Source organism: Camellia sinensis, unplaced genomic scaffold (genome assembly GCF_055761805.1).
Source record: "Camellia sinensis isolate YWXY unplaced genomic scaffold, ASM5576180v1 Unanchor4, whole genome shotgun sequence".
Taxonomy (NCBI): domain Eukaryota; kingdom Viridiplantae; phylum Streptophyta; class Magnoliopsida; order Ericales; family Theaceae; genus Camellia; species Camellia sinensis.
In genome coordinates, this window is record NW_028129277.1 from 10,722,406 (window position 1) to 10,794,494 (window position 72,089).

General features: G+C 37.1%; 1 protein-coding gene across 7 annotated transcripts; it reads right to left on the bottom strand.

Annotated features, from left to right (window-relative positions):
* Positions 1-13,402: 13,402 nt before the first annotated feature.
* On the bottom strand, positions 13,403-38,848 carry LOC114259403 (uncharacterized). Of its 7 annotated transcripts, XR_014358752.1 has the most exons (11): positions 38,531-38,848; positions 37,998-38,399; positions 37,772-37,832; positions 35,202-35,452; positions 32,380-32,581; positions 16,353-16,502; positions 16,146-16,246; positions 15,888-16,006; positions 14,412-14,482; positions 14,066-14,185; positions 13,403-13,719 (listed from the first exon to the last, which is right to left on the bottom strand). XR_014358752.1 is itself a non-coding variant. In XM_028199428.2 (9 exons), exons 2-9 carry the CDS (start codon positions 38,382-38,384, stop codon positions 13,653-13,655), a joined length of 1,320 nt encoding a protein of 439 aa, XP_028055229.2. In that variant the 5' UTR covers positions 38,385-38,399; positions 38,531-38,848; the 3' UTR covers positions 13,403-13,652. The 7 variants fall into 7 exon arrangements, 5 of the variants coding, with proteins under 5 accessions (XP_028055229.2, XP_082768696.1, XP_028055223.2 ...); XR_014358753.1 differs by lacking the exon at positions 14,412-14,482; XM_028199428.2 differs by lacking the exons at positions 14,066-14,185; positions 14,412-14,482 and having other exon boundaries at positions 16,368-16,499.
* Positions 38,849-72,089: the final 33,241 nt, after the last annotated feature.

Below are 72,089 nucleotides of genomic sequence, written 5' to 3' on the forward strand. Positions count from 1 at the left end.
CCGCAACAGTAACATGGTCTTGCCTAAGAGGTATTTCGAGTTGGCATTGAAACCAAAAAGGGGGAAGTCGGTTGGCATGAGATCCTTATCCTTAAAGTTGAGTTTAAGAAATGTTTTATAGTACATTATCTCATAGGTACTCCCTTGGTCAACCAAGATTCGCTCAACGGCAAACTTATTTACTCGCAACTCAATCACAAGGGCGTCGTTATGAGACATAGCAACCCTTCAAGATTGGTGTCGGAGAAACTAATTTCATTCCACAATTGTTGCCGTTTGGATGACAAACTAGGCTTAGAGATGGGTTGGGAAAATCGTTGTGAGCAGATCATATTCACCCTGTTTGGCAAGGCTAAGTTATATATCATGTGGATTACCCCGAGTAGAGCTGAGTCAGGGCGTACAACGAGCACACCGGGTGAGTCGACCTTTTTCGGGAGGTATTCAGCTAGTCGGCCTTTTTCGGATCAGGTCTTCTACATGATCCTTCAGTGCATAACATTTGTCGGTCGTATATCTATGGTCTTTGTGATAACTGCACTTCAGGTTTCGCCATCTTGGTTGGCCATTTGAAGGAAGCCAGATGTTATATTTTTTGGAGGATCTTACTGATCGGCTTAGATAGCTCTGTGTATTTCTTGTCTAACTGCCTAAAATGCCTGTTTTCCACCTAGTAATGCTCGTTTTTTAGATGAGAATCTTGGCGATTCTCCCTTCCTGGTCAGCCTCTTGGCCCTGGGCTCCTCCTTGGTGGGATTATGTTTGGTGGTGCAATAGTCAATGGTTGTACCAAAATAGGTGTTGTTGTTTCTGCAACTTGCAGTCTGACTTTAACTTGTATTGCATTGTCTTCCACTTTGTAGTAATCTTCTACTTTCTTCATCAGAGCCCAGACTGTCTTGGGAGGTTTTTGAGTCAGCGAACTTCTGAGCGAGCTGTCGGGATACAACCCCATCTTGAAGGCTGTAATTTGCCATAGAGTCATTGTAATCGTCGTCCACCAAATTAAAACACTCCTAATAGTGTGCTGAATACTCGCACAAGGTTTCGTTAGTCTTGATGTTCGTTGCCCAGAGTGATTCTGCTTATTTCGGCTAGGTCTCATTACTGATGAACCTAGCCCTAAAGGATTTTTGGAGTTGATTGAAACTCTCAATCGAAGCCGACTCAAGCTTGTAATACCACCAAACGATGAGCAGTCCTAGATTGCTAGGGAATATTTCGCACATCCGCATGTAGTGTCCTGGCTTGCTTATAATGACAAATGTGATCCGTGGGGTTCGATTTCCCATCGTAGAGAGTGAATGATGACTTGCACAAGGTTTCATTAGTCTTGATTTTCATTGCCTAGAGTGAGTCTTCTTGTTTTAGCTGGGTCTCATTGGTGATGAACCTAGCCTTGAAGGATTTTTGGAGTTAATGGAAACTCTCAATCGAAGTCAACTCAAGCTTGCAATACTACTTAATGGCGAGCGGTCCCAGATTGTTAGGGAATATGCGGTACATGAGTGCCTCGTCGTCCGCATGCAACGCCATGGCTTGCTTATAATGACGAATGTGATCTGTAGGGTGCGATTTTTCATCGTAGAGAGTGAACGACGATGCTTTAAACCTCTTAAATAGGACAACCTTGGTGATACGTCATACGAAAGGATCGTGCTTATCCTCTGAGTCTGAATCAGTGTCTTTTGTATTTCGTCTATGATGCTCTTATAGGGGACTTCCCCAATCTGATGAGCTAAATGCGTCTACTTGGCCTTACTTTTTGGGATTTTCCCAAGAGGAATCTGACATACTGTTGCCGTGCCTCTGAGGCTGATGTTGTCACCTCTTCTGCACTCTTGGCAATCAACCACGCTTGCGAAGAGATGGTAGTTGTTGGGACTTCGTCAACTCTTGACGTAGGCGCTCATTTTCCACTGCCATGTCTTCGAGACGTTGCTCACTACATTGCATTTGACTCATCAACGTTTGCGTGGCATCCTCTACGGATGTCGAAGGCTGAAATGGGATTGGCAGGTCAAAATTCTGGGAGCTCTTTGTGGGGTTTCTTCTGGGCCAGAAATTGCTCCTGCTGCAACGTTTTCGACTACTGGAGGATCTTGGTTTAGGCTTGCCACAGATGAGTTTGAGTATTCCCACAAATCGCGCCAATTGTGGGGAAGGGATATGGATTACTCCTTCAATCCAAATGAGTCCTTTGGAAATCACTCAAGTTGCAACCTGAAACAAGAAAAAAACTTCGGACAGTGGTGTCGGAATTAGCACTCCGACGATATAGTTGGTTGTAGTAGAAATGTTGGACTTTTATCATTTCTTGTAGGTTGAAGTTCTTAGCGCATACCTTTTTCTCTAGCATGTCTTCTCCTTTTATACAGTCATCCTCTTTGACCGTCACTCCATGCAGCTTAGCCTCTCATCATCATCTTGTCAGGGCCCATCCCCGTACTATACTTCCTTGAAAGGGACACTCTAATCCCACTTGGTGAGTCCATGCCGACTCGACGTACTCTATATGTTGCTGTGTATACTCGGCGCAAGCCTAACATCTTATGGGCATGGGTTTTATTCGGCCCATCTGAGATGGATAGGATACTCTGTTTGTTGTTCTTAGTAATCATTTTCTTGGCCCCCACAGGAGGGTATAAGACATTAGGTCCAAGGGATATTTTTTGTTGATGAGATGTCCACATTTTGTGAAATAATTTGATGACAAGTCCTATAGAACATTTTTTCAAATTTTACCCATTGAATTTTTTTATCTGTTTGACTTTTCGTTGACTATTTGTTGAAATTATATTCTATCTGTTGAAATTATTTTATCTGTTAAAATTTCTATCTGTTAAAATTTTCAATCTATTCGTTTTTTATCTATCCAAATTTTATTATCTGTTCAATTTTTTCTCAGAATTTTATCTATCAAAATTCTATCTATTCATTTTTTTTAAAATTAGTTTTATCTGTTGAAATACAAAGTCAAACCAAATCCTATCGGTTGAACTAGAGAGCCAAACCAACCTTATCTGTTGCAATACTAAGCTAAACAAAACCTTATCTATTTAAATTTTTTAATCTGTTGTTGCAAATGTTTGTTTCATCATCATTAACAACAACGACAACAACTCTGAGCCAAAAAAAAAAAAGAAAAAAAAAAAGAAGAGGAACAAGATTTGGTTTCAGGACTTTTCAAAACTTTTAGATCCTGTTTGAATCTTGTGTGAAACCCTCAAATCAAAGCAACAAATTTGTCAACTAAAATCCAAAACATGTGCAAAATAAAAATGAAAATATGACTAAAAAATAAAAGCACTGAGACATCAATACAAAACTGCATGTGGAGAGGGGGTTCTCTCTCTCTTTCAAAACCAAATAACAGTATAAACTTTGTAGAACCTCATGTGGGCAATGCAATGACTGTGCTAGTACAAACATTACTTCAATCTTGGAGCTTTTATTTACACAATCAAAGTGGTGCTGGTAAATTTCTTGGTCAGATTAGTTGCCGTTGGGGGAGTCTTGCCCTTCTAACGCCGTCGATCTGCTTAGATCTAAAGTTGGAGGATGAGAAGCCAAGATTTGTGAAAGGCTAAAAGTGATAGTAAAAGAGGAAGAAGAGGACGATGACAGAGAGGTCATGTGACAATTGAGTTTTGAGGACTGATCGAGTGGTCATTTGGTCGCTCAAGCAAAGATTCTTAGCTCTTTGTAATTTGCCATTTTGCAGGCGAGTCCGCTAGAGCAATAAAGTGGTCGCTCGAACGTAGAATTCATGCTTTCTGTATTTTCACTATAGCTCTGCAAAACTTCTAGAATCTCTTGTTTTTCGCTTAAGCAGTAAAAAAGTTGCTCAAGCGATCCCCTCGATATTGTGTTGTTCGCTTGAGTGGTCTGTTCAGGACATCTCACTTAAAAGTCGATCTAACTTATTCTTTCCTCACTTTTTCCAATTGCTCTCCCTCTCTATTATCCATTCCAAAACCCTAGCCCCTAAACAACTTGATTTCTTAACATTTTTCTCTAGTTTCACCCAAGATCCTTCAAGGTAATTGAAGAGCAAGTCAAGTTCAAGCTATTCACCGATTGTTTCACGATTTGGTTAAGGTTTTGCTTGGATTCTCCATTTTAGCTCCTATTTTCTAGGTAGGGGTGTCCTTAACTTGTTATACCTTTAATTTGAAACTCATATGTGGTAATTTCATTAGCTATTCATTTGGTATATATATAGGTGTATAAGTATATGTAAGGATTATGTTTGCTACCAAATGATCTGGAAAGTTATGAGTAATGGTTCATGATTATGGACGGAATTATGTTTATCTTTGATGATTATTGTTGTTGGTGAAGAAATTTAGTCTCTAATTCATGAAAGAGAGAAAATCCCTAAATTTTCTATAAACCCTAGTTTTGAAACTTATTTTAAAAAGAGGGATTTTGTTCAATTGATTATTAAAACATGAAATTGAGGGTAATTTCGTAACTTTGAAGTTGAAATATATGATTTGAAATGCTTTTCTACATACACCTTGTGTTGGTGATGAGTGTTGAATGAACCATGGTTATTATTAAAAGATGACATAGTGAAATGTGTATATTGGAAATCATTTTAGGAGAAAATGAGTATTTACAAATTCATGCATCATATGCATACTAAAATTCTTTCTGATTCAATGGATGGTGCAAACAGTGGGTAACTAAAAAGGGGGTAAATAGTCTATGAGTCCGGGTAGTGAATCGGGTGATTTTGAGTTGTGTATTGTATTTGGTTTTTCCACGGGGAGTCAAGGTGCCCAATTGCCCTATCTGCGCATACCACCGGATGAATGTGAGAAAATGTTTTTGAGTGTCCATGATCCCGCCAATTCTGGAGTCAGTAAATATGAAAAAACATGATTTTGGGTGTTCGCGTTCTCACTGTTTCTGGAGTCAGCAAATGCGGAAGTGAAAATTGTTTTTGGGTGTCTATTGCCTCACCATTTTTGGAGTTTGGAAATGTGGGACTATTATAAGTATACAAAAATCTATATCATGTATGTATTTTGAATTTTCGACTCTTACTTGGAAGGTCATAGTATAGTTACCACCCTGTTTGAACTCAAGAAATGTTAACTTAACCTATAGATTGCTCATCTCATACTTATGCATAAAGACATTCATACACATACATAATAAAATTTATCAAATGTTGCATTGCATGATCATGTGTTTTTCAATTAATGTTATAACATGTTAAGTGCATTGCCTACTAAGCTTTCGCTCACCGTAAACTAACCAAATTTCAGGAAATGAAGATGAAGTGCCTCATAAATGAACGTTTTGAGTTGAAAAAAACTTTTAAGATGTGAAAGCTCGTGATGAATCATATTCTGTGTGCCAGGGACAATTTTTTGGTGACTATGTGTAGTCAGATATTGTGATGTAACAAGGATAAAATTTTTGTTGAATCATTCCTTACTTGTTGAACTATTTTATTTTTGGTTGTAAATGTAATGAAACAATGTTGTAAAGTTTGGAAACAGTTCAAAAGGGAAGGAATGTGGTTAATGTTATATTATTCCTATTTTGTTTGATTTGTATTGTTAATCTTGTATTGGTGGTGCTTGGGTGAGAAGGAGAACACGGAGGTTCATTTATCGGGAAATTACAAATTGGTATCAAAGCTAATTGGGTTGAATGCCTAGAGCTCATGGCAAGCAGCTTTACCACTGTAGACACTCCATTTTGACTGCCTTAAGACTTGGGCGCCTTATTCTGAACATTCAATGATGAAATGTTATGTTATGCAATCGTTCAATTCTTTAGCAAAATGATTCGGTTTCAAGCTTTAAAACCTAAACCTTACACTCCCTTTGGACCAAAAACTTATTTTTTCTAGCCCGACCACTCAGATAATAGCTGGCCAGCAAATGGCTAGCAGGTCATTTTCATTTGGCCGGCCGTACTTCCTCATGGCCGGCCGGCCATGTTTAGCATGGCAGATATTTTAATAGTTGCCATCTACTCCCATGTACATGTTTTGGGCCAACTGTCTTTGATACAAATATTTCCGACGTGAGAACCTGTTTTTCTATAAATTCAACACTTCCCCTCATGGTTTGGGGTCTGAAAAATTCCCCAAGAGCCCAAAGCCTTGACCAACCATCTTCTCTACCCTCTTGCAAGATACATACACAATACATACACCTTACAAGCTTAAACTTAAAGCTTTCGCTGAGGTTCTTGAAGGTAATTTCAAATCCTAGAGAGTGTTGAGAGTGTGGTTTGTGAACTAAGAAGAACATCCTCTCTTTCAAGGGGTAATCTTTGAACTCTTCAACCATCTTTTCCCTCTCTTTTTATTATATTTACTTTCTTTTTCAGAGTATTTTGAGGCCTGAAATATGTGATTTAAAGTCACAAAAAAATGGAGGGGTTAGCCACCCTTCCTTAGACTTGTTGGTTAGATGAAACCCCTTGGTTTTATTCCACTTTTGCTCACTTTTTCCATCTCCTAAACTTGATTTTTAGCTCTATTTTTGTGCTGTTTAAGTGCTTTTTAGGCCTCGTTTGGAAAGAGGCTATTTTAGCCAATTAGCCAAAAAGTTACTAAATTAGCCAAAAAGCCAACAACCCATACCAAAAAGTCAAAGATTCTCTTTTCTCTCTACTTTTTGCACATCTTTTCGTAATTAGCCAAAAAGTCATCCCAAATATACAAGTTTTTTTTACCTACCTTTTTAGCCAAATAGCCAAAAAGTTACTAAATTAGCCTGTTCCCAAACGAGGCCTTAATGTGTTAAATTATGCTTTGAATACTATACTTGTGTTGTTGTAAGTCCTCATGAGTTTGGTGTATAGGCCATAACCACCAATTCATTTGAGTTGATAGTTTTCCTTTCCATATCTTTCGTGTATATATTCATGTCATTGTAATAATCCACTTTTCATTCACACTCTGCAATCTCCCTCATTTCTTTGTTTCTTTGGATTGAGGTTTGTATCAACCAAAAGATTTTTGCTCATGGCATAAAAAAGAGGTTGCACGAGCTAAATAGTTTAACCTCTTCGGAGGTTTATTATCAAGGCATCACGTCTTTCTTATGCTAAGCGCAATCTCTTGTTCAATACCTCCATTTATCGCCAGTGCATTACTTCTAAGGGACTAATGTTCTATTTAGACCATTGGAAATCATAAAGGAAAGATTCATTATAGCTTATTATCGAGTTTGGATTTGGAGTCATTATCGCTCATTCGGGTTTGACTCGGAATTCATTATTGCTCGTAAATGGGTTTGATTCTTCCTTTGTAGTTTCCCCCTGTAGAAAATGGCTCGAAGAGCTCATTTCTTGGGTCAAGTAATGCTTACTAATCTTTATTGCTTTGGATTTAGTGGCCATAATCATCACCTTTGGAGAAAAAGAAAGAAAATATAAGGAAATGGAAAGGTAAAGTAAAAAGGCTAATAAAATTGGAGTAAAAAGAGGTAGATTCAATCGGACGTTATACTGAATCTGTTGCTTCTAGAATCATCACATACTATTTTAGTGGTGTTTGATGATTCATGAGGCAAGTCTGCCCCCTCATTTGAGGTAATTTCATGATAGGGAGGAGGTATTATTTGACTTTTGTTGCATTTATTAAACTCTTGTCCTATCGCTTCTAAGATCATCACGCAACAAATTTGCGATGATTGATGATTTGAGAATTGAATCTGTTCCTCTCTTGAAAATCTTTATGATAGGAAAGGACAGAGAGGATAAACACCTCTTGGAAACATTTTGTTTTGCTCTGTTCCAACAGGGTATTCCTCAGGAATAGTGGCCAGTTGGCTATTACTCTGTACGGCCGACCATCTGATTAAGCTGGCCGGCCATCCATTTTATACGGCGGTGGTGATTTTGCAGCAGAACAAAATAGATCCTGAGGCCAAAACAAAACAATTTTCTGACTGTAAACAGAGCAGGTTCTGGCAGCAAATAGAGAAGTTTTCAGAGGGTGTTCTTGGTTGCGTACATGTGGTTCCTCATCTTCCATTCAAGTCTCCTTTAGTTTAGTAGCTTTGATTCATTTGTAATTAATTAGTTACTTACTTTCATTCGGACTTGTAATAATTAGTTAATTAATTAGTTTGTTCATTTGTGTTTGTAATAAATAGTTAATTGAGACATTCATTCAGACCCTCCTGTGCTAGGACAAATTTGTAATAATTGTATGTCTTCCAACCCCTATTTCTATCTCTGTTTTATTTATATGCTTACCGTGGTTGCATATAGTGTCATGTTTTCGTTTCATATCATTGACATGCTTTGTATCCATTTTTGCATACATAAGGTTCAGTTCATCATTCTTGATTACCGTCATTTCCTATTTTCTTGAATATGTGCGTTATCATGTGCGTTATCGCATACTTTGAGTTAATCCATATGACATGTTAAATAGCCAAACCTAGTAGTTGCATTCTTGTATGAGTTGCATTAGTCATATGCATTGCTAGGATCGTGCATTTTTGTAATTATATCTTTTTCTTTGGCTTACCTCGGAGTACTAGGTGAGCATTTTTGGCTTTAGCGTATTCATGTGTGTGATTGTTGCTCTGCTTTGCATCTTACCATGAGGCTACGTGCTTACTCGAAATGAACTGTCTGAATGCCTGTGGATGAAGGTTATTTTACTTGCATGGGGGATTATTTTGATTATATGTATGAGCTCATTTCTTTCCCTTTTAGTTATGTATACTCAAAACCTTTTTCAAAATCACAAAATCATTTCCAAAGCAAGCGAAACAGTCTATAACTTGTGTGCCTCACATAGTAAGTTAGCACATTAATAATCAGAACAAGAGCTTATAATGTTGATAAAAATCACATCATGATTAGTAGAGGCTGATCTTGGATCGAGTGAGTGGGGTGCTCAATTCATGACCTTCCCCTCTCATACCTAAGTTCCCGAGCTAAGACACTTTGGTTATGATAAATAAGTGGCCTTTGGCACAAGTCATGGGTTTTCTAAATTTCTCAAAAATATTTATGTGACGACTCTGAAATCTGGCAATGCAGTCTATTTTTGGCATCTCTTATAATTAATGGATTTTCTAAGATTTGTCAGATTTGTACTCTCATTTGTTTTCTGTTTCACATTACAGTTGTGAAACCAGATTCAGAACCACGGGAGTCCGAACTATAGGGCTATCGTACCCGAGGAGACTAATCTTTAACGTAAATCTATTTTACAACACTTTAATTATGTTATTAATGAACTTACAGGCTATGATAATCCTCATTTGAAGAAATTTCAGTTCATGATGTTTCATCCAAAATAAACAAGGGAAAAAGCAAGACAAAAGTGTCGCTTAACCTTAACTTGTTTGGTACAAACGAATTAGAAAACTTTGACTTTATTCATATGAATGAAGTTAAAGATGAGAATCTTGAGGATTGTCTTAAATGGTTGGTGGGTATACTTTCCACATAATTGTTTAGGATTCAACTCTTGAGGTCAAGTTATAAGAAAGAAATTTCTTTTGAATTTCCTGGTCCCGACGTTAATGGCCTGTCTCTAATCAAATCAAGAAAGAAATTAGTCGAGATACGCGTAAACTGACCCGAACATCTTTTACCGCCCAAAAAAAATAAAAAAGGTTAAAGATGAGACTGGTGGTAGCACCTCAAATCCAACACTAGAACCAATTATATTTATAAAAAAAGAAAAAGAAAAAAAGATAACAATCACAAGTACCCATAGCTCAATGATTACTTGTTTAGATATGACAAATGTCCCTTTTAAGGACAAACCACCTACTATCATAACCAATTATATTGCAACAACCTTACGAGGAGATGTTCTGTAATGATTAAGACAGTAGAAAAAATAAAAAAACTAGAAAGAGCCGGAAAACTACTTTGTTATACAAATATTAGCTAAATTTACAAAGATCATACAAGAAAATGTATGTGATTTTGCAAGAGATGCTAATTTGTAAGAAAATGTAAATTATATTTTAGCTAAATTTAAACTATGTAACATTTGTCTTTTTGAAGATTACGTTCATACATTTAAAAAAAATATTATTATTTGATTGATCCATCAGCTAATCTACACTGGTTAGATCAATTTTTCCATGTACTCCCTAATCTATGAGATAAATTATGTATTAAAGGTTATGCTGATTTCAAAAAAATATGGGAAGGAGGACAATGATAATCTATGCACCCCTAAATGTGGAGTTCTCATTTGGGATAAATGGCAATGAATTTACATGTTTCAAAATTCTACAATGCAAGGAATTGTTCCAATAGTTTTAAACTTAATATTTTCCTCATGTTGTCAGTTTAATGGTTAGCAACTTCATCTTTCAAAAGTTCTCTCCCATTTAATTGGGTGCCCTCCCTCTCCTACTCTTATTTCTGTTTGGTTTTTGTAACATTAGTATCCTTTCAGCAGGACCATATGTGGTATCCATAACTTCAAAAAACAAAAAAGAAAAAAAAAATTAACAAAAAGGTAAACAACACTTGACCATCAAGTCAATTTAATAATTAACCTATTGACTATAGAAATCACCCCAAGTGTGTACACCATTTTTAAGAGACTCAATGTAATTATCTGAGTTCAGTAGTTCTCATCTAAATTTGACAACACAAGGGTCAAATGATTTGTAATAACGTTATCACTCATCCAAAACTATATTTTCATCTATTTTCCTGGCTTATCATTAACTTATTTTCTTGTGCCCCTGCTTTCCTAACCAATGGAGTTGGTAGTTATAATAGTCTTATTCTTATTTCTCTATAAAAAATAAAATAAAAATAAATAAATAAATAGTCTTATTCTTATTCAAGATCAAGTTCTGGGTGATATCTCATGAAATTCCCACATGGCTCTTAATTCACATTTAAAGAGTGTTCCTTGGACATTAAATGGTGTATAGAATTTTCGAACGATTGAAATACATCTTTTTTCTTGGGCAAATAAACGGTCATTTTTTTTCTTATTGTGACGATCCCAACGTGCATATTATTTTTATATATTATTTTATCAAGAAAATTTGCATAATTATGTGTTAATTTTGTGCTTATCTATTTGTTCATGGAATATCTGTTTAATTGCTTACTTTGAATCGAAATTTTGAAGACTTAACGGAATCAGAAACCGAAATTGACTAGTTCAATAGGTTAATTAGAATATTTAGAATCATGTGGCTTAAAATTTAATTCAGATTAAAATAATTAAAATAAATCAATTAAAAATTAGACTTAAGCTAGATTAATTAACCCTAAGCTTAATTAATTAGTCTTCCTAATCCTAGGTATAAATGTGTTATGAACATGTTTTGAGCTCGTTCATCACCCTTGGCTCAGAGAGAGAGAGAGAGAGAGAGAGAGAGAGAGAGAGAGAGAGAGAGAGAGAGAGAGAGAGAGAGAGAGAGAGAGAGAGAGAGAGAGAGAGAGAGAGAGAGTCAACCTTAGGGAGGAGAAATCAAGAATTGGGAAGGAAAAGAAGGGAATTGAAAGATTCATCAAATTCAAGGTCTAGGTATGAATTACAACCATAATTCTCGTAGATAGTCCATGTAGATGTTGAATTCAAGAAGTATATAGGATCAAAATGTTTACTCATGGAGTAATGAGTGTAAAATCATGAAGAATTCTAAAAAACAAACTTAAAACTTCATACTTTAGTCATGCATGTAAAAATTTCCATCAAAATGTTTACTCATGGAGTAATGAGTGTAAAATCATGAAGAATTCTTAAAAACAACAAGTGTGAACCCCATGCATGTAAGAATTATGAAAACCAAACTAAAAAATGATGAATTGGTGCATGCATGTCTCAATTTCACTCATTTCTACCATATTCAAGTTGATTATAACATTTTCTTTCCAATATGCAAGCTTTTGAACTTTGAATGTGTTTTGGAACTCAAACTCAATTTTGGAAACCCAAAATTTGACATCACTCGAGCGCACTTAGCGAGCTCCTAGTATTTTTGCAAAGCTTTGCAGCTGGCTCAAGTGACGAAGTGTGCACTCGAGCGAACCCAACTTTGCATTACACTTGGCTCGAGTGACCAAGTGATTGCTCGAGCCCACTTTGACACCATCCAATACTTTTGCAGACCAAGTGGTCTGCTCGAGCGACCAATAGTGCACTTGAGCAAACTACCCTATTTTCAGCATTTTTGAAACACACTCTCATCTGCATGTTTTCATTCTCATGCACCTATGGACATTCTTGAGCATTGTTTAGACATCATTAATAAGGAAATGAATTACAAACAAATTCGAAGAGGATTGAAATAAGACAGAACATTTGATTAAGATGTGTTTCAATGTGTGCCTTTATTATATGTTATGTGTAGGTGGTCACCCGAGGCTTAACATAGGTACAAACCCACTGTGAGTAATGTCTTTATAAAGCTATGTTTGAAAAGTATTTTTGAATCATTCAAGAATGTTATTTTCTTTAAGTCTAATTTTTTTTATTCATGAATGAAGCTCCGTTTTGAACTTGTAATCATGTCATCCTTTAGTGAGGCCCTTGCGTGGGGAAAACAATACCATGGCTCATTGAATTTATTGAAACACATAAATCTCTGATGTTAGACCCTACTGGTCCACATTGAATTACCTATTATGGTTTATTGATTGACCCGTTGCGATCCCATTAGATTGACCTTAGTGGTCCTATTAGCTTCGGCACATTAATACGTTGTTACTCTATTAGATGTACCATGTATAATGACTCGATTAGTTATTGTTAATGCAAAAGATTGATATGATTGGTTTTACACATTGTTTTGGATATTGAAAAAGATATGTTTTGAATTATGTTGAATTTCATTCATTTAAATTCTTTATATTGATATTACTCATTGGGCTCTAACTCCCCCTCTCCCTCATATATGTAAGCGAGCACATGGATCATCAAAATTAGAGATGCCTCAAGAGTTTACCCTCGTAAAGCCATTTTGGAGTTCCTCCGTGATGAGACGTGCTTGGACTCAAATGAAACCAAACTTTGTTAAACCCTTTTTTTGTTTAGTTTCGCTTTTGTTATTTTGGAGTTTGTTTGGAATGAATGTTTGTAAGAGATGTTTAAATTTGTTGTGATATATTTATTTAAGATGGAAGTTTATTTTCTATGAAGAGGTCTTTCATATGCTCAATGGACTATATCTTATATATTTGTTATTACTTCCGCTAAACCCCGTTTATTATATTATGATTAATTTTATCTTTGATGACAAATGTACTATGAGATTACTGGCTAGTCATGACCTAAACCTATAGGGAGCGGGTTCGGGTCATGACACTTGTGGTAGCAAATGGACTTTTTTTTTTTTTGCATGGTAGCAAATTGCAGTGTACTATAAATCCCAAAATACACTGTCGATCTGGTAACTTCAGCCACATTGTTCATTAAGAATAAATCAAAAGATAATGCAATTAGCTAGAAGAAGAAAGTGAATAGAAAGCAATTTGCGCATTTAAACAGGCATTTTGCTATTCAGCAACATATTTAATACCTAGGAATTAGCAAACAATAGATACAGCATTTCATTATGCCCATATACAAAAATACAGTATAAACCTACAGTAATTTCTGAGAGCAGCTATTCCATCCACTGCCACATAGGCGCGCAACACTTTCACTGTCAAGGTGTAAAATTAGTGGCTCACGATCTTCTGTCCATCTTCCTTTCGCTAGATCTCTTCTCCTCTGCTTCCCTTCGTCTTTGTTGCCTGCAATTTTAAGCGAGTTTAAAAAAAATGCCAGCATGAAGCTGCAAAATGCCTATCAAACTGAAACAATAAAATAGTACAGAAGACCAGTCTATTACAATAGTTAAAAACCAAACCACATGAGCAGACCAGTTTGTCACTTGTGTTTATAAAATATATTGCAAATCCATCCCATCTGTTAAAACACTTGAATTATCACACAACACATGCCTTGTCCAGAAAACTATATGATTTCCTCGCTTCTCATTCAACTACTTAAAAATAACCTAATCCACAATTCAAAACTGTGTGTGTCCAACAAATCTCTTACATTGTCCAAACCTCAACTTGGAAGTATTTATCGTACCTGTTTACAGGTAGTACAAGAGTCTTCACTCCTCTTTACTTGAGTCCATAATTCTGTTGCATCATTATGTCAACTCCTGATTCCTAAGCTTTTGAAAAGTTACACCACCTCTAATCACAACTGCCATTAATTGAAAACAAAGTTTTTGCCAATCCAACCTCTATCCCCTGCCGCAAAAATTATGCAGGAAACTACTATTCACTTTTACATTAACATTATTGTTTTTCTATTCTGTATAAGTTTTGAAGAAGCTTACCTCAGAAAATGCAGGAAACTAATTGGAATAAAGATGTCCAAAAAAAATTATTGTAACATCACAATTATTGCTGTTGAATTTGTTTCTTACTTAAATTTCAGGGGCACCATCAGGTTTCTTCTGGGTTCGTGTCCTGTTCACGCAGCAGCTCCCCTCCCTCACTTTCACCAAAACAAAACAAAAATCCACTTACTCATGCATTGGACCTAAAAGTTCTTTAGTTATCTAATCTTAATTAAATTAGGATCTATGGAACGCATTTACCTAATCATTGTGTTGCACTTTCTTCTCTTCAAGAGTTGATTCAATTGGTTCATTCCACAAATGAAAATTGATTTAATTTTTATTTAAGTCATGCTTCATTACAATTTTGAGTGATTACAATCAAACAATTTCACATGATAATGACTTACTGGAATTTACCACCAGCTCTTAGCCTGAGTGGATGAGTATCATCATTTAGGTGTTTGGGAATCTAGGTTTTTGGCTAAAATGGCCAAAAAGCCAAAACACCTAGTCACATCACTCTACTTTTTTGCACGTCTTTTTGTAAAAAGCCAAAAAACCGACTAAAATCGTCAATTCCCAAACGAGCTCATTCAACTCCTGATTGGACATATGCTGTGTAACCAAACCAAACCAAACCAAGTGTGCCTAGAATATAGTTAAAAAAATAAAAAAAATTAATACTCTTCTGGCATTCTAGCAAGTATTTAGCAAATCTTCTTTTTGGTTTGAAACCATGCAATGCAGGAAAACAAAGTGGCAAAGATTATCCGTTCACTTTTGCTTCAAAATAACAAACTTTACCTAGGTAGAACCTCCAAGGTAGGAAGCTCAGCAAGTATGCCTCGCTGTACCTTGAATTCATATTTATTTTATAGCCTGATTGGCTCCTATTCCCATCTAACACTTTATCCATAACAGGATGGCAGATACAAAACTAGTTATTGCAAGGTTATGGGGACGAGTAGAAAGCCTAACAATACTTGCTCCTATACTAAGAAGCATGGACACTTCTAAAAAAGTAGCATATCCGTGTCATGTCCATGTCAGACACCGACACTTGTTGGACACTTCCCAACACGTGTCCGACACTCTTCAAAACATACTCTTATTTTTTAAAAAGTTTTTTAGATCCGTACTCTTCAGATACTTGGAAGACACACGTGTCTATCGCTTAAACAAACATGCAACTAATTATAAATTTGAACAAAATAAGTTAGAATACAATACGATAATAAAATAAAATCAATGTATATTTATAAAAATAAGTGTTATATTGAATTTTTTTTAATTATCTTTGAATAATACATTCATATATGTGACATATATAAAATTATATATTTCACAAGTGTCCATGTATCGTGTCTTTCATTTTTTTTTAAATTAGTGTCCGGTGACCGTGTTAGCTCCTATATTATTTACAAATGTTATTATTTCCATAACCCATACTTATGAGGTTTCTGGCGCAGCATTGACAACATTTCTCTAAAAATACCATACTTTAAACCACAAAATAGGGGTAAGCAAAGATAAACATTTAGGTATTAACATAGAACTTACGCGAAAGCAGTGTATCCAGTACCAGCATTAGCAGCACTTAAGAATGCTGCATGTGCGCCAGTTGCAGATACAGAATCCTGCCCTCCAGGAGGCAGCAGATTTCTTCGATCACCATCCACCTGAAAATAAGATGATTTACAACATTACTGATCATTACTTGTATCTTTACAAAATATATATATATATATATACATATAGATATAGCACTCATAGAAGACAGCTGATTGAGCCCGGTTTATTATATGTGAAGATGACAACCTTATCCCACTTTGACTTCTTATTTTGCCTGCCATCCCGAGCCACGGAATCAACTGCAGTTGGAACTGGATGCAACCCACCAGAAGCCACAGTTGATGCACCTACAAATAATAACAATCCACCCAAAAAAAAAAAAAAAAAAAACAGGTAATGACATGCTATGCAGACCACCAACCATAAATGAGAGAATGGAAAAAATCACATTACAGGTGATTTCTAGACCTGGAATTGGAATATTAATTTTTGGTGCCTGTGCAACCACTCCAGGTTGTGTTCCTCCTGTAACAAATTCAACCTTTTGATTCTTCTTCTTTTCTTGTTCCTTCCTCTCCATTTCACGCTTCATATCAACCTCTTCTTAAAAACATAGAAACCATGAGTGACTGGATTTTACGTTTGACAGAAATACAATAGCATTCACATTAAATTAGACATTGTCAAATAAGGAAGTTCAGAAGTGTACAAATTAATAAACGAAAGCTGCACATGAACTATACTATTCATAAAATAGTTCAGGCTTCGCTCAGCAGAAGCAGATTCAAGCTCATCAATTAGTGTTGATAAAAACAAAGCTGACATATGAATTTAAAACTGAATTATTAGATGATGCAGGCCATAAAAACTTTATATAAGAAAAAAAAAAAACAAACAAACAAACTCAACAAAACGTAAATTTAAAGACGTGGCAAAAATTGCAAATCAGTTTGCCTCAAGTTGAAACCATCTTGGACTTTCGCATAGTCCAGTTTGTAGTTAGTTTAGGATCTTATTATATGACTATTGAGTTTTAGATTAATCTAATAACTTATTAAGTCCTTTGGCCCCGTTTGTTTTCAGAGATACAATGGAAGGTATTCATAGTGAGGAGATTAAGTAAAATTGTGTTTGTTTTGATGATAATTGTTAGTATAGGAATTGTTAAATTATTTTTATATAAAATAACAAAACAAATAAAAAAATATAAAAAATTAAACATTAATATTTTAAAAAAAATTCCCAATATATAAAAAATTAAAAAAATTTCTAATCTCCTCACTATTTTTCTAATACCATCTCCACCTTCTCCATCTCAATCCCCCTTCCAACCTCCATCTATATCACCTCCTCCATCCTAATCCCCTCCCCAACTCTACAAACAAATACAACACTCAATAACCCCACCTCCATCCTAATCCCCTCCCATCTATTTAACCCCAAAACAAACCCTTTAAGTGTAATGCCCTCAAATTGTAGACAACAGACACTCATAACTCTCAACAGATATGCAGAAGCTAATTAACATAAATCTTTAAATCATGCAACTTTGCAAGCATTTCTCAGGACTACCTTCCATTTCATTGATTTCTACGAAGTATTACAAGACTGATATCACATGCATTAATACATTTATTAACTCCAAGCTATGAATCTATAGCATATGACAGATATATATATATATAAGAAATGAAAAGAAGAAAAGAGAAGTTCATGCAATGGCTACATATTTTCAAGACGATAATTGGTTACAACAAAAGTGGATCAATCCCAATAAATATAAAAGCCCTAGACTTGCACAAAAGATATTTACAAAAAAAAAAAAATTGAGCCTTCAACTCCGAAATCCTCACAAGCCAAGTCATTGGCAGATGCATACCATCAGCACCTGAGAGTTGGAATCCACATAGGGTGAACTAAAGCCTAATAGAGATTAATTTAATATACTGTATGATGCTTAACAAGGTCATAGAGTGAATGCACATGAATGCCTTTTACCAAAAGGATGTATTTTCTCTTTCAAATAATACAATGCCACGTTTATAAATCAATTCATAAACCGATACTTTTTAAAACAAAAAACAGGGTAGTGGATATACAACACTGAGAATCTCTAGGTACATGCAGTAGGCTAGACAATCACTACCAAAGCTATTTTACCGATACTAACCGGAAGGATCGGCACCTAACCGCGTGGGTTTCTGGACTTTTACCAAGGACACATAGGCCAACATAAATATAACCACGACACCCCCTAACCAGATTCACCAAAGTATTCACCATTTTTTTTCAAAAACAATGGGTTCGTTTGGTTTGTATTTCTGAAAAATTTTTGGGAAATTTTCTCTACAAATAAGTTTTTAAAAGTAATCAAACCAAACAAATTTTCCCAAAAAAATTTCTCAAAACTTGTAAACCAAACAAGTTTTCCAAACAAATCTCTCTCTCACACACATCAAATCAATCACTTTTTCCAAAACTCTCTCTCAAAATAATTTTCCAAAACATCTTTTGAAAAAAACCAAACCAAACAACTTTTCGTACTTTTTATCTCTAAAACACATCTCTCAAACACAAATCAAACATACCCAATACATTTTCCATGTATAAATATGAAACAATGTTCAAATGTAAGATGTATGAGCGAAATAGTTTTAATCAACCTAGTACTCATGTAATTTCTACAACAATTAAAACTATTATCCACCGATAGCCCAAAATAAATATCTCTATTCAAAAGATAAATTTCAAGAAAACAAATATGACCTTCTACTTTAAGGCTACATGGTTGGCATTGGGGCAAAGACAAGGCAAGGCTAAAAATCAAGATGTAAGGCTGGAAGTTAGGAGCAGTTACTGGTAGTTATCTCTAGATTGTTTTTAAGTCCCTAGGCAGTTGGGGGTGTCAACTACCATGCCACTTAGCATGCTTTCCTTGTATTAGTGGTTGTATTTTGTAACTGATTGTAAGCCATGGCCATGGAACTCGAAAATTTAGTCAAGTATTTTAAGAGTCTCCATTGGCATTCCTTTGTATTGTTGGCGCAATAATAAATGTTCAAAATTTCCTGTAAGTTGCCTTCTCCCTTACTTGTTCAAACTCATAGTGTGGGTGTATGTTGGAAATTGACTGAGACTAAATGTTAGAACTTAGTACCATCACAAGACTAAAAATTTATACTCTGAAAATTAGCCATGTGACAATTGGTATCAGAGCACGGTTGCTCATAAATGATGTCTTGTATGGATGATTTGAAAGAACGAGTGATGCGGTTGGAGAATCTGGTAAGTGCGCCCGCAGATGAAAGTCGCTCACTGACTGACCGGTTGGATACTGTGGCTGATGGCTTCCTTAGCCTTCAAACCGAGACAGCAGATCGGTTCAAGGAAGTGATGGCTGAACCTGAAATGCTTACTATGTTGGATGCTTGGAAAGACACATTGCAGGAATACTGACGAACTCTCCCTTATGAAGAAGGCTATCTGTGGGCATACGAATCATGGTGAGACCCCTATGAAAATTAAAGTTCCTGATCCTAAGGCTTTCAGTGGTACTCGAAGTGCCAAGGAACTTGAGAATTTTCTGTGGGACATGAAGTAGTACATCAAGGCTGCTCATGTGCAAGAAAGGGAGAAAGTTACCATCACAAGCATGTACCTTTTAGGGGATGCTAAACTCTGGTGGCATACTCGTATGGAGGACGATGCACGCCCTCAGATCGAAACATGGGAATCGTTAAAGAAGGAATTAAAGGAGCATTTCCTTCCTTGCAATTCATCTTGGGTTGCAAGGGAAGCCTTATAGAGACTGAAGATCTATGCAAGAATATGTAAAGCAGTTTAGTTCCTTGATGCTCAACATCAAGAACATGTCCGACGACAAGTTGTTTAATTTCATGTATGGACTTCAAAATTGGGCTCAGTTGGAACTTCGAAGGTTGGGGCTGAAGGATTTGCCTTCGGTCATGGCTGCTATGGATGGCCTGCTTAACTACAAACTCAGTCAAGCATCCACTTCAGAATCCAAGTCTTCCAAACATAAAAGGAAGGACAAGAGGAATGATAAGTAGACATCTGGGTTTAAGAAGGTGAAGGCAAGCTACAAGTCTAAGCAAAAAGGTAAGGAATCACAGAACAAAAGGGAAAAATCAAATTTTGGTTGCTTCATTTGTGATGGTCCTCACCATGCCAAAGATTGTCCAAAGCGGGAGAAATTGAATGCCATCGTCACTGAAAATGACAAGGATGGTTCAGACTTTGATGGCCCTACAAGAGTCAATCCGTTGCAATTGTTGAATACAATTCACTCAGATAAGGCCCCATTGACAGGGTTGATGTACATGGAGTTGTTGATAGGTGACTCTATTGTCTTTGCTATGGTGGACACAGGCACAACACATAACTTTTTGTCAGAAAAGATGGTGCAGTCCATTGGGTTGAAAGTTACCAAGTCCAAGCCAAATCAAGGCGGTGAACTCAGTTGCACAGCATGTGCACGGGATGGCTTCCGATGTATAAATTAGAGTTGGTGAATGGGCTGGACAAATTGATTTGAAGGTGGTTCCTTTGGATGATTTTGATGTCATTCTTGGGAACGACGTCTTTGTGACTGCAAAAGTGGCATTGATGCCATATTTGGTAGGATTACTGATTTCAGATGAACACAAACCTTGAGTTGTTAGTGGCTGTAACCGGCCAGACAAAGGCAAGGGCATGAAGAGAAAGACAGAAACATTGTAGGCCATGCAAGTCCACAATGGTTTGAAGATCAGGAACTCCAAAATGTTTGACCGCATGTTTGAAGAATATCTCTGAAGCCACATCAACAAGGCATACACATGGTGTAGATATAAAAATAGAATACTTAGAAAAACGATCAACAAGAACAAAAATTGAACGCATACCATCCACCTTTGGCAAACTAGAAATGAAGCCCATAGAAATGGAGACTCAAGGCTCCAGAATGAGAAGAGGCTGTAGTAAATCGGCTTCCTTTTTGTGCTCAATTTCGTCTTGTTGGCAGACCAAGCATGTCGTGACATACATCTCAATGTCATCTTTCATCTTGGGCCAGTAATAGGAACAAGATAGAAGAGCCAACATCCGCTTTACCCCCGAGTGACCAGCCCACTGCGGATCATGTGTTTCCCTCAGTAATTCCTGTCTCAATCCCCCATTGTTAGGAACAAATAATCTATCTCCTTTGGCATGGAGTAGATCATCTTCCAACCAATATCTGCGGACAACTCCCTCTTTCACTAGCTATACGAACTTCTAATAAGCGACATCCCCAACAGCATTCTCACGAACTCAGTCCAACAGATCTGACTCAATGGTAGAAATGACAGCCACATATTCCTCAACTACCTTCCTACTCAATGCATTCGCAACCTGGTTGTGCCAAACAGGTTTATGCTTCTACTCAAAGTCATACTCCTCCAAAAACTCTTGCCATCGAGCATGTCTAGGAGACAACTTTTTTCTGCATTTTGAAGAAAGTATTCACCACATTATCTGTTAAGATTTGAAACTTAGTCCCCAACAAATAAACCCTCCAAATGAGAAGACAATGTACCATTGCTGTCATTTCTTTCTCGTGGGCTAAATAGTTTTTCTCCGCAACATTTAACTTGCGATTTTCAAAGGCAACTGGGTGCCCCTCCTATACCAAAACGTCGTCAATGGCTTTGTCCAATGCATCAATATGCACTTCAAAAGGAAGTTCAAAATCCGGTAACCGCAACACCAGTTCAGTTGACACCGCAACTTTTAATTTGTCAAAGGCCACTTGACACTTCTCACTCCAATTCCATTTCTGATCCTTCTTAAGCAAATCAGTGAGTGGTGCGGTCTTTTTGGAGTAGCCCTCAATGAACTTTCTATAATAGTTGGCAAGACACAAAAAAGAACGCAACTCCGAAACGTTGCTAGGAGCAGGCCAATCTCGAATGGCTTGGACTTTCTTGCTATCCATCTTCACATGGCCTTTGCAAATAATTTGCCCCAAGAATTTGATCTCCCACTGGGTAAATTCACATTTCTCTTTCTTTACATATAATTGGTGTTCCTTCAACCGAGAAAACACAATACGAAAGTGGGACAAGTGATCATTCACTATAAATTACAATATCATGAAGCTAAACAACGAAACGATCAACATAATAAAAAAAAACATCATTCATTAAGTTTTCAAAATGTAGCAGGCGCATTTGTGAGTCCGAATGGCATAACAAAAAATTCATAAGACCCATATCTAGTAACACATGTAGTCTTGGACCCAAACAGATGATGATGTTCGTCCAACGATCGAATCGTGAGAATTATTAAAGGAGGACTTGAAAGAACAATTCCTTCCTTGCAACTCGTCTTAGGTTGCAGGAGAAGCGCTGAAGCAACTAAAACACACCGGTTCTGTGCACGATTATGTGAAGGAGTTTAGTTCGTTGATGCCTGACATCAACAACATGTCAAAGGAAGACAAACTCTTTAACTTCATGTCGGGCTTGCAAAATTAGGCACAGTTGGAATTGCGTCAATTGGGGGTTAGAGGAATGGTTTCAAGAAATGAAGGACAAGTCCAAATACAAACAGAAGGGAGAGTCCTCTTCACATTCAAAAAATGGTGGAAAATCGAACAAATGATGTTTTATATGTGATGGACACCATAGGGCGAAAGATTGTCCTAAGTGGGAGAAGTTGAATGCTATTGTGGCAGAAGACAATAGAAGGGATACAGATGGTGATAGCCCAACTCAGGTAAATCCCTTGCAATTGTTAAATGCAATTCATGCGGATAAGGCCCTTTCAACCAATCTGATGTACATTCAAGTGACATTAGGTGGTGGGGATGTTGTAGCTACCGAAGCCACCCACAACTTTGTTTCAGAAAAGGTGGTGCAATCTCTTAGTTTACAAGTTTCTGAAAGTCGAAGCCAAATCAAGTCCATAAACTCTGTTGCACAACCGGTACATGGAATGGCTTCCAAAGTGCCGATTAACTTGATGGTGGTGTCATTGGATGTTTTTGATGTCATCCTAGGAAATGATTTCTTTGTGACTGCCAAAGTGGCACTGATGCCTTATCTTGGTGCGTTACTTATCTCGGATAAACGACAAACCTTTGTTCTTAGCTGTGGTAAGCCAGACAGAGGCAAGGGCATGAAGAGGAAAACAAAGACACTGTCAGCAATTCAACTACATAATGGCGTTGGTGGCAGTTACAACTGTTGATTTGCTCTAGAATTGTCTTGGCCCATTGGCAGTTGGGGTGTTAACTGCTATGCCATGTGGCATGTTTTCCTTTATTTTTGTTGCATGTTTGAATCATCTGATTATAAACCTATAAATAGGCATGGCCATGCAAACTCAAAAATCATCAAGTGTTGGAGAGTGAGCATTTGGCTTTCCTTTGTAATTGTTGGTGCAACAATAAAGGTTGGGTTTTCCTGTAATTGTTGTATTGCTTTATCTTATATGCCTAACAAACTTAATTGTGTGTGTGAGTTGCATACATTGGTTGAGACTAAGTGTTAAGACTTAGTGCCATCATAGGAAAATTTTGCATCTCAAAATTAGCCCTTACTTAAAGGCAGCATGGTTGGCATTGGCGGCACCTTACGCCTATGCCCAACCAAGGCCAAGGCATGGTGGTGGCATGCCAAGACAGAAAGGTAGGAACATGATAAGTGTTGTGTGGCAGCAGCACTCAACCCTTGGCAAAGTGTGGGTAACATGGCACAAATGCAAGGCATTAATATGACTTGAATGTGGGCTGCAACATACTTGGAGGTTGAACACAATCAATGCGCAAGACTTAGTCTGCTGGCCAAGGCAACCAATTTCGTGGTTGGCTTGATGGGACAGACTGCAAGGCAGTTATTGGCAATTATGCATGTATGTTATACTTTTGCTGTGGCAAAGACAAGGCAAGGCTAAAAATCAAGAGGCAAGGCTGGAAGTTAGGAGTAGTTACTGGTAGTTATCTCCAAATTGTTTCTAAGCCCCTAGGCAGTTGGGGGTGTCAACTACCACGTCACTTATCATGCTTTCCTTGTATTGCTGGTTGTATTTTGTAACTGATTGTAAGCCTATATTAGGCATGGCCATGCAACTCGAAAATTCAGAGAGTCTCCATTGGCATTCCTTTGTATTATTGGTTCAATAATAAACCAATAGTCACAGGGCTAATTTTCAGAGTATAAATTTTTTGTCTTGTGATGGCACTAAGTTCCAACACTTAGTCTCAACCAATTTCCAACACACACCCACACTATGAGTTTGAACAAGTAAAGAGAGAAGGCAACACAATTTATAGGAAATTCTCAACCTTTATTATTGCACCAACACTACAAAAGAAAACCAAATGCTAACTCTCCAACACTTGATGATTTTCGAGTTTGCATGGCCATGCCTATTTATAGGCTTATAATCAAAAAATTCAAAATTCAAATAGGCAACAAAGATAAAGGAAAACATGCCACATAGCATGGTAGTTGACACCCCTAACTACCAAGGGCTAAGACAATTTTGGAGTAGACCAGCAGTTGTAACTACCACCAATTGCCCCTACAATTCTGCCTTGCATGTCCCCAGCCAGCATGATTCGATCTTGCATAACTGCCGCTGTCAGCATTGTCTTGGCCTAGCATAATTGCTCAGAACCACCCAATAATTCTGCTACCTTGTCTATGCCTTAAACAAATTCAAAATGCCCAAGTTGCCAACCAAACAGAGCCTTAAGTGCCATCTGTTAGTCTTAGTCAAGCCCTCTGATTGTATCCAACCCCCAAGTGTGTTGCAATCAACATTCAGGTCATGTTAATGCCTTGCATTTGCCATGCTGATCACACTTTGGCCAAGGGTTGAGGGCCGCCGCCGAACGACACAGCCCAATGCCCACCTTGTCACTTTGGCATTCCTCCCTCATGTTGCGGTCCAGGTCTAACATACGTCCAAGGCGCCACCAAATGTCAGGCTGCCAGCTCCCAAACCCCACCAGAAGAAGCCAACGTCCTCGTTGGTAGGGTCTTCAAATACTCTTGAACTTGTTTCTCAAATTGCCACAATGTAACATCCTTTTCCCAACCAACATCTGAATCAGGTAGACCTTTCCATTTCACCAAGTAATGGGTCCTCCTATTCTTCTTGCTCATGTCCTCCGTCTAATGTTCCAAAATTCTTTCCACCTCATTGTCGAGCTGTTCCCAAATCACAGGCAAGGTTCTCCTCGCTGGCTTTCTTCCAGCATTGACCATATCTTCATGATGTGCCTTAAGGAATCTTATATGAAAAGTTGGATGGATCTTCAACCTGTCCGACAATATCAGTCTACAAGCCACATTTCCCACCCGCTTCATGAGGCCATCATATTTAGGAATTAGGCCTCAGTGTGCTGTCTTCTTGTTGATTTTCTTCCAAATCTGAGGAGTCAATTTCAACATCACCTTATTGAAGTCTAGCAGTCTCCTTCTTTTGTCAACATATTTCTTCATGCAATGTGAGGCTTTAGACAAGCTATCATTTGCCTCTTCCAACAACTCTTGCTTGGCATTGGCAAACCGATAAGCAGTGGAACATCTCCCTCACATTTTCTATTTGGCCACCTCATGAGGAGTCAGGGCCTGCTGTCCAATTGCTAACTCAAATGACTCATGCCTGTTGCAAAGGATCTTTGCAAGTTATGGCAGAATTGTGCACTGTCAAGTAAGTCCACCCAATTTTTCTGACTTGCTGTGACGTGGTGCCTCAAATATTCCTCTAGCAAACCATTCATCTGCTCTGTCTGACCATCAGTTTGAGGATGAATTGCTATAAAGAATTTTAACTCTCATCCCATCAAATTGAACAATACTGTCTAGAACCATCCAATAAAAAGTGTCCCTGTCATTCACAACATCCTCAGGAACTCCAAAATGTTTGACCAAATGTTTGAAGAATAACTCTGCAGCCACATTAGCAGGGCATGCATGTGGTGCGAGTATAAAGATAGAATACTTAGAATTGATCAACAACAACAAAAATTGAACGCATACCATCCACCTTTGGCAAACCAGAAATGAAGTCTATGGAAATGAAGACCCAAGGCTTCTCCGGAATGGGAAGAGGCTGTAGCAAACCGGCTTCCTTCTTGTGCTCAATTTTGTCTTGTTAGCAGACCAAGCACGTCTTGACATACATCTCAATGTCATCTTCCATCTTGGGCCAATAATAGGAACGAGATAGAAGAGCTAACATACGCTTTACTCCTGGGTGACCTACCCACTGTGGATTATGTGTTTCCCTCAGTAATTCCTGTCTCAATCCCCTATTGCTAGGAACAAACAATCTATCTCCTTTCGGCATAGAGTAGATCATCTTCCAACTAGTATCCGTGAACAACTCCCTCTTTCACTTCTTGTGCCAATTTCTGATAAGCAGCATCCCCAACAGTATTCTTGCGAACTCAGTCCAACAGATCTGTCTCAATAGTTGAAATGGCAGCCACATTCTTCGACTGTCTTCCTACTCAGTGCATCAGCAACCGTGTGCCTACCAGGCTTGTGTTTCCACTCAAAATCATACTCTTCTAGCAATTCTTGCTACCAGGCTTGCCTTGGAGACAACTTTTTCTGCGATTTAAAGAATGTATTAGCCACATTATCTGGCAAGACCAAAAATTCAGTCCCCAACAGGTACACCCACCAAGTAAGAAGGCAATGCACCACAGCAGTCATTCCTTCTTGTGCAGTGAATAATTCTTCTCCGCAACATTTAACTTTCTACTTTCAAAAGCCACAGGGTGTCCCTCCTGCACCAAGACTTCACCAAGTGCTTTGTCTGAGGCATCAATGTGTACTTCAAAAGGCAACTCAAAGTTGAGCAAACGCAACACTGGTTCGCTCGCCACCGCCATCATCAATTTGTCAAAGGCCGCTTGACAACTAACGGACCAATGCCAAGTGTGATTCTTCCACAACAAATCAATAAAGGGAGCAGCCCTCTTAAAATATTCCTCGATAAACTTCGATAATAATTTGCCAACCCAAGGAAGGATCGCAACTCTGCTACATTGGTGGGTGGAGACCATTCCACTATAGCCTACACCTTCTTACCATCCATCTTGACATGACCTTTGCAAATGATATGCCCAAGAAACTTAGGTTGCGTTTGGTAGAGTTTTGTAAATATGATTTGAAAGTATGAGTTGTATTTTGAGTTTGTGAGTTGTGAAATTATGATTTGAGTGTAGAAAATTTGTTTGGTTATGATTTTTGAATAGCGTGTTGAATTGAGTATGGAATTGAGTTTTGAAAGTTTGATTTGACATGTGAAGTAAGAAAATTTGTTTGGTTATGAGTTTTGGAAAGAGTTTTCAAAACTTAATTCAAATTATTATAACTCATAACAAAACATACTACTTTCACACTATTGAAAATTCTGATCAACACTAATAACCAAACTCTTTTTAAAATTCAATTAAAAAAAAGTATTATTAACAGAAAATAACATTAATCAATTTTTTAATTGAAAATACTACAAAGGAAATAAATTTTTTTTCAAAATAAATATTCAAAAAATTTAAATCATAAATATTTAAATAATTTAAATAATCTAAAAAATTTAATAAGTAAAAAATTAAAATAAATATTCAAAAATTTAAATAATTTAAATATTCAAAAAATTTGAATAATTTAAAATGTAAAAATTTTAAATTTAAAAACAACTCTACATTCAAATCGTAACCAAACACATAAAACAAAAGTCAATTAGGAAATTATTTTTAAAACTCATAACCAAACACATAACTCGAAACTCCATACTAGTTTCACAACTCTACACTCAAATCGTAACCAAATATATAACAAAAAAATTAAAATATTTAAAAATATTTTTATAAAATAGAGTTTGAATTTATTTTTATAAAATATTTTAAAATTTAAAAAATTAGAATCGTAATATTTTGAAATTAAAATATTTAAAAATATTCAAAAAAATTAAAAAATTAAAAAAAGCATAACATATTTAAATATTAAAATATTTAAAATCTTAACAAAATTAAAATATTTTTAAAATATTTAAATATTTAAAATATTTAAAAAATTAAAATATTGATTTGAATTGAGTTTTGAAAACAATTTTGAATTATGTGTTTGGTTATGAGTTTTGAAAAGTAATAATTATGTTTTAAATTGAGTTTTAAGAAATGGGTGTAGAATTATGATTTGAAAGCTCCAAACAAACAATACACTCAAATCAATGGGTGGAACCATATTTTGAGAGGCTTTCCAAACGGAGCCTTAATCTCTTTCTGAGCATACTCGCATTTTTCCTTTTTTGCATATAACTTGTTTTGCCTTAATCATGCAAAAACCATTCGAATATGGGTCAAATGATCCTCCAAGGATTCACTATAAATTACAATAGCATCCAAACAAACTACTACGAACTGATCAACATAGTCATGGAACACATCGTTCGTTAGATTACAGAATGTTGTTGGAGCATTGGTTAAACCAAATGGCATAACCAAAAACTCAAAAGACCTATACCTTATTACACAAGCGGTCTTAGACTCATCCCCTTCAGCCACTCTGACTTGCCAATACCTAGATTTTAGATCTAACTTGATGAAGTAGGTAGCCTTGCACAAACAGTCGAACAGGTGTACCACCAAAGGAACTGGATATTTATTTTTGATTGTCACTTCGTTCAAGGCACGATAGTCCACACACATTCGCAAGGTCCCATCCTACTTTTGGAAGAGCACCGGGGCACTGTAAGGGGCTTTGGATGGTTGCACCAACCCCATATCTAACAAGTCCATTAATTGCTTTCGCAATTCAGCTAGTTCCATATGAGACATTCTGTAAGGTGCTTTTGCAGGAGGCTTGGCACCCAGAACCAACTCTATCTTGTGATCAGTGGTACGTTGAGGCAGCAAAATTTTTTAGAGAAGTATGACTTCGAGTGAAAGCATAAGCCTGGTCAACACAACCAAGTTGCGGATGCATTGAGTAGGAAGGTGGTTGAGGAATATGTGGCTGCCATTTCTACCGTTGAGTCAAATCTGTTGGACCGAGTTTGCGAGAATACTATTGGGGATGCCGCTTATCAGAAGTTGGTACAACAAGTGAAAGAGGGAGATGTTCACAGATACTAGTTGGAAGATGATCTACTCCATGCCAAAAGAGATAGATTGTTTGTTCCTAGCCAGTGTTGTGAAAGGCGCACCTAGGCGCCAAGCGCGACGAGGGGCAGAGGCTGCAACTAAAGGGACCCAAGGCAAGGGTGATGTGGATGAGTCGTGTGCCTTGGCTGAGCCTTAGGTTAGGCGTGAAAAGGCTCAAGGCGACGCTTAAGCATGCCTTTTTATTTTTTTCCCCCCTGATGCTTATCTAATGGCTCTGATATGAGTTTGAAAGGGTGCAACCACATAGGATTGTAACTCAAAAAACTCAATACCCAAATCAATCAACAACTGAAAGCCCTACAATCGATCGAAGAAAGCTTGAGGTGTTGTCTCTTTTCTTCCTCTAGGCTCGTCGCGACTTCGTCTTTGCTGGGTGACTGCAACTTCGTCTTCAGGTTCGTCTTCTTCTTCTTCTTCGCTGCTAAACTGAACTGTTTACACCAAAAACTTCCTCTCAAATATCTTGGTTTACCTCTTGGGGCAAATCCTAGGAGAAAGAAAACCTGATAACCTGTGGTGGATAGAATAAAGCTTAACTTAGCATCATGGAAAAGAAAACTACGTAGATTGACTTTGATTAAGTCAATGTTATCAAGTCTCCCAACCTTCTATATGTCTATCTTTAAATTGCCTGAAGGGGTATTGACAAGATACAAGCTGCCTTTCTTTGTGTGTGTGTGTGTGTGTGTGTGTGTGTGTGTGTGTGAAAAGGAAGGTTCATATGGTTAATTGGAAGAAGGCAACAAAAATGAAAATCGAGGGTTAGGAGTCAGAAAGATAAGGGAAATGAATGAATGCTTGTTGGTAAAATGGTGGTGGAGGTATGGAGTTGAAGATGAAGCTCTGTGGAAACAAGTTATAATTTGCAAATATGGTTCTGAAGGAGGTACCAGTTATGAGTGGTGGCGGAAACATGTCAACACTACGGAATGATATTGTGTCTGTTGCTATGACTAATCCAGTGGTGTTTAATTTCTTTGTATCTAATTCAAGGATAGTGGTTGGGAGTGGAAATGGGACTCAATTCTGGACAGACAAGTGGGCTTTGAACATATGAATTAAGGATGAATTTCCTAGATTGTTCAGTTCGTCAGTAGATAATGAAGGCTCCCTCATGATGTTCTACAATAGAAGAGGTGAGTCAAGATATTGGAATTTCTCTTTTAGAAGGCCTCTCCAAGGTTGGGAGAAAGAAGAGGTTGGCCGGCTCCAAGATTTGTTTATTGAAGCTCCAGCTCCTTGGGAAAATTGTCCTGATGTACTTAGATGGAATGCATCTTCTTCTGTCCAATTTACTGTGGCATCTGTTAGGTTGGATGAGTTAGGTGAGATTGTGAAGGTGAGGGTGGCTCTATTGTTTAAATTTAATTCAAAAGGGGTGCCATATTCAGTGCATGACATAGTCTCTAATCTTAGGCAGGTCAGGTATTGTCAGAGAGGTGGGTGAAGGTGTTTTTCTGCTGGGAGGGTGTTCAGTGGGGCTGGATGATAGTTTTCTGATTTTGTAAAACAGCGGGGGGCTGGTGCTGCTGCTTTTGTGGTTGCTGCTTTTGTAGTTATTGGGTTAGGTTGTGCATTTGGGTTTCAGTTTCGCTTGTTCTTTCTTGTTGTTTGGCTCAGAGCAGGGTTGTTTTGTGTTTTGGTCTGAGATTGTTGCTGCTGTTTTTTGTTGTTGTAGGCTTTATTTGCGCTTGAGCTTTGTTGTCTTGTATTTTATGGCTGTTTTGTAGTTTAACTAGGTTGGCTACTCACCAACTCTTGGCATTTGTGCTAGCAAATGATTGGGACCGCTTTTCAATGCCAACCTAGTTGGGATCATCTAGCTTTGTTGTGATGCTCTGAGCACTCGCCATTTTCCTTGATTGATGCAACTTAAATTTATCTTGTTCAGTTGTTTTTCATCAATAAAGGTTCTCTTTTGTTGATCAAAAAACAAAAAAAAAAGGGCCACAAAAACCAACATGTGAACTATTAATCTAATAAACAATTATTATGTATAACCAATGTTTTAAAAACCAGACCGGTGAGTGAACCGGAAAAAGGATCAGGTGGACGGGTCACCGGTTCAACCGTTGGGTTGAACCAGAATTGAACCGTGACGTCATAAATATATTAAAATTACATTTAAATAAAAATATAAGTAATAAAATTATAAATTAAAAAAATTAAATAATCTTAAATATTTCTCCTAATACTTTTTTTACTAAAAAATATAAAAATATATTTTAAAATATTATTCACCTTGTTTGTTTCCACTTTTCAAAAAACATTTTTCAGAAAATTATACTTTCTTATTTTCCGTGTTTTTTTGTTTTTACTGAATTTTTTTAATATTTTAAGTAATTTTTTTTACTTTTTAGACACACCTAACATAAATATACCTAAAAAGTAAAAAAATTGTAAAAAAAATCTTTTAAAAATTCATTAAATACCAAAAATACAAAAAAAAAAATACAATAATTCAGTACATTTTTTTGTATTTTTATGTATTTATTAATTTTTTAAAATATTTTTTCACAAATTTTTTACTTTTTAGATACATTTAAGTAAGGTGCATCTAAAAAAGTAAAAAAAATGTTTAAAATTTAAAAAATATTCACTAAAAACAAAAAATACAAAAATAAAAAAAGTCAATTTTCAAAAAACTTAATTCAAAAAATTCAAACAAAACACACTGATTAATTTTAATTTTGGAAGAAGAAATCAAATATTCAATATTCCCTCAATATGATTTTAATTCAAATAATTTGATTCAAAGAAGAGCAAAAATTTTGGGAGGATATCAAAATTTAAGTTTCCCTCCAATAAATTTGATTGAATCCCACATAGATTTCTTAAGTTTTTTTTGAAAGAATTTTTTTCTTATAAATAGATAGAGGCTTTCACAATAATTTCAAACTCTCAATGGGATTCCTCACAAGAGGAGACCCTTAAAAGAAAGTTTCAAATTAAAATTTTCTTATATATATATATATATATATATAAAATAAGAAAGAAAAGAAAGAATAAAAAAAAATGAAAAAAAAAAGATGAAAATCCAATTTTATTGACCCGGTGAACCACCCCCGGGTCAACCGGTTTTTCCGGTTCTCACAAAAAAGGCTGGTTTTTTATGTCGAACGGTTTAGTGGGTGTATCCGGACCGGAACCCCAACCAGTAGATGGTTCAACTGGTCGAACCAGCCGGTCCGGTCCGATTTTTAAAACCTTGTGTATAACTAACATGAGACCATTGCTGTGTCATTGTTTACATCTGTATGTGCATCTGTAGTTCGGAAAAAGAGAGAAGGAATACAAGTAACTGTTACTGACCTATTTCATCATAGTAGTCGCTTTTGTCATATCCATGGGGGTCGAATACATCTTTACTGAAGCAAGAACCTATCTGATCAATATCTTGATACGTCACTGCATGAAGCAAGAAGTCAGGATTTCGATACTCCTTTTTATTACGCACTTCTGCATTGTAGCTTTTGCCAAGTCGCTTGAGGTAAAGAAATTTGTTAATTTTCTCCTGCATTTAGAAAAACATAAAGTAAAAGATTTCAGGACAACTAACATCAGCAACACATTTAGAGTAGCCACATTATAAAATGAGTTCAACAACATTAAGTTACAGGCAAAAACATAGTTAGAACGATCTACTCAGTCAGTAACTAATCAATACTCAAGGATTGGTGATACAACATAGCAGTATCACATCCAATGAGCAATCTCAATTTATGGTAGGAACCACAACATTATTGGGTTAGTGGGAGACAAGACTTTCCACCTAATCCCATTTGCAGTTCTTTATTGGCCAGTGACACCGTGTAGAATGGTGTACGATGGTATCACCATTACACTCAATACATTCTCCATTAATAGACCCCGAAGAGGGAACCTCTAATCAATCACATGAAAATTGGGTATCAAGACCACAATCCTGACCCTTGCTACTTATCAAAAATTGCTTAAATTAAAAGAAAATAATGAAATCACTGGGTACCAGAAATACCAATCATCCAACTGACTTATCTAGCTCAAATTTTAGCAGAATTGGCCTGAGCCTCTCATCAACCACTGGCACAAAACAAGGTATCTATTACAGTAGTTTGTTCACAAGTTGTTTTCAACAGAAGCACATCACAAAAATAATAGAAATAAAAAATAATAATTAAAAAGAAAAAAAAAGTAGGAAAGAGAAAATCTAGATAGGCCCCATGTAGGTCATTACGTGTTTTATTTGAAGCTTTATTTCTTTAGGAGGGGTGTTATCAAGGGAATTCTTCCAGAAATATTTTCTTTCTATGAAAAGTGTCCAAAGAAATATCAACCAAACTGTGACATTGGATCAGGCAAAATAAATCCACCTTAGCCAACCATAGAAAAATGAAACTCTAAATAAATACGATACGTCTAGTTTACAAGCCATTAATGTTGGAAGAAGAATAGAACAAACAGGAAATACCCAGTGAACAAGCCTCCCGCTTTACAGCAGGGAAGCAATAAATAATAATAACTATTCTGAAGAAGGCTTATATTCCTCTTAATTCTCAGGAGCCTCTTTCTTCCTTAACTTTCAAAGCATGTATTCTAACTGCTCCACAAAATTGCACGAAACAACAAACTCACATAGAAACATTATACGTTGTGCCATTACTCCCATAAGGAAAGATTCTTCAGCCTTCACTTATCTAGAATATGAATACAAGAAGTACATGGTAGATATCCAAGTCTGCAAAGGTTAGATTTTGACCATAAAAGTTAAATTGTTCAAGCAGGAAACTTTGCACCCCATGTTGAAGCCCTATATACATTAAACATCTCATGTAACCAAAACTTGTTTACTAAATCTGTATTTGCACTTTAACCAAAGAAGTAAGCCACCTAAACCAATAGAAGTTAAAATGTTCAAGCAGGAAACTTTGCACCCCATGTCGAAGTCCTATATACATTAAAAATCTCATGTAACCAAAACTTGTTTATTAAATCTGCATATGCACTTTATCCAAAGAAGTAAACCACCTAAACCAATGTAGATGCCCTCAACTAGTGTGGTGGTTCAATACCTTGCTGCCACATTTTTCCAAACTAATGTAAAAGCTAAGGGACTTACACCACAATGGGAGTCAGCAAGGTTGAATCGCAGTTAGATACTTTTTTCAAATGAGAAGAGAAGTAGCCTAGCATAGGACTTCAAAAGGTTGCAAAAGCACTTGGCCTTACAGTGAGACTTCAAATTACCCTACTTCTAGGACTCACCAAGATGGGATACTTCAAATTAACCAAGGCATATGCAGATGGTTGGTTTATTGGGTAAACCCAATCAGCCCAAAATGCTTACATTTTCCACAGCATCCCAACCATCCTATTTTCAAGTAGCTATAGTTACAGTTCAATCACATATCCAGAACGAGCTTAGTTTTCTAGGAAAAATATCACAGGGCAAACTGTCAAAACTAAGAAGCACAGACATGGATATAGACATGGACACGGAACACAGAAATTTCAAAAAAATGGAGACACAGACACGGCAGGACACGATAATAAAATATGGTTTCATATATTTTTATTTGCTACCTAGATTAATATTACATCAGCCAACAATCAATATTAACAAAAACTAACTTTAATTCTATATTTTATTTTTTATTATTTTTTTTAAATTTAAATTAACACTTACAGTTTATAGAAAAAAAATAATAAACATTCAACATTTATCAAAAGTACTAAAGAAAATAGGGGAAAAGACACCTTGGCAGTCCTAGTGTGTCCCCGGTGTGTCCCCTGAAAATAAATTAATTAAATAAGGGGACATGCCATGTGACGTGTCCCATTCATGTCCCCACCGTGTCCGTGTGCCCGACACAGATACGGCACTTGTTTTGAAGTGTTAGTGCTTCATAGAGTCAAAACTATTCTAGGTATTGAAATGTAAACAATAAAGAGCCATGGAAGCAATTGAATCTGTTTAGACTTTAAAAATTGATATGTCATGAAAGAGGAAGGGAACATCAAGGTCCAAAGCTACAGACAGACATATGATGAAGCATTTTGAGGGAACTCATTTCAAAATATCGAAGTTCTGTACATATTGTAAGTTTTCAAATATCAACTACCAACAAGAGAACACCAGTTCTGAAGGCACTTACTTGCAGTTCATCAGAGCACTTAGCCTTTGGTGGTGGGGGAAGAAACCTGTCCAACGGATCAACATCCTTAGGAAATTCCACAGAAACTGTAACTGTTTCCTCGATCACAGTAGTTTCTGATTCATTCACAGCATAGTTCATTGGGTGAGACTCTGATGCGTCCAGTTGTTCAGATAATTGAGGAGTAGTAGCCTGACTGCTAGGTGTTACAACCAAGGCAGTTCCAGGAGGCGTTTTTTCATGAACGTCAACTACAAATGAAAAGAATTTATAAACATACAGACTAAGAGAAAGCAGAATGTCAAGAAAATTTTCAAAATAGGAAACTCCCACCCATCTTCTCTACCATTATCTAAAAGTTGTGTATGTTAACCCAGCAAGTGTAAATGACCCAATCAATCAGTCCACCAGTAACAAATAATTTTAATTTTCTTTTACCCTGGTCATTCAAAAACTGTCACATAAATTAAAATATAAAGTTTCTCCTATATCAAGCTTGGATAGTTTCGCAATTGCAATATAAAGTTTCTGCAATCACCAAAAAGCCGTGTATCTTAAGCCAACAAGTATAAGTGACCCAATCAATCATTCATTTAGCAACAGATAACTATGATTTATTTATCATTGTCATGTAAAAACTGTTAAAATTAAATGCAATATAAAGATTCTGCAATATCAAAATTGAATAGTTTCACAATTGTCATAAACCTGCTAAGAATAGCTGCGACTCCAAAATTATCAGTCCACAACAAAAAGTAAATTTTTTTTTTCAATAGACATCCAAAAGCAGTTAATCATCGTGATAAAAAGTTTCTGCTAAACAAAAGTTTGATTAGATTTGTAAAATCCCTTTTTACCAGAAACAAAGATAAGTGTCCATGAACGAGCACTACTTACTGAACAATGACATAGATTCTCCAAAGAAAGAAACTGTCAACCAAGAAAAGGATAAATCCTATATATAATTCCATGCTATTGTCACCAAAAAGTAATAAGCACTTTTCAAATGGAAGAGGAGGGCAGAGAGAAGGATTCCATTTCCTGTCATGCCATGACATAGTGATGTAAACCTGGACTTCATGAGAATTTCTGTGAGTACATGATGGACAAATGGAAATGTTGATATTTCTTTTTATTTTCGTACATGAAAAGATAGAAAACGATAAACAGACAGAAGAAAGAAGACAAAAGTAGAGAGTATAGATAGAAATATGGGGCAAAAGAAAGGTCAAGAGGAGATAAGAATATTGAATAACAAACAGAGGACATATGACAAAGAAGAGAAACAGATGAGGACCCCAAAGAGAGGGCACAAGGAAGTAGTGAGAGAAATAGAGAGAGCAAAACTTTTTCAAATGATCTTTCAAAATTTATTCATATTTTAGGGATAATTTCCTATTGTGACATAATACCCAGATATAGGCTTCATATAAAACCCTAAAAGTATGGAAAAACCGTCTAAACTCATCCGACCAACATGATGACAGATAAAGCATTGAATCTTATTCCCAAAGTCACAAAAACTACCTAAATCTTGAAAATCAGTAGCACCCAAGTTGATTCAGCATTCCTCTCTAAGGTTAAGAAATCACACACTCCATAAAAAGCAAAAAGTCGGGACACCTGCTTCTGAACCTCAATTCTCAGTCACTAAGAAGAACAGATATGGATACGAATAAGGATACATTTTGAAAAATCAAGACATTGACATGGCAGGGATACATCAAAAACTTTTTTTTTTTGTTCATAAATATACATCAAAAACATATTAACTGGCAAACAACAAAAAATAATGGAAACCTAACTAATTGAACATGAAGAAATAACTCAATCCATAATTTAAACATCATTATTTAACATACAAAATACTACTTTGTCAATCAAAAACCATTCACTTTGTTTGGTTCTGATTTTCAAGAAACAGTTTTCAAAAAATTTTACTTTTTTATTTTCCGTATTTTAATATTTTCAATATTTTTTTAATGTTTAAGCAAATACTTTTTTTAATTTTTAGGCACATCTAACATAAATAACTTTAAAATGTATAATATTTGTGAAAAAAATCTTTAAAAAATACACTAAATACCAAAAAATACAAACAATACAAAAAAATATTAAAATTCAGTACATTTTTCGTATTTTTGTGTATTTATTAATTTTTAAAATATTTTTTCACAAATATTTTACTATTTAAATGCATCTAAATAAGGTGTATCTAAAAAAGTAAAAAAATTTGCTTAAAATTTAAAAAATATTCACTAAAAATAAAAAAATACGAAAAATAAAAAACTCAATTTTCAAAAAATTGAACTTAAAAAACTGAAATTAAACACACTGATTATTACTGTATCACAAATGTCAAAAGCATTTAACTTAATAATAGATAGTTCATCCATAAAAAATAAATAATCACAAGTGAAATGTGTCCGAGGCCGTGTCCGGAGGCAAGACACGACTATGGCAACTACTTTGAAGTGTCCATGCTTCATAGCACAGAAGGTCCAACCAAGAAACTATGGAAGTTGAACAATAGATACTATCAATAGTAATTGCTAGTGATCCTTACATACCATTAGTTGTTTGAAGCTGCGAACTAATCATGACGGCACCAGTGCCCACGATCTCTCCCTCCTGTCAAAAGAAAGAAGAAGAAAAAAAAATAGCAATAACACATTATTTAAACTAAACACCTTAAAGAAATTCAAGAAAATTCAAAAAAAAAATAAAAATAAAAAGCAAAAGCAAAATTCCCAATACCAAGTGCAAATACATACATGTACGCAACCACATAAATACCTCAGCTTCGGGAGACAATGCGACTTCGTCATGGCCATAATCCACAATAGTTAGCCTATGCATTACAGTTCTACTCGATTCCATGAGAACCAGTTGTTGCGGCGGTGGCGGCGATGAGAGAGATGGAGTTAGAGGCCGAGAATTGGTGGTTGGCTTTGGGGTTGAATCGTCATTGGACAGTGGTGGTGTGTCATCATTGGCCGAATCAACGACTCTCTCTTCGCTCGTGTTGTTCTTGGAATCATCTTCGTTGTTCAAATCCATGTTATCATTGGCGTCATCGTTTGGGGGTTCTTGGTGTTCCATATCTTCCATTTCGTCGTCATCGTCAGAGTATGTGGAGGAGATTAGATTAATACCTTCTGATTCTCCTCTCCGTGCAGCCATTTGAATTAGGGTTTTCTGATAAGAAATTGATTAGGAGAATTAGGGTGTGATTTGACTGAGATTCAATTAGGTACTCCATTACACAGAAATGATGCAGAAGTTGCTAATACACATATACATACATACAGAGATAGAGAGATTCATACCTTGTTGAGAAGGCGATTTTCGAACAGCAGTGAGAAAAAACGAATTTTGAAGAGAGAGAGAGAGAGAGAGAGAGAGAATTGTTTTCCAAAGAGGAAGAGAGTAATCCAAGGCGTATCGAATTGAGAGAAAGCCCTAGCTAGATACACAGTGGTAATGTTCTTGCAATTGACTTAAGAGTGAAAGCCCTAAACAGTAGGGTAATCCAACCACAAGTACAATTCTACTTGGCAAGAGTATCAATCGACCATTGGGAAATAGCAAACATGGATGGAGCTGCAAATCAGACCCACACCCACACACACTCTCTCTCTCTCTCTTAAAAAAAAATAAAAAAAATAAAATAAAAAAAATAAAAATTTCCGGGCAGGGTTTCTATAGATATATATATATATATATATATATATATGTGTGTGTGTGTGTGTGAAGGCATAAGGGCTTTTAATTAGGAGTTATTGGTTGCGTTCGGTAGAATTTTGTAATTATAATTTGAGAGTATGAGTTGTATTTTAAATTTGTAAGTTTTCAAATTATGATTTGAATGCGAAAAATTTATTTGGTGAAAGAGTTTTGAAAATAATTTTAAAAAGAATTTTGAATTGAGTGGAGAATTTTTGATGCGACATTTGATATTTGATATAAAAACTTACAATTTATAACCAAACATACAATTCAAAATTCTATTAAAACACATAAAAAATTTAAAAAATCAAAAAAGTATTTTTTTCGAATATATAAAAATTAGCATATCAATTGTAAAAAAAAAAAATTACATTATTTCGATCAACCGGTGGGACGATCGGTTAAGCCAAATTTTGAAAAAAAAAATTTGAAAATTGCGCTCTCAAACAGAGTTTTCTACAGAGTTATGAAAAATTAATTCTACATACCTATTCAAACATCAAATTCAAATATGAGAGAAGAAAACTCGTTTGGAAATCATTCCAAACATAAACTCTCTTTCTAAAATTATTAATTTTTTAATTTATAAAATTTATTAAAAAAATATTCATTTAATTATTTTAAAAATAATAATTATTTCTTAATTTATAAATTTTAAATAGAAAGATAATAAAAATATTTTATAATCTTTACACTCTAATCTCCCTTACCGATTTCTAAAAGAAAATATTAAAACTTGTATTTCGTTTCTCTTTCAAAAAAATTAGATAACATTTTTCATAGTAGTTGTGAGTATCTATCTATATTTTGTTATATCTTATATATTATATTATAATATAACAAAAAAAATTAAAAATCAAATATATACAAACAGATAAAATTAATAAGTTTGATTTCTATTTATTTAGTTAAAATCTTTCTTTTGCCTCTTAATATCCAATTTTAAATTTTAAAAATCTTTAAAGTCTATTTAAACAAATCTAATTTGAAAATATCTCACACCATTATACTTTAAATCAATAAAACTCACATGTCTATCACATATCTAACTCATATTATAACTTACTTAAATAATAATTAAAAAAATTATAGAAACCACATTGAATTTAAAACAAAAATATAGAAACCATAGCTAAATTTAAAATTATAAAAAAATAAAAAATGAAAAAACAAATAGAAACTCACAACTCTATCTTAAATAAATTGAAAAAATAAATAAATAGAAAGGAAAATTAGTCTAAGATCCCTCTCTCATTTTTAGTAATGGAAGAGATTTACAATATTATTTTATAATGTCTAAGGTCCCTCAACTCCCACACTCCTATATCACAGAGAAATTTGACTCTATCAAATATTATAAAATCGATACAGATATTTTTTTGTTCTAGGTTTCGATCAATCGCAACCATGGAATGGAGCAAAGCTATGAGAGCGACAGCAAAGGTGGCTGGAATCACCATCGTGAACGGAGATCTTCGTGGCGTCCAGTCGGTATCTCCAGCGGAACATCAAGTCACTTCAGCCACTCACAGAGCCAATCGTCCTATCTCATCTATCGTTGCTTCTTCCGAAGAGGTGAATCGGAACATCTTGACAGCTTCTCAGAACAATCCGATCGACGCTGCGTCGCAGAGGTTGTGTTAGGAGCTTGACGACTGGGAGTTGAAAGTTCTGTTGAATCTGAAAATATGTTAATGAAGCATACATGCTAGTCTAAAAAGATTATTAAGGCCTCCCTTACTTACTGTTAAGCTTTATTTGATTTAGTTACATTATCCAGGTTATGTGTACTGAAGGACCTGATAGAATTTGAGAATTGATTGCTATAGGTGCATCATTTGATCATGGGAAAGATAGAAACTTGCATCTTGAAAGGGAAGGGGGTCACTCACATCACAGAATAGTTCACGCTACTGATATCACAGGGAGGGAAATTAAGAATGCACTTTTGAAAGCAATTGTCAATGACCCTAATATATTTATGTTTCAATACCATTTTGCAATAGATTTGCTAACTTCTCAGGTTTGCTTTGTAATTTGATTCCTCTTGTTTGAATATGCTATATTGTTGATATTGATTTCATTGTTTGAATATGACATATTGTTGATATTGATTCAAAATTTCTACAATTGTTTAGGAAATTTCTATCATTTTCTCTGAATGAATTCAATAAATTTGTGTTGTACTCATCTGCATATTTTTCAAGGTATATCTATCGTTACCTAATTCTAATGGAGAGTGGGAAGTATAAGGAAGGCTAGAGAAAAAAATTTCTCTGAAGAGAAGGGAGACCAGAGAAATTTGCAGTGGAAAGTCTAGGGAAGGTCAGAGAAATTTGAAAATTTCTCTGGACCAATTTTCTCTGTGAAGTCGAATTTCTATCAATTATTTGGGAAATTTCTATCATTTTCACCGAATGAATTCAATAAATTTTTGTTGTACTCATCTGCATATTTTCCAAGGTATATCTTTCTCCAAAATTTCTCTGGAAAGTAGGAAGTATAAGGAAGGCCAGAGGAAAAAATTTCTCTAGAGGAAAGAGAAATTTCTCTAGAGAGAATGAAAGGCCAAAGAAATTTACAGTGGGAATTCTAGGGAATGTCAAAGAAATTGGAAAGTCCAGAGAAATTCTGACCAATTTTCTCTTTGAAGTCGAATTTTCTCTAGAAGCCTAGGGAATGACTTTTTCTCTTTTTTGTCTATGTCACAGTATGGCAAGATCTTACTGTCAACCACCTTATCTTGTTGGACTTGACCTGCAAAAAGCACTGGGATTAGCAAACAGAATTTTGATTGCAACCCTCCATGAAAAGATATTTGTAAGAGAACATATAAAATGCACGATGATGCAGAGTTTCCTGGATTGTTTGAATTTTCTATGGATGTCTAAATTTTCTCTAGACTATCTGAATTTTCTTTGGATGGAGAGAATTTCTCTGGAAAGTCCAGAGAAATTCTTTGGATCGAATTTTCTCTGGATCGAATTTTCTTTGGATTGATGTTGAGGGACCTTAGACATTATAAAAATATTGAGTGTCCTTTATGTTATAAAATCTTAATATCAGGGACCTTAAAAAAAAATTCCCTAAATAGAAACTATACAAAAATAAAGAATATAATAATTTAGATATAGATCTCAAAAAGATATGACAATATCGAAATGTGAATTATGATTTAGTAATATAACTATCTATTTTGTTTGATGTATATCTATCAAAATTTTAAATCACTTAATACGACAAATTAATCAATTTTCAAGTGTTATTTAAAGAATTATCTAATTAGTCATCCTAAATCCTATACTTCGCGGGCACTGGTTGAGGAGTTAATGGATTGGTGTAATAACCCTCACCATTGTTTACCGCATAACCACTGATTACCGTTAAACTGAACTGATTATGACTGATAAGTGAACTAATTGAAATACTGAACTGACTGACTGAAATCTAGAACTGAATTGTGGCATCCTTAGCACCTACTGTTACTGTTACAGAGATCTCTGTCGGTTTCCTTGTTGGAACCACTACTGTTTACTGACTGATGGCCATCATTTACTGCTCGGTCTTTTAAGACCTACTGTTTACTGTACTGTTATGCTAATGGATGTACCACATATGATTGTACTGACTGAAATACTGATTTAATGAACTGTTTTCATACTGTAAGGACATTCATTCTTAACCTCTTTATGCATTATGTTATTTACTGGGCTTTAGCTCACTGCTCATATATATATGTAGGTGTTCAGGCACTAGACCGCGGCTAGGAGCGTCAGGGTTACTCCAGTTTTGTCAAGCCAACTACCGTGCCTCACTGCGAGGTTCCAAGCCTATCATGCTAAGGCTTAGGGGTGTTTTAGGACTCCCCCTTCTGTACTGTCTTGCTGTTTTGTAATAACCAAATGGATTGTATAGACTGAATGTTTACTGTACCGTTACATAGGGATTGGGTCCCTATTCTGAATGATTGTTTATATTGTGTATACCTTTCCACTGAATGTTAATATGTTTGGAAAGTCCTTTTGCATGCAGACTGTCACAGCTCATTGGGCATTGTTTAATTACTGTATTGGCTTCCACCAGGCCCTGTACTCTGTGTTTACTGTACTACTGTTAAGCAGGCCTTCGGTAATCTCGGATTACTAGCCGGTTACGGTGCTAAACCCATAGGGCCGGGTTTGGGTCGTGACAATTGGACTGAGCAAGATCTAAGTTGTTGGAGGTAAGATCCTACCACTCCATAAATTTATTTGTTATTTTATTTTTATTTTTTTCCTTGTGTGATTCTCTGTCTCTATTGTTGATTTTGGTTTCGGTTTTAGTAAGATTTATGTGTTTGTTTATAGATGAGTATGATGGAGAAGAATTATTTGTGATATGGTTGCAATCGAAGTATTTATACTCGTTCAATGCCAAGAATTTCGATCAGATTTTATTTTCTTCAATGAAAACCATAAAATTGAAGTAAAAAAAAAAAATATGGGTAACGAATTTTTTATTTTCGTTTTATTTTATAGAAAATGTGAAAATTTATTGGGAATTCAAGATTTTTACTATAACATTAGATTTTTGTATAACTAGGTAAATTTAGAACTGTTAAATATCATTGTGTTCCTTATTTTTATCCTCTTTATATTCCATTTAGGAGTGCTTGCGGGTTGGTTGCGGCCAGGGGATCTCCAATCCACCATCCGTCCAAAACTAGGCGGATTGAAAAAAATCAATCTGTAACCATCCATCGGATTAACGAATGCGGAATAAGAGAATTGACGGATTGGCGATTGGATGTATATCAGTTTGGCGGTTTGAACATTAACTTCTTTCACTTTGTCTTTCTTTTCATCTTCTGTTTTATATTTTTATTTTATTTTTTTTCAGATTGTTAGATTGCGTTATAATTTTCTTTGTCTGGCAGGTCACAGTACTTATTCAAGTGAGAACTAAATAACATTTGATATTAGACACCAGTTTACAAAAGTGAAGAAAAATACCTACCTAAGATCAAATTAAGGACACACAACTCTTTACAAAATCTATATCTTCAAAAACATTTTTTATTTTTGGAACATTAATATTATATTTAATTAAGAAAAAATGCACACATGATTTTTTGGGGTTTCATTGTATCTGTGGGAGTTAATTTCCGACCACACAACCAAACAGGGAACTTAACTAGAAAGCATATGGCAGAATAGATTAAGCCAACCATCTGCCAACAAGAAAATGAGAATACCGCGGTGGTTTGTCCACCCAAGGCCACTCCGACGATCAAGTCAGTCAAACAATCTTTCAAAGATCTCACATAAGTACTCAATGCACCAATTAGAGCGTACCTTAGACCCATGGAGGTGCCTCACCTTTATAGCCAGCAGTGACCTAGTCCTCTAGAAGTTTCACTTCACAAGACTCAAGCTCAATATTCATCTTGAACTCTCAGTTGCATAAGGATAAACGCCTCAAGAGCCTTATCCTTATCCAGACTAAGAGCCTCATCTTATCTAGGACTCTTGTCCTTTATCCAGATATCTCATAATCCTGGTATTACCACACTGAACCTCGGTGATACCACGATCATTTTGGCAACTAGAGATCGTGACTCATCGACGCCAAGAAACAAGGACTCAAGTATCCACTTCATCAAGAATCAAGAATCAAGAGCCAAGTTCTTTCAATATCTCAACCGAGATCGCACTTCTCAACCGAGATCGCTTCTCTAGCCGAGGTCATTACCCCACTAGTTCAAGAATTCCAAGAATCTCTATTGCTCATGAGCTATTACACTTCATTGCCCCAACCGTTTCTTTCACGTGTCCCCTTCTTATTGGTTCGTGCTAGTCACAAGCCATCAAGTCACATCAAATCTGCCATGTCGCCTGACAAGCACATTGTCCCAGCAATTATATCATATTTTGCCGCATTTTCTCATTTTGATAAAAATTCCTCCTCTCTCTCTCTCTCTCTCTCTCTCTCTCTCTCTTCTGTCCTTTCACTTCCGCATTCATTCCTTTCCCTCCCCTAGCTCAGAGCTTCTCTCTCTAGACTCCATAGCCAAACCTTGAAGCCTTTTTGCGGTTGATTCTATTTCATTGTCTCTGGTAATCAAATTGACACTCAGCTCCGATCAAACACTTCTGTCTACTCCGGCAAGCACGTCACCGGCACTGGTTTCTTTGCTCGTACTCTATAAGTCCTTTTTTTTTTTTCATTTCAATTTCAGTTTCCTTCATGTTCTTTGTACATATTTTTGCTTTTAAATGTTGCACACTATACACATTGCACTTGTAGCTGCATCTATATCACTATCTGATCAATCAAACCTTTATTTTTTCTAATCTCCTTTTATTCTGCAAGCCTTTATGTGTTTGGTTTGTTTTTGTTCTTCCTGTTCTTGAACAAGTTTTTCACACATCTTCCTTTATTCTTGCACACTGGCACTGAATCTTCTCATTCCTCTTCTATTCTGTAACTTTCCTTTTTTTCAATTCTAAATCCTTATTGTTCATACATTTTTCAGATTCCTATCTATTTTTCCAGTGCTCCTTAGATTTAGGCTTGGGATTTGTTAGAACTGTACACACTAAGAATATTGCAACAGAATTCACCCTTGGGTTTCTCCATGATCCAAAAAATCCATACCTAAGTACCATGCCGAGGTCCTTAAACCCACTCTAAACCCCTTTTTTCTCTAAAAAAAGTCAATAAAATAAAATAAAATAAAAACCTCCTTAGCCGAAATCATGGGTATGCACAAATGGATGGTAGATAGCCCTGCGAAGATAGAAGCCTTCCGTCGAGAATTCAAATCCCTGCTGATGTCCATATTAGACTAGTTAGAGAGAATGATTCCATAATGCCAGGAGAAAACTACATGCCCTTCCCCGTGGTGTCCATCATTGAAGGGGGAATTAGGTTTCCACTAGATATTCTATTCAGAGAAACACTTCACTTCTATAAGTTGAACCATATGCAGCTAGCCATCAACACATTCCATGTAATCAATGAGATAGTCGAGCTTAACCGCCAACACAGAGCCCAACTCAACCTCTAGGACATCCAGTTTTGCTATACTATGTGTGCCCTTGAGTCGAAAAATGACATTACTTACTACCTCAAGCTGAGATCCACAAAATCACAAGTTGATTGCTGGCTGCCCTAATTCTAATAAGGGTACTAGAGAGGACTACCTTATCATCTCGGGCAACTAGGAGTTTGCTCAAAATGATGATCTCCATCTTTTCCCACTCCCTAGAAGCATCCTAGGAGATCACAAAAGTAAGTCATTCTCTAGAACGTGCATTTTTAGGATTTTTGTTTCATTGGTTCATTGATCATACACGATTTTCCTACAACTCTTCCTCAGGCCGACAAGGACTTCCAAAAATTCTACGTTCCTAGAACTGATCTCAAGAGGCTCCTTGATTTGCCCATCCTGATCAGGAAAGCCTTTTTTTTTACTGAACTATACGGCCACTTACAAATCGCCGCTTCCTGACATTCCAAGAAGAAGTAAAACTCCATTTATATCAACCCCAACTGTCTCTCCCAAGGCAGATCAGGGATCCAGCTTCCAACCAGCCAACTAACCGTCAACGTTGGCTTGGTTCCATCACAACACGTTCCACTGTCACAGCGAAAACGAAGCTGACGTCCTAATGACGCTCCCGCAAGCAGAACTAAGAGCATGAGACACCTCAGTCAGCCAGCGTAAGATCTTGCCAACCCATCAATCGCACTACCTGCATACAAACTCGGCACCAGTGTCATAATCACCATCTTGTCAGAAGAAATGGGTCATAAACCTGCTGTCGCCGAGGATTTGCTATTTGGCATGCACGATTTGGTGACCGCTCAATCAACCCCTTCTTCTTCATCTGTTTAGAAGCCCAAAAGGATGAAAAAAGCCAAGGCCAAGGCCAAGGTCACCGTCACCCCTTCTTCTAAAGGGAAAGATCCTGAGGACGTAGTCCCGATATCCAAACTTGTTGAGGCCAAGAAGAGGCAAGCCTCCGTTGACTCCGCTGATGTACCACCACTGAAAGGTTGAGACCTTATACTGTTGAAGACTCATCTGATTCATTCATCTCTGACATCACCATCGATGGTTGCTCTATCAAGCTGATTAAGAGTGTGGCTCGCCAACCTGAGGTTGTCGTTGCTCTATCTTCCGCTACACTTCTTTCCACCGATATGCAGGCTATAGGTGATTTCAACGAGTATGAGCATTTCGCCTATATGATGCAAAACTCCATTGTGGTAAGTGTTTCTTCTATTTTCAATTCAGTATTTTCTATACTTAGAATTATTCCCACTATTTTACTGATATATCTTCTTTGTTTTGCAGTTCATGCAACACGCTCATGCATTTGCCTACAAGGCTGAGTTAATGAAAAAAGATGTCATGACCCCATTCCGCCCATATTAGAATGATGCTGTGATAGCCAGTAATCTGAGATTACCGAAGGCCAACTTACAAAATTTACACAGACAGAGTATACATATGGGGCATATATGTGTGGAAGCAATAAATTTAATTCTAATCAGTCCATAAGAGCTGTGCATAGATTAAATGGAAAGACATACATCTTAACATGGTTTTACAACTTGTAAACAAAATAGAATAAGGTACATATTACATCTTGATCAAAAGGATTCTCAAGCCAAAACATACAAGATGAATGAACTATAAAGCCAAGAAGCATAATCTTCAAGATGCTACAAAACAAGAACCAAACATCTTCTAAATAAAGCTTAGACGACATCGTCTTCTTATTCATCACCTACATATATATATATATATATATATAAGGGAGAGGGATGAGCTGAAAACTTAGTGAATGATATAAGTAATAAATGTCTGAATGAATGATATCTAAGATTTTGCCAAAACAATACATATCATAACTTGTAACAAAACAAGGGATAAACCAAGTCCATCAATCAAAGTCTTTCAAAGCTTCTTGGGATGTTTACTAACATCTACATAATACAAAGGATGACATTCATGACAAAACAAAGGAATAATCGATCGAGAATCAATTAGACAAGCCCACCCACCGAAGCAGTCAGTGGCAAGGGAGATATCTCAAACAAGGTACTAGTTGCATTATAGTCCCCTAGCACTAAGGAATTTCCAAGAATGTCATCAAAACAAACATAATACTTGATACAAAAACTAAGGGATAACCATTCATGCTTGAACAAATACTTTTCCAAAATAAAACAAAGCAAAGCTTTTATCCAAAACATTATAACATAGCTTTATTAAAAATACCACTCACAATAGCTCTTTGGATGTAGGAATTAAGGTAGGATCCAAGACCTACGAGTATATGGCAAAATCCATTGAATGCATATCAAGAAGACAATAAGAGATGCTCAAAGATAGGTATGCAATGCACTGTCAAAACAAGTTTCAAATGAGTAAATAGATCCCGGCATTTCTTTCCAAAACCAAGTCAAGACAAAGCAAAACATGTGCTGGGAGTCAAATCAATGTTTTTCTTCTTGGAAAAGCATGTTGGGTACAAGCCAAGTCTCAGAATGGATGCACAGAGATGAGTTGGGCCGAAATGGCCTAGATGGGTAAACTCAAGAGGTCTTGGCCGAGGTTCAACACCTTTTAGCCGAGGTGTGGTTTCCTTGGCCTAGGTGTGGGGCTGCTTGCCGAGATGTTACAAGGTGCCGACAAAGGTGTACTTTGGTTGACCTAGGTGTGCATGCAAGATAGACAAAAGTGCAAGTGGTCATGCAAGGTAGGCCAATGTGAGATGCAGTGATTGGCCTAGGTGTGAGGTTTGGACAAGAGTGGGTCTCGGTGATCACACTTAGGGGAAATGGTGAAGTTTGGAAATCTGGGTTTCCTCTTGAAGAACAGGAAGAACATGAACATGAAGGACATGAATGCCAAAAATCATAACTTATTCAAAATCTGGGATTTCATTATATGAGTTCAAAAACATGGACCTGGGTACCCATAAATCAAGATTTTATGAAAACAAACACAAAAACATGGAACTTGATACAAACTTTTGGATTAAAACATGATTTTTTTTCAAGAACACAAGAGCATCACTTTCTCTTTCTAAAACAAAACTTTAAATCAATGTATGACTCATGAATCATGCTAGATCATGCAATGTGATTAGATTAACATAAAGAACAACAAGAGCAGATCAAGAATCTAACCTCAAAACACAAATCCAATGATTCAAGGTATGAAAATCAGGCTTGGGAATCTAGTTCTCACTCTATGAACTTCTTCTTCCTCTTCCTAAAGCTTCTCTCTCTATAAGGCAAAGATATGGCAAATGATATAGGTTTCTCAACTGCTAATTGACTTAAACCACTACTGGGACACGCGACATCACCTGATCAAATCTCCTAAAAAAGGTGCTAAGATGAAAAGATAAGAGTAGGTCAAAGTGTGTATAACAAGTAAGGTGGCATGGACACTTTGACAAGGCAATGATCCGGGATCAAACATAGGCTTCGGACAAGTAAGGTCTCTCTAACCTCGTCTAGGAAAGGCAACACTTGGCCTAGGTGTGACACACATTGGCCTAGGTTGTACAAGTCAAGGAATAAGATTGCTAGGTGTTAGCTAGAGTGCACAATAAGGCTGAAAAGTTCAAGGATTAAAGATCTAGGATGCCTAAATGATAAATATCTCGACCTAAATGATACACATCTTGACCTAGGTGATGCACACCTTAACTTAGATGATGCACATCTCGACGAAGATGCCAGGGTGAATATGGAGGTCAACTAAGATGGTTCCAAGATGATCCTAGGTGTTGACGTTCAATGGCCTAGGTGTAAGGGATTCAAAGGTGCAACCCAAGCGTGAGACAACAAAGGTAGATAGCCTAGGTTCAACACATAAAGCAAGGAACAAAGCATGCATATAACATTTAGGTAAAAACATAATAGCACAAAACCAGACAAGAACCTTTACTTAGGCACAACAAATCAATGTCTGCAGATGTAAGCTTAAAAAGACAAAATCATGTAAATTCACATGAGCATGACTAAGACAGGAATGAGGGCTGTTATAAAATATCTCTTGAAGTAGACCGAGGAAGCCACTGAGCATCTTTATCGTTTTAACCAGGCCGAGACGGCAAAGGTGAAACTGCTGGACAGGTGTAACTTGGCCAGTTGGGTTGAGCAAAAAGTAGAAGCCGAAGCCAAAGCATCTGCCGAGAAGGCCGCCAAGGCTGAGATGACTCTTGTCAAGGCTCTTGCTTCTAAGGATGCCGAGATTAAGGCAGCAGATGAAAAGGCGTATGCCAAGGGCCAAGCCGACGTCAAATAGCAATATAAGAAATAGGTCAACCTAGCTTGCAACCGAGGCTTCTATCTCAACTGGTTAATGACCATAGATAAGCTTTTGGTGCCTAAAGATTCTCCACTTCGGGATCCCAGCCAGCTCCAAGTGTGTTTCACTCATTCTTTAGCTCAATCTGAGAAGGAGGAAGAAGAAGAGGAAGGAGAATGAATAAACGGTGACGCTGCTGGGCCCAAGTCCCTCACCCTAAACGACCAGGTTCTTGACCTGACTGGCGAGGACGAGGATAAGATCGTTAAGAGCTCCATCGCAAACTAGGCCACCCCTGAACCTGAGGTTGAGGCAGCTAACAAGGGCCCTAATGAGACCCTTTGTGAAATCGATGTCGAGGTTAAGGCTAATGTTGAAACCGTAATACCTGCTGACCTGTCCACTGAGGTCAAAACACAGCCAATTGCCGAGGTGGATCAGGCTGTGATCAATGCTCCAGAGCCCAGCTCTTGGGACTTTGTTTTCTCTTTTTGTTGAACAGCTTTACCCTTTTCTCTGTTTCTGAGTGATTTTGCTTTTGTTGGGCCGGAGTGCCCTTTTGGATGTAACTGAACAAGTTTCCTTTGTCTTATGAATGCATGCCGATTTTCATAACACTTCTAAGTGTTGGATGTTGGCTTTTGTACGCTTCTTGCCTTGCATATTTTCATACTTCAAACTTTTAAAGTTCTTCTAAGTAAAACTTTCTTCTGTAATCACTTCGGATTAAAACATGTCGGTACCAATCACCTCGGATAGTTTCTCTAACATTCATCTCGGATAACTTCAACATGTAAAATTTTTCTTAAAAATTTTCACAAGTCTTATATTCATTCATTTATGCTTCTTGCCCCCAAATGTGAACCTAAGTATCACTTATGTTCACATTAAGGTTGCATCGTCTGGTTCTTGCCTAAGTTTAATTTTGACATCCTTGACCGAGGTCATCGTGTTTGGCTCTCCCAAACTAAACACTTTAAGGCTTGACCTTAGTGTACCGAGAGTACTACCAACCTCGGCTTTTTGCACAAACCGGCCAAAAGTGGCTAGTTCCGCATTGTTTCACCTTGAAACATCGCCTGACACTTAGTTCAACTCTACCAAGATGGCAAGTCTAAGTTGATTGCCTTGTTCACCCCAGGAACATCGCTTTATACTTAGTTCAACTCTGCCATCATGGCAAGTCTAAGTTAATCGCCTTGTTCACCTCGGGAACATCACTTTCCAGTCTGATTAAAAATTTCAACAACATTTTGTACGAGACAAAATCAATACTAGTATTTTAGTAATACTTCAGCTAAAATCAATTCAAATTACAATGGCAAAGAGAAAAAATAGAATAATCAGTGATAGAAAAATTTCAGATTATTAGTATTCCAAGGTCTTGGCAATTCCTTGCCATCACTGTCCTCAAGTCAATATGCACCATTGCCAGCAACCCAGATGATACAATATGGTCTCTCCCAGTTTGGGCCAAGCTTGCCCTCCCTGGTATCCTTCTTATTATTGACAACTTTTCGTAATACAAGGTCTCTAACTTGGAACTCTCTAGGATTAACCTTCTTATTATATGCCCTAGCAAGTTGCTGTTGGTACCCCCTAGCTGAATCGCTGCTCTTTCTCTTCTCTCTTCAATTAGGTCCAGATCTCGGGTAATGAATGCCTCATTTGTTCCATTCTCCACTCCTTGGGTTCTAATTCCAGGCATGCCAATCTCTAGTGGAATGACTGCTTCTGTGCCATAGGCCATGGCAAAAGGAGACTCACAATTAGATCTTTTCAGTGTAGTCCGATATGCCTATAGGACATTGGGCAGTTCCTCCACCTATTTACCTTTAGCAGCTTCCAGCCTTTTCTTGATTCCATCTAGGATAGTCTTGTTCGATGCTTCAGCTTGACCATTACTCTGAGGAAAGCTGGGGGTTGAATAATAGTTCTTAATATTGTATTTCGCACAGAAGCTCTTGATCAACTTGCTGTCAAATTGAGTACCGTTACCTGGCACTATTGCTCTTAGGATTTCGAATCTAGTGATTATGTTCTTCTAGATGAAATTTTTTACATCCACATCATGGATTTTGGCAAGGGGTTCAGCCTCTAAGCACTTTGTAAAATAATCAACTGCTATAAGCAAGAATTTTCTCTGTCCAGTTGCCTGGAGCAATTGTCCAACAAGATCCATGTCTCATTGGGCAAATGGCCAAAGACAACAAGTCTATCACTTCTTTCTTGAAGTGGGAGCCATTATCTGATATGATCTTGTTTGGGACTCTGTACTGACAAATGATATTGTTTCTGATAAACTTAGCCACATGCGATGCTTTCAACATTACATAGGACTGAGCTTCCACCCACTTTATAAAGTAATCAATCGCCACCAAGGTATATTTATGCCCATTCAACCCTTTTGGCGTGACTGGACCGATAACGTCGATTCCCCAGACAGAGAAAGGCCACGGCGAAGTCATATTGTATAGTTTTGATGGCAGAATATTCATCGATTGGCATGAATTTGGTATTTGTGGCATTGCCGAAAAAAACCAATAAAATCCTCCTCTATGGTGGACCATTAGTGACCTTGCCTGAGAATCTTTTAGGCTAGCATCACTCTATTCATATGTACCTCGCATTCTCTGCCATGGATGGCCTCCATCAGGCGCTTTGATTCCTCTTCTTCAACATACAACTTGTGCATTCCCAGATGACCTCTTTTATACAGTTTACTTCTGCAGATGATAAATTGGACAGCTCTTCGCCGTATTCCCCTTTTGTCCTTAGCATTTGTCCCTGGTGGATAAATCTCATTTTCCAAGAAGTTCCAAATATCATAGTACTAGGGGTTTTTATCTTGTGCTTCATCTATTGCGGTGATAGTTTCATAAGTCGGTGTGTATTTTTCTTCGATGATAATCGGACGCATCTGGACTCCAAGTGGGATGTCTACCAAAGAAGATAGAGTTGCTAAAGCATCAGCGAACCTGTTGTTCTCTCTTAGTAGATGCGTGAAAGTCAGCTTTTCAAACCTAGGAATCAGAACATCCAGGGTCTGGTGATAAACCTTTATCTTTTTTTCTTTGACTTTCCAGTCTCCATTTGCTTGAGAAACAACTAAGTTCGAGTCCCCGATAACATCCAATCTTATTGCCCCTAGTTCCAGGGCAGCTTCTAAACCAGCGATACACGCTTCATATTCTGCTTCATTATTGGACACCTTGAACTGGAGTTTGAAGGCTAGAGGTATATGCAAGTCGTTGGGTGCTATCAATAACACACCTATCCCATAACCATACTGATTGGATGCTCCGTCAAAGTACATCATCCAAGTTTCCTCCTCAACTTGCAGAATGGCTTCATATGGGAACAAGTATTCCACGGCCTCATCTCCTTCTACTGGGTGGTTTGCCAAGAACTCTGCTACAGCTCTTCCCATGACCGACTTGCGGCTGACATATTTGAGATCAAATTTGGAGAGAAGAAGCAACCAACAGGCTAGCTGTAGACACTTCATTTTTGACCGTCTTCTAGACTTGAACGTCATCGTTTGAATATTCGATGATCATCCTTCTTTGTGTTCGTTTTGAACGCCCGAAGTTCTTGGTAGAGTGCTGTGCCTTTGGGCCTTTGAAACTTATCTGTTTTGTGCTTAGTTGTGGACCAAGAGCTTGTTGCTTTAAGTTTGGAGTCGGCCAGCAAGCTGGTGTATCAAAGGTGCAAACCTTTGACACTTTTTGCATTTACATAGGCTTAGCCATCTTTCTACATATAGGGCCACCAGTATCACTGTGATATAGCTCTGTGAGCTAGTGATCTACCCCCTGCATGGCTTCTGCATACTCCCTCATGAATCTCATACAGAAAGTCCTGTACTTAGGATGGGTGTACATATCGCAGTAGAGGTCCAGTTAAAAACTTCTTGTACAGATGGCTTTCTACTGACAGGTAGAACATGGCTGATTTCAATCTAATCTTGTGGGCTTCCCTTCTATCTTTTGGAAGCTTGCCATCTCTTAGGAACATAACTATGGCATCCATCCAACTTTGACCTAACTTTACGCACATTGTTTCATACTCTGTTATCAAAGGTTCAATACTTGGGCCAGACAAGTAATCCACCGTAATTATTCTTGGCGCACCTGACTTTATAGCGCTAGCCAGGTTTGCTAGGGCGTCAGCATGACTGTTGTCATCTCGACTGACTTGCTGCAGCTGGTAACTTTGGAATTGTGTCAGTAACTTGATGACCTCCTTTACATAGACCACCATTCTCTCATCTTGGGCTGTGTACTCGCTCGTCGCTTGATTTATAATTAGTTAGGAGTCACAGAAAACTACTACCTCGTCGGCTTCCACAGCTGATGCTAGTTTCATTCCAGTACTTAGTGCTTTATATTTTGCTTCGTTGTTGGAGGCCTTGAACCCCAATCAGATAGATTGTTCTATCATTCGCCTATCTGGCAAAACCAAAACAACTCCTGTCCTCACTACTTTTTTATTTGAACTACCATCGACAAAGAGACGGAAGGAATTGCTGATGTAAATATCGCAGGGTTTTAACTTTTCTTCACCCTTCTTTTATTTTCCCAACGTGGGGTTCCGTGGCCCCAACTGATTTCCTTCTTTCTCTCTTGGGCATCTAAGGCCGAGGTTCGCCGGTGCTCGTCTCGGAATCGCGCCTGGAGTGAACTCTACCATAAAGTCGGCCAGAACTTGACCCTTTATTGTTGTCCTTGGTCTATATTCTATGTCATACAGACCTAGAACTACATCTTATCGCGCTATTTTGCTTATCAAATCTCCTTGCTGCAACAAAGACTTTAGTGGGTGCTTTGTAAGCACCACGATTTTGTGAGCTTGAAACTAATGGTTCAGTTTCTTTGAAGACATTACCAGAGCAAGTGTCAATTTCTCCAATGGAAGGTACCTGGTTTCTACACTGGCCAGGGTTTTGCTGACATAGTACACTGCCTTCTGTTCTCCTTCTTCCTTTCGGATTACCACGACACTAATAGCGTTGTCTAAAACTGCTAAGCATAAGAACAACTCTTCTCCTGGTATCGGGTTCGACAGTACCAGTGCTGTTGTCAAGTACTTTTTCAAGTCGGCCAGGAAAACTTCGCACTCCTTTATCCACAGAAAGTCTGTGGCCTTCTTTAACAACTAAAAGGATGGCTTACATTTATCTAAACTCCTGCTGATGAATCTGTTCAGGGCTGCTGCCTTACCAGTCAAAATCTGGACTTCCTTTGTTGTTGTTAGGCTCTTTAGATCAATGATAGCCTTGATCTGATCTGGACTCACTTCAATTCCCCTCATGGTTACCAAGTACCCCAAGAACTTACCAGATCCTACCCCAAATGCACACTTTGAGGCATTCAGCCGAAGTCGGTATGCTTTTAATATGTCAAAAACTTCTTTTAGGTCTGTCAAATGATCTCTTGATTCCTTACTATTGACAACCATGTCATCAATGTAGAATAGTCCTTCCAATTAAGTGTTTGAACATCTTGGTAACCAACCGTTGGTATGTCGTCCTTGCATTCTTCAACCCAAAGGGCATCACCTTATAACAGTAAAGTCCTTTGAAGGTGATAAATGCTGTCTTTTCTTCATCTGGGGTATACATTACTATCTGATGGTACACCCTGTATGCATCCAAAAAGCTCATTCTTTCATTTCCTGATGTGGCGTCAATAAGCTGATCAATCTTGGGCAGGGGAAAACAGTCCTTCGGGCACGCTTTGTTCAGACTAGTGAAGTCTACACAGACCCTCAACTTGTCATTCTTCTTTTTTGCCACTACCATATTGGATAGCTATGTGGGGTAGTTCACTTCCTAGATCCCTTGAGCCTCTAGCAATTTCTCAACCTCTTCTTCCACTGCCTGCACATGGATCAAAGTTGGTTTCCTTACTCTTTGAATTATTGGTTTGGTTGACCTGTCCATGTTAAGTTTGTGGCAGGTGACCTCGGGATTGAACCCTGACATCTCATAGGGTGTCTAAGCGAACGCTTCGATGTTTTCTCTCAAAAAGACCTCCATTTTCCTTTCTTCTTCCTCGACTAAACCAAAGCCGAAGAGAAAGAATCGCTCATCATCTCTTTCTTGTACAAAAACCTTTTTCAAGGGTTCTTCACTCTTGTCGGCGGGTTCTTTGCCTACATCATCGAAGACCTCGTGGTCTTCACTTTCAATCTCTGGTGTCTCTGTTTCCCTTACACTACAGGTGTACTTCATTGCTGCCATGGAGAAATCTTTTGCCTGTACTTGGTCTCCTCTTACTTCTTCAATCCACTGTTCACTTGGGAATAGCAATAGTTGGTGCAACGTGGAGAGAATAGCCCTCATTGCATGCAGCCAAGGTCTTCCCAGAATGATGTTGTATGGGGAGGGGGTATCTATTACGATAAATTTAGTAATTACCTTATTGGTCGTTGCTTGCACCTTTAGGCTCGTGGCTCCTAGAGGCCATGTTGGCGTCCCATTGAATCTGACCATAGAGCTGTTGAATTTTTCTAGATCATCCTTGTGGAGGCCAAGCTCCTTGTAAAATTTGACATGTATGATGTCATAAGAGCTTCCTTGATCAATCAAGATGCGTTTCACTTGGTAATCTCTAACCTTCAATGGCACCACTAGTGCATCGTTGTATGGATATTGAACCATGTCCATGTTCTCTTCGATGAAAGATATCATTCGCCCCTACTGTCTACTTATCCTGGGTTTCTTCTGCTGAACTTGGTAGATATGTTGCAGATGCCTCACCCTCTGAGTCTCCCCTTACACTTCTATCTCGTTGACCTTCGAGTGAATCACATTGATTACCCGTGGTCCCTTTGCTTGTAGTGGTGGTGGTGCTGTCGGCGCCCAGGCTAGCTTTGCCTGCTTTTCTCTTGTTTTTGCTTCGTCGATCAAGTCTCTCAAGTGTCCCTGCCTGACCAAATCCTCTAGGTGCGACTTCAGAGCCTGATACCCTTGGGTTATGTGTATATCTTCCTTATGGTAGGCATGGCGCTTCTCAAGGTTCCTACCTATGAACTCCCCTAGGACCCTTTGTGGTGTCCCGTAATATGGCTTTTCCTGATTCTCTCTAAAACCTTATAGATGGGGATCTTGAAAACTATACTTACTGCCTGCATGGATCTCAACCCTAACTCCTGTCTGTCAATGCCAATATTTCCTCACCTTCGCTTTGGTGAGCCGTTTCTCCTTTCTTGTTTTGGTATCTTCTTCCCCTTCTTGTCTTCCTCTACCTTGGCGTATGTTTCTATCTGCGCCATTAACTCCTCCATGTTCTTTGGGAGTGTCTTTGCAAGCGACTGTCGGAGTGAGAAATCATCTTCTAAGCCGTTCTTAAAAGACACGAATGTGAGTTCCTGATTACAAGCCGAAATCCAGTTGTAAACCTCATAGCACCTCTTGGTGTAGGCTCTAAGACCTTTGCCATCGCTGATCTTCAAAGCTAGTAGGGAGTCTACCCTTAGTGGCTACCACTTGTTTGTAACAAACCTGGCCACAAACATCTTAGTTAGGCCTTTCTAACTCTTCACGCATCCTTTCGAGAGTTTGTGGAACCAATCTAATGCTATTCCCCGAACGATGACGGGAATACTTTGCACAATAATTGCTCGTTTCCACTTCGTAGAGCCATTGAATTTAAATATAAGCCAACATGAAAGTTCGGTTCAGACTTACCTTCATAATTCTAGAACCTTGGCATGCTAAACCTCTTCGGTGCTTTGAACGCATCCAACTTCACCAAGAATGGCGTTTTCAGCTGGGCGTTAGATGTGATCTCGGCATTTTGCCTCTGTCTTTGGAGGTAATCTCTCAGGTCCTCTTTCGTTCGTCCGGAAGCTCGGTTATCAATCGACTTCAATCTTTTCAACGCGCTACTTCCGGTGTTAGGATGAATTCTCTTGGACTTCCCCCCATCCACTGCATCATCAAAACAAAGGCCTTACCCTTGGATATGTCGAGATCTCCTGACATAGGTTCCTTTGGTTCGTGGTGGTCTCTATGACTCTCGTACAAACTTTGTCCATTCAACATCTCGGGATTGCCGATGTGAATTTCCCTGTCCCTTTGTATGCTGCAGGATGGTGGGTACTATCTTCTGTCCTTCATTCTACGCACCGAACTTGGCTGCTGGTGCCGGTGTATCTTGTAAGGGAAACGCCAGTTGCATCACATTGTTTTGCATCATGAAGTTAACTACTGTCTACAAATCCATCAACTTGTTTGCCATATCCTTCAGTTTCCCATCTCTTCTCAGGCATCTATCTTTCCATACCTGGAGATTGCTTTCGTGGTAGTGCTCATCTTGACTACCCTTCTTGTTCTCATTTTAGGCCAGAGTGACATTGTTCGCCTCGGGGTCAACCTCCCGTACTTCTTCGTTATTGTTTTCCCCTTCATTATTAGGACCCATATGGTTCTTCTTTTCACTGTAAAGATCATCTCCGATCCCCACTTCCTGTCTGTTGTTGGCCATCTATCCTTATTAAGTTTCCACAAACGGCGCCAAATTGTAAGTGTTGACTTCTGACCACACAACCGAACAAGGAATTTAGCTGGAGAGCACATGGCAGAATATATTAAGCCAACCACCTGCCAACAAGAAAATGAGAATACCACGGTGGTTCGTCCACCTAGAAGCACTCTAATGATCAAGTCAATCAAACAATCTCTCAAAGATCTCACACAAGTACTCAATGCACCAATTAGAGCGTACCTTAAACCCACAAGCGTACTTTTATAGCCAGTAGTGACCTAGTCCTCTAGAAGTTTCACTTCACAGGACTCAAGCTCAGTGTTCATCTTAGACTCTCAGTTACATAGGGATAAACTCCTCAAGAGCCTTGTCCTTATCCCTAGGACTCTTGTCCTCTATCTAGATATCTCGTAATCCCAGTATTATGGCATCGAACCTCAGCGATACCTCGATTATCTCGGCAACTATGACTCACCCACGTGGCACTTTAGCCAACATCTTCGGAACCACCTCGGCTTTCCCCACAGTATCTGTGATAACCCTGTTCCTTATTATGCTAATTAGTCCTTATTATGAATATGATTATGTGTTTAGTATGATTCTGTGTGTCAATTATGTGAATATATGTGGTTTTGAATTTTTATCTGTTCACCGTAGGAATATCTGTTTGATTATCTGCTTTGGAAATTAAATTGAAGGCCTTATCGACCACAGAACCCGAAATTGACTGCGCCATTGTGATTGGCGTAATTTTTAGAGCCTACGATGAAGTTTAATTGAAAACTATTTCGGATCGAATTAAATAGATTAAATTGGTTTTATAGTACTCAATTGTTTAATCTTAATTAATTGTGACTAATGGGACTTGTAAAGAGAGGCACTATACACTCAACTCATACACTTGAGCTCAAAAATTAGATTTTGTGCCTTAGAAGAGAGAGGGCCGACTATAGTGAGAGAAATGGAGAGAATTGTGTAATTTTAGCTCAAGGCTTGGAAATTGAAGCTACACTCAAGGCCTAAGTTTGGAGAACTAAAGCTCCTAGGTGTGTGTTTCATGGATTCTAGTTTGTAATTTTGTGTATTCAAGCTAGTTGCATAATCAAGAGTAAGAACTGAAATGAAATTGGGTTGATCATGTTGGATTAAGGGTCAATGTATGCATACATGTGTGTAATTGCTTTGAATTTGCATGTTTGAATACAAAATATATGATCCATGTTGAATGTTGGTTAAAGCTCATGTTTGTAATCACCATTTGCACCATGTGAGTTGAAATGAGGGTTGTATGTCACATGCATGTACAATTCATCGGAGTAGAGGTTTTGAATGTTTGAATTTGGTATGTTGGTAATGAGTTTGAAATAATTTGGGACATGCATGAGTTTGATTCATGAAATTGAGCTTCATAATGATGTAATTTGGTGTTTGTATCATGTTAGCACAAGTATATTTGAAGTTTGAGCTTTAATATGCATGAAATGTTGATTGGAATGTCGAATTGGAGTCCAAGAACATGTTCTGGAAGACCCAGAAAATTTGATGTCCACTCGAGCGGGGAAACTGCCGCTCGAGCGTGAATTTCGTGCTCCCAGTATTTTTGCAGACTTGGATGTCCGCTCGGGCGAGGAAGTTCATGCACGAGCGGGGAGCTATGTAGACAGACCTTCAGCTCGAGTGCCAGACTTCACGCTTGAGCATAAATTTGATGCATCCAGCACTTTTGCAGACCCCATGGGTTCGCTCAAGCGGGGAAGTCCATGCTCGAGCAGGGACCCTGTTTTCTGAAATCTTGAAAGGCATTCTGAGTTTCGTTTTCCGTCCTCTTTCACTTCTAAGTACTCTTAGGCATGCATTGAGCATTGTAATTGAGTTAAAGAGATAAGAATGAAGCGTAAAGAGGAAAATGTGAATTTAGACTGGATTGAATTGTTTGTGACCCTTTTGTGTTCATGGAATGTGTAGGGTCGAGCTCCTGGGCAAACCAACCAACCGATCACTGTGAGTAATATCTTGACAAAGATATCTGAAATATGTTGTTGTCCAAATTACTTACTTCTATGTAAGTTTTATAAGTTCGTTGATTCGATTGGTGAACAATGTTGCTAAGCCAAATGAATGGGCTAAAGGCCTGTTTGATCTGAACGATAGAGTGAATGGGCCAGAGGCCGTTTTGACAAGAATGAATGGATGGGCCAAAGGCCATTTTGACATGAATGAATGGGCCAGAGGCCGTTTTGACATGAATGAATAGGCCAGAGGCCGTTTTGACATGAATGAATGGGCCAAAGGCTGTTTTGACGCGAATGAATGAATGGGCCAGAGGCCGTTTCGACATGAATAAATGGATGGGCCAAAGGCCAGTTTGATACGAATATATGAATGGGCCAAAGGCCAATCTGACATAAATGAAAACATGAATTAGGTCCAAGGCCGTTTGAAGCATGTTATTCTACACACCGTTTGCATAACTCCTTTATTTGATATTATTCATTGGGCTTTCGCTCACGCTCATTCATGTGTTTGTAGGTGAGCCAAGAGAAGTCCAAACCCAGCCCCAGTGAAATCTATGAGGAACAACAAAGGTTTTGAAGAGTCTGCCCTTGCGTCTCATGCACGAGACTCGTCTTCGCCTTTTTGTCATTCTGTTTTATTTTGTCATGTGGGCGAAGTCTTGAATGTTGTATATAGTTTTCTTGGGTTAACTTAGACTTATATGATCTTGTATGTACAGAACCTTGTGTAGTACATATTTTGTTGTGAGTTATTAATATGCATATGTATGGTTTGTTATGATATGCTATGTAAGCATAGCTTTATGGACAAAGTTTTAAACTGCTTCCGTTTAGCCCCCATTAACTCTGTTAACATACATTTGGTTTGGTTTGAGGCCGTAGGTAATCTCATGGTTACTGGCCGGTTATGTCCTCAACCCACGGGGGCGGGTTCGGGTCATGACAGTATCTAATTGAAAAGCAAATGATTTTTTTACAAACAATAGCCAACAAATTTTTTCATCACAAATTCCAAATCAGTTTTTATATGAAGAAAAAAATTTCATGACAAATAAAAACTCCTCTAAAATAGTGAAGAAAGGTCATACCTTTGAGAAGAAGAGAAGATAGGAAGAGAACAAGAGAAGAAGAGAAAACCAACTTGTTGATGCCACATGAACAAAACATAGAAATCAAACAATATTACCTTGTTGTGCAGAAATTCCAAATCAGTGAATGAAAGTAGATTTGAAACAAGAAAAAAAATTAGGGTTCAGCTTATTCAAAGAACATGGAAGAGAAAAAGAGATGAAGAGATACTTGAGGCTAACAGCTCCACGTTGTTCGCTCTGTATATGTGTGTTTGTGGGTTTGTGAGAGAGAAAGAGAGAAGAGAATATGTGATTGACTAAACAAAACCCCAAAATCGTATCCGCCTGCCCATTTTCACTCATTCGCTCAAAATCTGTTGAATCGATTTGGGTTAATCAGGTTAGATGGGTAGGAAGATCCGTTGATCACCCCATTATATCATTACTGTTATTTATTTGTTTATTAATTGTAACTCAATTAATTGAAAATGAAAGCTCAGTATAACTTTTCATATGTATTATAGTTAATTTGTAGCGCTATAGTTATATATAATAGCATAATATATATGGATAATCTCTAAATATAATTTCATTTTTTATGTAATTAAAATAGTCCATCTTAAATAGTAATATAGAGGAGTTACACGACTTCTTTTATCCCCCAAAAGTCCAATCTACTTTTTTTTTACTTTTTAATTTTTTAAATTGAAACATCAGTTGTCTATGTTCACAAAACAAAACTAATAAACACATATCCAAAAACTACAAATTTCTTTTTTTTCTTTTTCTTTTTCTTTTTTTTCTTTTTTTTAATAAGTAAGATATTTACAAATGAAAAACATTTGATACCTCAAAAAACTTTTCATAATACGACCTATAATGATGTGGTCTTAAGTGTTAATTTTTATACAAATGTGATAAGAGAATTAATCAAATTATACGTTTCAACTAACCACATACTCAAATTTTCACTATTTCAATATGCTATTTTAATATAATTCTAATTAAGAAAATCTCCAACCTTTAATATTTTTTTTTATCAAATTATAATTTGATAAAAATTTAAAAAAATGAAGAGTTGAAAATTATCAAAATTGATGAAAAACAAATTAGGATAAAAATGAAAGTTCTTTTAAAAATTGATAAAAAAAATTTAATAAAAAAGTTAAAGTAATTAATAGAAAATCAAACTTTTTATTCAAATTTAAAATCAAATTAGATATAAAAAAATTAAAAGAAAATGATGAAACGTTGGAAATAATCTGATACCTTCTTATTGTTAAAGAATAAAAATCCGTGTGCGTATTATATTCATATTGTATTTTTAATTATGAAATTGAAATCAAAAGAAATGTAACTTAAATTATTGGATTAATAATAGAAACACCGCATCAATTATTGTTAAATATCACTGCACTTCACATTTAATAATAAAATTATCTATTTGACTTAATTATAACTTTAAATTTGTATATTTTTATAACAAAAAGAGGTATGTCATAACTCATTTAACCTCATTTAATCAAGTTTACCTTTTTTTTAATGCAAATTATCTAAATTGCACTAAATAGATATATATATATATATATATATTTTATAAAAAAATTTAAACCAATAATTGAAAAAGGTATAAACATAAAAGTTAACTTATAAATATCATGTATATCACAAGACAAAATATTAAATTACTTCAAGATAATTATAATGATTTTCTTAAAATTTATAAAATCTCGTGCATAGCATGAGTTACTACTAGTAATATTACAAGAATAATGATGGAGAAGAGTGGACATAAGGTGTTGCTCAAGTGCTAAAAGCATTAATTATTAAACTTATGATCATGGGTGCAAGGCTCATCTTCCTCTTTTTGAGACACATTTGTGTCAATACCACCAACAACCTTCCCTTTATGTATTAGAATGGATCCTCCTTTGGTTCGTTCCTTATTGATTTGCTATTTGGCTGGCCTAGACTCCCATTGGGGGCTTTGTTGTAGGCCCTGCCTTGTTTGGAAAATACTTTGAATTATCAATTTTGGACCCCAAAATAACCCCTACTGACACTACTCTTCTTTTTTGTTTTTTGGTTAAAATGGCTAATAAAAAAAAAGAAGTTAAAATAGTCAACAAAATAGGCCCCGTTTGGTAAGATGGTTGGGACTAATTTAACTCACTAAAAGACAAAATAGGTTAAAAAGCCAATAAGATAAAATGTCACATCCAAACCATAATATTTTCATTTTTTCTCTCACAAAACTATAAAAATTCAAAAGTTCATCCCAAACAAAACTTTTTTGACTAAACTAAAATAGGAAAAAAGTAAAAAATGCAGGTTAAAAAAGTTCTTCCCAAACAAAGGCAAAATTTCACATCTTACCCATCAATTAATTACTTCACATCTTACCCATCAATCAATTACTTTGAGTGCAACTATTAGTGCCAACCTTAATTTTTGGATCCCCTATTTTTTTGAACCCCCACCACAAACCCTAAATTTTAATAATATTTATTTGAACAACCCACTTAATACTAATTTTACCTCTATTCATACTATTATCACACCCAAGTGCACAACTATATAATTTTGCACTCTCTCTCTCTCTCTCTCTCTCTCTCTCTTTCTATTTCATTCTTCTTTTTCTTTTTCTTTTTCTTTTTCTTCTTCTTCTTCTTCTTCTTCAAGATTTGGTGTGTCTCTCTCTGTCTCTCACTTTTTTAGCAACCAAGGCCAGTTTTACAACGTTAGCCACCCAGCCTTTCGTCCTTACCCCCACCACCGCAAACGACGAAACTGTTGTTATGCTTTCTACTTTTGGACAACCCTTATTATCTCTGCTTTGACTCGTTAGAAATCTCTTAATCGCGATCAGTGACTGATGGAAATCTCTTCGTCTTGTTGGAAATTATGTTCTGTTGAACAGTGCCAAAAATAAAGGTTTTGTTTGGAACTCATATACCGAACTAAATGTTTCTGTTCAGTACTGTGTTACTGAACAAAATCTTAGCAGTCAGCAAACCAATACCAAACAAGGTCAAACAAACAACAACCATTGAAAACAATCAAGAATTGTTAATGCAAAATAGATAAACTTGCCAATGTAATGCTAACCTCATCAGAGTTGTTGTCATTGTTCTCTATTGCTCTATAAGTATCAACGAATGGTGAAAACGACCACAGATGTAGATGAAAATTTAATTCGAGAAACTCAGAGCCTATAGTAGAATTGTTTGAAACATTAACTAATTTGGATAGGACTATGATGGTGATAAAGATGAATACGTTTAGAGTTTAGGATGGTGATGAAGATGAATATGTTTAGTGTTTAGGTTGGTGATGAATACATTTAGATGGAGATGGAGGTAGGTATACAATATTGTAGAGTGTCATTTTAATTGTCTTCATTTGGTGGGTGGGTGGCTGCTTCATTAAAAATTATCCATTAACGTAATTTTACTTTAAGGTATAACTGTAATATAAAATAAAATAAAAAGTGAAAATCAGGGGGTCCAAAAAAACTAGGTAGGTGCTAATAGCAGCACTCATTACTTTTTCTCTCACAATCATCTATTCAACTACAACTAAAACAGCCAAATCATTCCAAATACAACTTATAGCGTTTCTGGTTTAGATACGACCCATTTTGTGTTTGGACTCGGATTTCGTAGCCTTGTATGGTTGTTCATGTATTTTCCCTTTTGTTCTTTCTTAAATTTGGTTATTGAATTGTAGTTGTGTGTTTGGAATAAGTTGGTTGCTTGTTTTTCCAAACCTTTGTTGCCAAGATTTTTGCTCCTCTGCTAGAGCGGCTATTCTTGTGCTCGAGCGGGCTTTGCAAACTCTTAGTATTTTTGCAGACTTGTAAATACTAGAAGAGTGTATTCTACGCTCGAGTGGTGTTTCCTACATTCGAGCGGGTGGACGCTCGAGCGGCCAATCTTGAGCTCGAGCGATGTCCTTCTTCTGCAAAACTTCTGAAAGTGTGTATTCTGCACTCGAGTGTCACTTCTTGCGCTCGAGCGGAATAATGTATCTGATGCTCGAGCGTCACTTTTTAGACTGCGTGTATATCAGTCCGTGAAGATGACTTTTTGGTTCACTTTTTCACTCATTTTTCTCTCTAAAACTCTCCAAAACCCTAGATCTTGAGTTTCTCTCTCTAAAACTCATCTTCTCTCTACTATTTCACCTAGATCCATTGGGATCTTTACCTTAGTGCTTTTGAAAAAAAGGTAGATCATCTCAAGATCAACATTTTGATCCGAACAAAGTTGGGTTTGAGCATCTTTGGAGTTTCATCCTTGCCTTGCTCATCTTCTTTCTTTGAGGTAGGGATTTTCTACACTTTCTTATAATTTTTAACTTAGTTATTTGGTGATTGTGTAACAATGGTGAGCTTTGGGTGTATTATGGACAAACCTAGGGTTTAGGTTGTAAAATCAAAGAGGGGTTTCTATGTGTATGTTGTGGAAATGGTTATGAGGTTAAATATAAGGTTGCATGGTTACAAAATAGTTGATTTTGGCCTTTGGGTTGATATTTGGGAAAAGGGAGTTTGCCTTAAAATGATTCAAACATTTATTTTGTATAAATAAATGAAATGGGTGTTATAAGTATGAAATTGGACGAGTATTGAAATAAATGGTGGAGTTGGTTATGTATTACCTGACACCTTTGGAAATTAGGTGAATTAAAACTAATCTATTGTTGGTTGTCATTGAATATGACTATATTTTAAATACATTGTATATGTATGATGTTGGGAGGAGAAAGGGGATGTGCTCTATGTTTGAGAGGAGATAGGAGATGAACTTCATTGAAATTAAGTTGGCCAGAGTGTCCTGGGTGAAAGTCTCGAAACCGCGCGTATACATGAGTGCCGATCCCGCGGACAAAATTTCCATGAAATGGCAGAGTGAAGTGTTCGTGTTGTAATTGTGTTAATTGGAAAACCCCTGAGTTGTAGACTCAGTTAGGTTGTTGAAAGATAGTGAGATTGGCTCATGAACTGAAATGAATCGAAGAAAAATGGATTAAGATATGAACTTGGTACTTTATGATTATATAAAATGTGAATGTTTTGTCGCAGGCATTGTATATGCACATTGCACTTATATCTTTGTTAAACCTTATATATTGTACTAGATTATTTCTACTGGGTTTTGGCTCGCCCTAGTTGGGAAAAACTATTTTCAGGTGTTGGTGATATGCCTCCGCCAAGGCAATAATTTGGAGAGACATTTGGGAGCAAGAGTTTCTTTCTTTTGTTATATTCTTTTGTATATAAGGGTTTTAACTGTAGTGAGCTAGGCTCACTTTGTTGTAATCAAGCAATGACTTAGAAAGATGTAAGCCTATAGGGCATACGATTACCTGTTTAGTTTTCAATTCTCTTATCGTTTGTGAATATATATCGCATGTGTAATAGTTCTTTGTGAATATATATCGCATGTGTAATATATATCGAGTAAATAATATATATCGCATGTGAATATATATCGCAGTGAATATATATCGCATGTGAATATATATCGCAGTAGATTCAGCATGAATAATTTGTGAATATATATCGCATGTGTTAACTTTTGTATATGGACTTTAATGAATGGAAATATATTGTCTCTATTATTTTTTTGCTTATGGGTTGAATTCATTGTATTTTTTTTGGAGGGGGTGTTACACAACTTTTTCCTATCTCATAATATAGCCAAAAAATAATTAAAATAGTCGAGTAAATAACCATGTAACTTTTATTGTGTTTGGCCTTTGGCCTCCAATTTACAAGCCAAAAAATTAAAAAAAAAAGTAGTAAATCATTTTTCTTTTGATTGTCAATGAAATAAAAAATAAAAGAAAAAATTACAAAAGAAACCGCAGGGACTTTAGTAACGAATGAAATCTTAATTTTTTAATTGTTTTAATTTAAACTTTTTAAAATAGTGTTAGTACTAACCCTCTCTTTGTATCTATTAATCTATATATATATATATATATCTATATCTATACTATATATTAAGCAAAAAGGAGTTTTTAACCCCAAGCCTTATGGGAGCTCCAATCTCCCAATCTAAATTTCCTGATTTTTTGATTTAAAAAAAAAAATCTTAACATTTGGGTATGTTTGGTAACGTTTATGTTTTCAGTTTATATTTACAAAAATTTTATAAACTGGTTTTTGTTTATTTTTAGAAAAACATAAACTACAAACGCGTTTGGTAATTGACAAAATGTTTAAAAAAATTTAAAAATATAAAAAAGAGTGAGAAATGGCAAGTGGCGGCGGAAGACCGTGGTGGAAAGTGGTGGGTAGCTGGTGTCGGTGGGTGGTGGTGGTGGGTGGGTGGGTGACGATGGGGGGTGGTGGGTGGTAACGAGTGAGCAGATGGCGGGTGGTGGCGGCAGGTGGGTGACGGATGGCGGGTGGGTGGTGGTGGCGAGTAGGTGGCGGGTGGTGGTAGTGGGTGGGTGGGTGACGGTGGCGGGTGGTAGGTGGTAGTGAATGAGTGGTGGTGGTGGTGGTGGTGGCGGGTGGCGGGTAGGTGGCGAGTGGTGATTGTGGGTGGTGGCAGGTGGGTGGTGGTGGCGGGTAGGTGGTGGGTGGGGGTGGTGGGTGAGTGGGTAACGGTGGCGGATGGTGGGTGGTAGCAAGTGGCTGGTGGTGGTAGGTGGGTGGCTGGTGGTGACAGGTGGGTGGTGAGTAGTGGTAGCAAGTAGATGGCAGCAAGTAGATGGCGGGCGGTGGCGGCGGGCGGTGAATGGTAGTAGCGGGTGGTGGGTGGTGGCGGGTGGATGGCAGGTGGGTAGTGGTGGTGGTGGTGGCGGTGGCGGTGGCGACGAGTGGGTGGCAGGTGGGTGGTGGGTGGTGGTGGCGGGTGGTGGGTGGTGAGTGGTGGTGGCAGGTGGTAGTGGGGAGTGGGTGGTGGGTGGTGGTGGTAGAAGACGGTGGTGGAAAATCGTGGCGGGTGGTGGCTAGTGTTGGTGGTAAAAAAAAAAAAAAACGGAAAACTGAAAACGAAAACACATTTTTTGTGTTTTCATTTTTTGGCCAAATTTATAAACTGAGACCACTGATTTATAAATAAAAAATTTTACCAAACAAGTTTTTATTTGAGTTTTTAAAATTTTTGTAAATATAAACAGAAAACTGAAAACGTAAGGGTGTGTTTGGTAACGTTTACGTTTTCAGTTTATATTTACAAAAATTTTATAAACTGGTTTTTGTTTATTTTTTGTTTATTTTTAGAAAAACATAAACTACAAACGCGTTTGGTAATTGACAAAATGTTTAAAAAAAATTTAAAATATAAAAAAAAGTGAGAAATGGCAAGTGGTGGCAAGTGGCGGTGGAAGACGGTGGTGGAAAATGGTGACGGTGGGTGGTGGGTAGCTGGTGGTGGCGGGTAGGTGGGTGACGGTGGCGGGTAGTAGGTGGTAGTGAGTGGGAGGTGGTGGTGGCGGGTGACGGATGGCGGGTGGTGGTGGTGGCGGGTGACGGATGGCGGGTGGTGGTGGGTGGCGGGTAGGTGGCGGGTGGTGGTGGGTGGGTGGGTGGGTGACGGTGACGGTGACGGGTGGTGGGTGGTAGCGAGTGGGTGGTGGTGGTGGCGGCGGTGGATGGTGGATGGCGGGTGGTAGTGGGTGGGTGGTGATGGTGGGTGTGTGGGTGGGTGACGGTGGCGGGTGATGGGTGGTAGCGAGTGGGTGGTGGTGGCGGTGGTGGCGAGGGTGGTGGTGGTGGTGGTGGTGGGTGGGTGGGTGACGGTGGCGGGTGGTAGGTGGTAGCGAGCGGGTGGTGGGTGGTGGTGGCAGGTGGGTGGCGGGTGGTGGTGGTGGTGGTGGTGGTGGTGGTGGGTGGGTGGGTGAGTGGGTGACGGTGGCGGGTGGTGAGTGGTAGCGAGTGGGTGGTGGTGGTGGCAGGTGGGTGGCGGGTGGTGGTGGCAGGTGGGTGGCGGGTGGGTGGTGGGTGATGGTGGTGGTGGTGGTGGCGGGTGGGTGGTAGGTGGCTGGTGGTGGTGGGTGGCTGGTGGTGGCAGGTGGTGAATGCAGGTGGGTAGTGAGTGGTGGTAGCAAGTAAGTGGCGGGTGGTGGTGGGGGGCAGTGAATGGTAGTGGCAGGTGGTGGGTGGTGACGGGTGGATGACAGGTGGGTGGTAGTGGTGGTGGTGGCAAGGGGTGGGTGGTGTGTGGCGAGTAGGTGGCAAGTGGGTGGTGGGTGGTGGCTGGTAGTGGTGGTGGTGGCTGGTGGCTGGTGGTAGCTGGTGGTAGCAAGTGGGTGGTGAGTGGTGAGTGGCAGGTGGTGGTGAGTGGTGGTGGTAGGTGGTGGTGGAGGGTGGGTGGTGGTGGCGGAAGACGGTGGTGGAAAGTGGTGGCTAATGTTGGGTGATAAAAAAAAAAAACTGAAAACTCAAAATGAAAACACATTTTTTGTGTTTTCATTTTTTTGCCAAATTTATAAACTGAGACCACTGATTTATAAATCAAAAATTTTACCAAACAAGTTTTTATTTGAGTTTTTTAAATTTTTGTAAATATAAACAGAAAACTGAAAACGTAAGTGTTACCAAACGGCACCTAAGTGTTACCAAACGACACCTTCTTCCAACTCCCAAGTCTTACCCTCATAATAACACTTTAATGCATTAAGAACAAGCATAAAAAAAATTATTTGAAATCCAACACATGAATTCCTTGAAAAGTCTCAAGACATATGATTATTATCTTTCATAATAATACTTTAATACATTAAGAACAAGCATAAAAAACAATTCTTGAAAAGTCCAATACATATGATTACTGTCAAAATATTAAACTTTAATATAATATAATAATAAAAAAAAAAGACATTTAATTCTTTGAAAAGTCCAACATATATGATTATTATCAAAATATTAAACTTTAATATAATATAAAAAAGGAAAAAAAGAAGACATTTAAAAAAAAACATTTAAAAATCACAATTCACATAGAGCTCCAATCTCCCAACCTTAATTTTCTAAATTTTTTATTTAAAAAAAAAACTCAGCATTTATTGATTTGGTCAAAATCTCCTGATCAGCGTTTATTAACTTTTTTTCAATCCACATGTCTTTCACATGCCTGTATTTATTGATTTGGTTAAAATCCCTAATCAACATTTAAAATCTCCTCATACAAATAATTATAGATACAACCCGTGCATAGTTACTGCAGTAGCTTTTTTAATTTCTCATATACACCATGGTTAGTGATAAGATTGTTAAATTATTTTTATAAAAAATCTTAAAAAACATAATTTATATATTAAAAAAAATTTAAAACAATTATAAATATCTATAATTATCCCGTCACAGGTGATAGGCTAGTACTATATATTAAGCAAAAGGGGGTTTTTAACCCCAAGCCTTGTGGGAGCTTCAATCTCCCAATCTAAATTTTCTGATTTTTTGATTTTAAAAAAAAATAGCATTTATTAACTTCTCCCAACCCCCAAGTCTTACCCTCATAATAACACTTTAATGCATTAAGAACAAGTATAAAAAAAATTCTTTAAAATCCAACACATATGAAATCCTTTAAAAGTCACAACACATATGATTATTATCACTCATAATAATACTTTAATGCATTAAGAACAAGCATAAAAAAGATTTCTTGAAAAGTCCAACACATATGATTATTATCAAAATATTAAACTTTAATATAATATAATAAAAAAAAAAGACAGTTAATTCATTGAAAAGTCTAACACATAAGATTATTATTAAAATATTAAACTTTAATACAATATAAAAAAGGAAAAAAAAAACATTTAAAAAAAAAAAAGACATTTAAAAATCACAATTCACACGTATAGATAATTGTAAATACAATTCGTGCATAGCACGGGTGATATGCTAGTTATATATTAAGCAAAAGGGGATTTTTAACCCCAAGGCTTGTGGGAGCTTCAATCTCCCAATCTAATTTTTCTGATTTTTTGATTTTAAAAAAAAATAGCATTTATTAACTTCTCCCAACCCCCAAGTCTTACCCTCATAATAACACTTTAATGCATTAAGAACAAGTATAAAAAAAATTCTTTGAAATCCAACACATACGAATTACTTGAAAAGTCCCAACAGATATGATTATTATCCCTCATAATAACACTTTAATGCATTAAGAACAAGCATAAAAAAAAATTTCTTGAAAAGTCCAACACATATGATTATTACAAAAATATTAAACTTTAATATAATATAATAAAAAAAAGAAGACATTTAATTTCTTGAAAAATCTGACACATATGAT

Coding starts and splice junctions, on each gene's coding strand:
- LOC114259403 (XM_082912569.1), bottom strand. CDS start 38,384: ATGGCTGCACGGAGAGGAGAATCAGAAGGTATTAATCTAATCTCCTCC. Junction 16,503..32,379: donor CGACTACTATGATGAAATAG/GTCAGTAACAGT, acceptor TATGTTTTTAAG/AAGAGGTTGATATGAAGCGT. Junction 16,247..16,352: donor TCCAGGTCTAGAAATCACCT/GTAATGTGATTT, acceptor TATTATTTGTAG/GTGCATCAACTGTGGCTTCT.